General features: G+C 30.7%; 3 protein-coding genes and 2 non-coding genes across 5 annotated transcripts; 2 read left to right on the top strand and 3 right to left on the bottom strand.

The window, feature by feature from the left end:
* Positions 1-18,026: 18,026 nt before the first annotated feature.
* On the top strand, positions 18,027-26,821 carry LOC124939708 (chloride channel protein CLC-c-like). Its single transcript, XM_047480156.1, has 8 exons — positions 18,027-18,143; positions 18,771-18,905; positions 22,300-22,529; positions 22,986-23,186; positions 23,278-23,455; positions 24,389-24,921; positions 25,357-26,491; positions 26,732-26,821. Exons 1-8 carry the CDS (start codon positions 18,027-18,029, stop codon positions 26,819-26,821), a joined length of 2,619 nt encoding a protein of 872 aa, XP_047336112.1.
* A 2,540-nt stretch (positions 26,822-29,361) lies between these two features.
* On the top strand, positions 29,362-39,377 carry LOC124919517 (dynamin-2A-like). Its single transcript, XM_047459769.1, has 22 exons — positions 29,362-29,858; positions 31,020-31,070; positions 31,211-31,331; positions 31,450-31,539; positions 31,836-31,897; positions 32,040-32,154; positions 32,305-32,647; positions 32,998-33,145; positions 33,824-33,925; positions 33,989-34,108; positions 34,336-34,419; positions 34,488-34,615; positions 35,195-35,282; positions 35,370-35,508; positions 36,197-36,273; positions 36,648-36,704; positions 36,835-36,985; positions 37,094-37,242; positions 38,068-38,181; positions 38,261-38,328; positions 38,429-38,604; positions 38,694-39,377. The coding sequence occupies exons 1-22, from the start codon at positions 29,715-29,717 to the stop codon at positions 38,909-38,911; spliced, it is 2,745 nt and encodes a 914-aa protein (XP_047315725.1). The 5' UTR covers positions 29,362-29,714; the 3' UTR covers positions 38,912-39,377.
* Positions 39,378-41,501: 2,124 nt separating this feature from the next.
* Positions 41,502-41,573, bottom strand: TRNAD-GUC. The gene has a single exon. It is a non-coding gene; the product is annotated as a tRNA-Asp (tRNA).
* Positions 41,574-43,873: 2,300 nt separating this feature from the next.
* Positions 43,874-43,945, bottom strand: TRNAD-GUC. Its single transcript has one exon. It is a non-coding gene; the product is annotated as a tRNA-Asp (tRNA).
* A 5,704-nt stretch (positions 43,946-49,649) lies between these two features.
* Positions 49,650-56,098, bottom strand: LOC124919516. The gene is made up of 12 exons (XM_047459767.1): positions 55,821-56,098; positions 55,525-55,683; positions 55,264-55,443; positions 54,035-54,117; positions 53,741-53,939; positions 52,026-52,147; positions 51,341-51,407; positions 51,109-51,159; positions 50,429-50,481; positions 50,116-50,332; positions 49,880-50,050; positions 49,650-49,802 (listed from the first exon to the last, which is right to left on the bottom strand). The coding sequence occupies exons 1-12, from the start codon at positions 55,917-55,919 to the stop codon at positions 49,743-49,745; spliced, it is 1,461 nt and encodes a 486-aa protein (XP_047315723.1). The 5' UTR covers positions 55,920-56,098; the 3' UTR covers positions 49,650-49,742.
* Positions 56,099-72,089: the final 15,991 nt, after the last annotated feature.

The raw sequence follows: 72,089 nt of genomic DNA, 5'->3' as shown, positions 1-72,089 counted from the left end.
ATATTCCCGTCACTCAATAGTTTTTCATTATTCTATCATTACTGTGCATCTCAAGAACAACTTCAAATTATCATCATTTTCAATCTCCTTCGTGCCATATTTATACTGAAACCTACCATCCTTACGATCCTATATTAATTTCAAATGTTGTATTTCTATTGGGGAGGGACATAGATTTGAAATGATCAATCAAATGGGATTTTTAAATAGTTTCATTTATATGATATGCCATCTAATTATTATATATTAATATTATGTAAATTATAATGTTAATTAATTTTAATATATAAACCTATTTATTTTTAAAAAAAACAAATAATAAGTTAGATACAGTAATAAGAGAAAAATAAATAAATTTTATAATAATAATAATAAGTTATTTATATCTTCCTAATTAGAGATTCGGCCCTATAAACTCATCTCGTGCTGGAGGTGGAGGAGACACGCCACTCATCTCGTGCTGGAGGTCCAATAGAAAGAGTTCTTAGTATTTAATGGCTCATTCGAAAAACTTGTTTAGATTTAATCTGATTATTAAAATTTATGTTGTCATAAATTTGTTTAATTTTTCTTAAGTTATTTTGATCTTAATATATATTTGTAAAAATATTATAACACTTAAAAATAAAAATGATTTACTTGTAGTTTTTGAAATAAATTAATTTAAAGTTTTTATTTATCTTAAGTTATTTGAAAACAAAAATGTTATAAAATAAAAATAAAATATGAAAAAATTATAATTGAGTGTTATAATAGAAATAGGTAAAAGTAAAATATTGGATATTGAATGTTTTAACGGCTGATAGTATGTTTTAAATTGAAAGGTCTATCCTCTACAATCCTTACGGTTTAAACAGACTTAGACAATCAAATATACTTTAACTTTCATTTTTGTTCTATTCTTTTTTCGCACTTTTCCAATTTAAACAGATTCAAATATATCTATTTATTCTTAAATTAAAATTATTTTATTCACGGATTATAATTTTTGTCACAACTCATTAATCCGACGTGTCGATCTGATATTGAATAATTTTTATAAAAAAAATGTTATATATTAGATAACTTACACGTTGAAATAATATTAAAAAGATTTAAAATAAAAAAAATTAATAAAACATTTTTGTTTTCTTATATGTTTAAAAAAAATTCAAAATTCAAAACAAAAAATATTTCAACTTTTAATAGTTTAAGTATTTTTTATCATTAAAAATTATTTTTTATTTTAAAAAAATACATATCCTATAGTTGTTAGGTTTGAAGTACAATGGTCAACCTCATAATTTTTTCGAGTATTAATGTCCATTTTAGGCTATTATTTCAGTTAGTAGAATAATTTTACTAAATTATCAAACAAAAATAAATATAGATTAATATATTTTAGAAAACACTTATTTAATAAATAAATAAAATCGTTTAATTTGTGTTTGATTCCATAAAAAAATCTAACATTAATATATACTTTGGAATGACATGTATAAACATATGTATATTATTAATATTTGTAAGTTTTATTAAAACTAATATTTCATATGTAAGAAGGGATTAATCATTTTTAGGGTTTTTAAAAACATATTTTTAGAGTTTAATATATATTTTGAAAGTTAAAATATCAATAGTTAAATATATTTTAACATATAATTTTTTTATTTAAATAAATATTTAAATAAAATATTTTTTTTTTAATTTTTTTTTCATATTTATGACCTATGCATTATTTAAAAAAAATATCTTTAAAATAGATATATATGACATAGGTATGATATTGAATATTGTTTTTTAAAAAAATTATTAAATTTGTTAATATATATAATTAATAAGTAATTAATATTTTATTCTTAGTTTCACACAAATTCATGTATTACTTTCTATAATATATAATTTCTCGTTTTACTCTATATAATATTAAATAAAATTACTTACTTAATTTTAATTAACACTGTTAAATATATAATTTTATTTAAATATTTTTCTTATTTCATTTTTATTTTTTCTACATATAAATAGATTAATAAAATATAATAAATACTCATAATATAAATTTATTATATTCAAATTTTGAATACAATAATCAATTTTAATTTATTTATTATTTTAATTTATAATATTATATACGCATTTAGTTGATTGTAAAAACTAATTATAATATTTTAAACTAACTAATATATTTAATATATATATATATTATTTAGTTTTAAATAGTTTATATGTTATAAAACAAATAAGTGTACAGTAAAATCATTAACTAAAATGATGAGTTAATATATTTATGTATGGGAATTTTAAAGTTATTAATTATTCGTGTGTATATATATATATATATATATATATATATATATATATATATATATATATATATATATATATATATATATATATATATATATATATATATATATATATTAAATAAAAATAATTACTCGTAAAATATTTTTATAAGGTAATAAATATTTATTATATTAATTTGTGATTTTATTATAGTTATACATTTTTTATACAAAATATTATATTTTCATTGTTAAATAAAATAATAATTAATATGATTATTTATTAAAAATAATATATTATTAAATAAAAAATAAAATTAAGAAATAAAATTGAAGAATGTATAATAAAGTTAAATTTAAAAATTAAATAATAAAATATTTAAATTAAAAAAAATATATTTAATTATTCTTGTTAGCTTTTAAAAATAGTAAAAAATTGTATTTAATGCTCAACACTATGTACTTTAAAGTATAATATAATTCTTTTTATAAATTAAAATAAAACAATTATCACTATAATTTAAATATATTTTATAATATTATATCATATAAATAAGATATTTTAAAAAAGTAAATTATCTTAGATAAATTTATATCTTTCTTTTGTTCTAACTCAAATAGAGGCACAGTGAAAAAAATTAATATTAATAAAATACAAATATGGATAATGAGTTACTTTTGTAACATGTAAAAAGTGTTATGTTAATTAATTGACTCATTTGAAAACATTTTTAATACTACTGTGATTTTTTTAAAAAAAAAATAAAGTATCTCATTTAGTTATAAATTCAAATGAGATATGTTTAAAGAACTTAATTAGAAATTAAAAAAAATTATTAATATTTTTTTTATTAAATTTAAAATATATATATATATATATATTACAAATAAGCCTATATGTGAGACCATTTGCATATCTATATAATCTTTATAATTAATTTATTTAAATGGATGTAGATTCAATTAAATCATGTTTAACATTCCTTACTTAAGCACATATTTAAAATTTTGATAACAATTTTTTATCTAAAAATTCTAACCATATATTTACTTATAAAGTATTACCAGATGCACATTGTGTGGCCATTAGTATATTTATCCAATCCTTATGATTAATTTTTTTTCCCACTAATTAAGATTGAGAAGTGAAAATAATTTTTACAAAATTGAGTATTCTTAGGCCAATTAGTGTGGTAAATCATATTTCTTAGGTGGAGATTTTGGAAGTATGATTTATAAGGATGGCTTAAACTATAATAATTAAAATTATAATAGACAATACAATTTCAATTATTTTATAAGTTCAAATATGATAGATTGAGCTTACATTAAGAAAAAAATGATAAATTACGATCATCTCTATCTACCATCTACTGATTTGTTATAACATCAATATTATTCTAATATATTAGTTTTCATATTAATCATATCGATTAGTTATAATATCAATCGGTATAGTCCTAAAATATCTTTTAAAAAAAATGAAAGGTAATTTCGTCACATTTATTAAGTCATAATACTGATTGAATTTTTCACCAATTAATATTTCTCAAGTCATTATACCAATTGGTGTTTTCACCGATCAGTATTACTCAATTAATTAGCAAACAAGCAAACAACCCGAGAGCTTTTTTCTTCTTTCTTCTCTTCTTTTCCCAAGTCATAATATATAGATAGATTTGAATTAAATTATAAAGATATTACAATATAAATACTTACATTCAAATAATTTAATGCCCCTCAAATTTCACTTTATTAATTTATATTCAAATCAAAATATTTTTATTGTATTTTTAATACTTTAAAATATAAAATTATGTATATTTAAACATTTTATTCAAATAAAAACTTTTACATCAAACAATTTTATACTAGATATTTCTATTTTTAAAAAAATCTAAAATAAAAAAGCTCTCAAATAATTTTTTAGCGGTCAATTAAATTTTACAAATCGTTTTATCATTTGGATTAATTATATAAACTCCAGTCAAATAATTTATTTTTAATAGTATTTATGTTTTATATTTTCCTCAATTATTAATGAGTTCATTTTAATATATTTGAAATAAAAATTACATTCTAAAATTATTTTTCATAGTTATTAATTTTATTCTCAATTTCAATTAAACAAAATTAATTAAAAAATAGATATAAATATTTTTATATTTATTAATTATTTTATAATATATATATATTTATATATATTAACCTATCTATATAAACATATTTAAAAAAATATATCGATCTTACTATCTAATTAATAAATATTAAATGAGTTATGAACATAATTTTTCATAAAAAAATTAAAAAATGTGTTAATTTTAATTTTATTTATTTATTTTTTAAGTATTATTTGAGATCTTTTGGTGGTGGTTAAGAAATTTGAATTGATGCAACTAATACGATAAAATTTACATATTTGTGTTAACATCCCAATTTTTTTTTATGGATTATCTAATTTGAGAAAAATCGTCGAACTTTTAATGATAGTAGTCGTTCGATGCGTATCATTTATAATGTTATTATTATGTTAGAGAATTAATTGTTCTTTATTTTTTTAAGTCAAACTTTGTGGTTGTGTTTAAACGAATTTGATCATTTTTAATATACATGCACATTTATAAAAAAACATCTATTTAAAATTTTCAATTTAAATCTACAAAATTTGTTTATAAAAAATATATAAAAAAAACTTTTAATTTACTCCATATATGAATATTTAAGAACTGTTTTATAAGTATTAAGAAAATTTATTTCACATATATGGTGTGAAATTCACATACCATTCAAAATAAAATCCTTACACATATAATTCACTTAAATTTAAACACCAATACCACAATCCTTAACCTATTTAATCTTTATAATTTCTCAAAATAAATTGTATGTTAAGTTGTACCGATGTGAAGTCAATTAATCATTTTTTTATTATTATTATTATTATTATTATTATTATTATTATTATTATTATTATTATTATTATTATATATATATATATATATATATATTAGATAAATACATATATTTAAATTTATTATATAATATATTATTTTATTAAAATTGAAAGTGATTTAATATTAAAAATGGAAGATTAACCGTTCATAATTTTTAAAATATATAATTTAACTCTAAACTTTATATGCGATGAAAATGACCATTAGATTTCTTGTAAATCCATACTAATTTTGAAATAATATGAAGATTTTTCTAATGAAAAGGATAATATTTTTTCTAGATAAAAATCCTCAAACTTGTTTAAAATCAGATTTTGTACCTACTCATAAAATTTATTCAAAATGCATAATTGATGTTGTTAATTATGTCACTATTACAAAAAAAAATGTTTTTTTATCCTTTTTCTGATTTTTATAATATATATATATAATTATATGAAAAATGTAATTAATAATTTTAAATATTTTTGTTGTGCCATAATCAGATATTTAATCGGAAATCTGGAAAAATATATCTTTACGGTAGAAATGTGACATACCTCATTATTTCTTAATATTTTTTAAATTTAATTCACTATTTCCTTATTTAATTTTAAAAAAATAAACAAAAACTTAATTCATCTACTCCATCAATTTATTAATAATTTTTCATTTAATTTCTTAAGCTTATTCCAAATAATTCATCTTATAAACTTAAACATTAATATTCAAAATTATTTTGATTTCTCTTCACACAACATTAAATAAATTATTAGACAATATATTTATATAAAATTATTTAACAAGAAAGTTATAATGAAAGTCACAAACTTGTCCTGTCATATTGGCAAGAGAGATTTATTTTTTATATCGGGAAAATTAACATTTTTGGGAGTCGGGATATTTTATTCTGAACATTTTCATGAACAAGAGAGAGAAAAATATATTATTTTATAATTATATTTTTTCGGGAAAATGACCATATTCAGTAGATTTTTGTCCCAATTATGATCATATGCAGGAGAGAAAAAAAAAGATTTTTTTTAGAAAAATGAACATGTTTGAGAATTTTTTTTATTTCTCTCTTTCTTAAGTGGTAGAACACATCAGATTCATGGCATTATTTTCATTTCCAACTTCGTTTACTCTATCACGACTCATATTTATAATAATTCAAATATAAATTAGTAAATGATTTATTATAATAAATGAGAGGTTTAAATTCTTCCAATTTGTTTTATTTTGTCTATTGTTTGATAATTGAGTGGAATTCATAAAAGATTAATCATTATGAAAAAAATAAAACATCTTCATAAAAACAATTGTATTGAGTGATTATTATTCTCTTAATGTGATTACATTTTTCATATGGAAGATAATATTTGGAATTACATGTCTTCCATACATACACATTTTCCATTAACACATTTGGGAGTACCAGGGCATGGTATACACTTCTCCGGATTACATATCATTTTTACTTCTTCAAGACATGTACACCTTCCATTAAAGCACCTTGAACTTCCATAGTTACATCTAGGACACTCATTTGGTGTGTTACATCCTAATGTTTCTGACAATAAAAGTCCTATAAATATCATACAAAACAAAATTATAAAAAATTAGATCAATATAAGAAAAAAAAGTATTATTTCAATAAAAGAAAAATATAATTTACCTAAAAGAATCATAAGAAATGTCATTGTAAGACTCTTCTTTCCCATAAATTTTTTTTTTTGACAATCTAAGAGATATCAAATAAAATGAAAATATAATAATGTTTTGCTTTAATATGTATGTCTTATAAGAGCATTATATATATATCATATAAAGTGAAAAGTATAAATATAGATAGCCATCAATTAAATTATAAAGAAGATAATTATATATAAAGTGAAAAATATAAAATTAAATTATAAAGATAATATTAATAAAATATAATATAATATATTATAATATAATATAATATAGATAAATTTGAATTAAATTATAAAAATATAATAATATAAATACTTACATTCAAATAATTTAATGCCCCTCAAATTTCACTTTATTAATTTATATTTAAATTAAAAAAATTTATTGTATTTTTAATACTTTAAAATATAAAATTATGTATATTTAAAATTTTATTCAAATAATAACTTTTACATCAAACAATTTTATACTAGATATTTCTATTTTTAAAAATAATCTAAAATAAAAAAGCTCTCAAATAATTTTTTAGCGTTTAATTTAATTTTACAAATCGTTCAATCATTTGGATTAATTATATAAACTTCAGTCAAATAATTTATTTTTAAAAGTATTTATGTTTTATATTTTCCTCAATTATTAATGAGTTCATTTTAATATATTTGAAATAAAAATTACATTCTAAAATTATTTTTCATAATTATTAATTTTATTCCCAATTTCAATTAAACAAAATTAATTAAAAAATAGATATAATTTTTTTTACAATATATATATATATATTAACCTATCTATATAAACATATTTAAAAAAAAAAATATATCGATCTTACTATCTAATTAATAAATCTTAAATGAGTTATGAACATAAATTTTCATAAAAAAAATTAAAAAATGTGTTAATTTTAATTTTATTTATTTATTTTTTAAGTATTATTGAGATCTTTTGGTGGTGGTTAAGAAGTTTGAATTGATGCAACTAATACGATAAAATTTACATATTTGTGTTAACATCCCAATTTTTTTTATGGATTATCTAATTTGAGAAAAATCGTCGAACTTTTAATGATAATTATAGTAGTCGTTCGATGCGTATCATTTATAATGTTATTATTATGTCAGAGAATTAATTGTTCTTCTCGAAAATTTACGAGCTAAATAACATATCAAGTATTTTTTTAAGTCAAACTTTGTTGTTGTGTTTAAACGAATTTGATCATTTTTAATATACATGCACATTTATAAAAAACATCTATTTAAAATTTTCAATTTAAATCTACAAAATTTGTTTATAAAAAATACATAAAAAAAACTTTTAATTTACTCTATATATGAATATTTAAGAACTATTTTATAAGTATTAAGAAAATTTATTTCACATATATGGTGTGAAATTCACATACCATTCAAAATAAAATCCTTACACATATAATTCACTTAAATTTAAACACCAATACCACAATCCTTAACCTTTTTAATCTTTATAATTTCTCAAAATAAATTGTATGTTAAGTTGTACCGATGTGAAGTCAATTAATCATTTTTTTATTATATATATATATTAGATAAATACATATATTTAAATTTATTATATAGAGCTTGCCTCGCAGTTTTGGGCCTGAGTTTGGTTTAGGGTTTCATACCCATTGTCTTCTTTCTCTTTCGCTACAACGTATGGTTAAAGAATTGTGTCAATCACGATATAAATCCCATAATATTAGTTTCGTAGAGTAGAAAAGAGAAGAACAGAATGAATAGAAGAACAGATTGAATAGAAAAACAGATTGAATAGAAGAACAAATTGAATAAAAATTGGGAGTTTAGGGTTACCAGGAGCAACGACTCTGGTAATTAAAAAGAGAAAGTATAGCAATTAGAATACCAAAAATACAATATCCTCTCCTTGACAATTCTATCCTTATTTAAAGACTAACAAATTATAAAATAGCTCATAAAAGAAATAACCACGTCTATTTCAGCCCTCAGCAATATTGGTAACAGAATTCTCATTGTTGTGAATATTAGAGTCATAACATCCCCTTCCCCTTAAGAACTTCCTTGCCCTTTCGAACATGGCTTCTGCATCGGGAACTACTTATTGAATTCAGGAAATTGAGAATGAAAAAAGTGCATTCTTCCCACGTGGCGTCCTCCCTCGCAGCATTTATCCACTAAACCAATACCTGAGCAATCATTGTTCCCTTCTTTCTAATTAGACGTCTTTCCAAAATTTCTTCTGGAACCAATAGTATATCACCATCCTCTGCCACTACGGGAAGCAATAAGATGACCGTCTGCACCTCGCCCAATTTAGCCCTCAATAAAGACACATGAAAAACAGAATGAATCTTACAGCCCTCTCGAAGTTTCAATTTATAAGCCACTTCACCAATTCTTTGTTCAACGAGAAAAGGTCCAAAATATTTTGTCGACAGCTTAATATTTTTACGAGCAGCAACTGAAGTTTGTCGATAAGGTTGTAGCTTTAAAAACACTCAATCGCCCACCTTAAACTCTCTTTCTTGACGTTTTCTATCAACTTTTTGTTTCATATGATTCCGAGCTAATTCCAAATTCTCTTTCAGAATACGACACATTCGTGTACGCTCTAGAACAAAATCTTCAATAGCACCAACCTTACACGATACCATTGGACCCATAGGTAGTGGTACTGGAATAAATCCATAAAGAGCTTCAAAAGAGGACATTTTAATTGAAGAATGAAATGTGGAATTGTACCACCACTCTACGAGAGCTAGCCAACGTCTCCACAATTTTGGTTTTGTCCACTCATACAGCGCAAATAAGATTCAAACACTAATTGACTCTTTCGGTTTGACCATCAGTTTCATAATGATAAGCTGTACTCAATAACGATTTCACCCCAATAACTCGCAACAATTCTTGCCAAAAATGACTAATAATAATAGCATCTCTGACAAAGACAATGGACTCGGGCAACCCATGAAGTTTGTAGACATTATCCAAAAATAAAGATGCATCTTGAACTGCAGAAAATGGATGTTTCAATTCAATAAAATGACTATACTTAGTAAAACGATCAACAATTACCAGTATGGTAAAGCAGCCTTCTAATGTCGGAAGTCCTTCTATAAAATCCATCGTGATATTCAACCACGGGCGTTCTGGTACCGATAATGGTTAAAACAATTCGGACTTACTGGTCTTCCCTGATTTAAATCTTTGACAAATATCACAACTTTTTATCATTTCCAAAACTTCATTTTTCATACCCGACCACTAGAAAAGAGAATTTAACCACTGAAATGTAGCTTGCATCCCCGAATGTCCTCCAATACTTTATTCATGAAGGGTTAACAAAATATTTCACCTTAAAGATCCATTTTTTGCCCACATAAACTCAACCTTCATTTTTTATGATATTGGCCTCAATTGAAAACATAAGCCAATCTAAAGGATTACTTGCCACTAGCAGAACCATCTTTTGAGCAAAATCATCTCCTTGATAAGAATCTTCGACTTCTTTCTTCCATGAAGTCGTTGTCACCGTCATCCCCATTAGTGAAGCATGATCAACTCTTGATAGGGTATTGGCGGCCAGATTGGAACTTCCTCTCTTATATGTAATTGTATAATCAAAACCCAATAACTTGGTGAGCCACTTTTGTTGTAGTACCATTGTAATCTTCAGTTCCATGAGATATTTGAGATTTTGATGACCTGTTCGTATAACAAAAGGTCTCCCATACAAATAGTGTCTCCATTTTGTGACTGCCATAAGTACAGCTAATAATTCCTTTTGATATGTAGAAAGACCAAGATGAGGTTTAGCTAAAGCTTTACTAAAGAAAGCAATAAGTCTGCCTATTGCATTAACATAGCTCATATTCCTCCTTGACTTGCATCTGTCTCTACTTCCAAGGGACGAAAAAAATCAGGTAATGTTAATACTAGAGTAGTAGTTAACGCCGTTTTGAGTTTACTGAATGTTACTCCCGCTTCATCACTCCAAGTAAACAGTCCCTTTTTTAAAAAACCATGAAGTGGCTTGCTTATAATACCGAATTGATTCACAAAGCGGCAATAATAACCTACTAGACCCAGAAATCCCCTTAGCTCTTTCACTGTTTTCGGTATTGGCCACAAAGTAATACAATCAATCTTTCGCGAGTCCACTTTAACCCCATTACCGCTTACATAATGTCCCAAATATTCTAGTCGTCGTAGTGCAAATTCACATTTATCCAGCTTGACCGACAATTTATGTTGTAATAGAGTTTTAAGTACCAATTCCAACTGCTTAGTTTGAGCCTCAAGAGAGATACTATAGACCAGAATGTCGTCAAAAAAACAAGAACTCCTTTCCTAAGCCATGGACGAAAAATATCATTCATAAGAGCTTTAAAAGTCGTTGGTGCATTTGATAATCCAAACGGCATTACTCTGAATTCATAAAGACCGGAATGAGTGCGAAATACCGTTTTATATACATCTTCCTCTTTGACACGAATTTGGTGATACCCTGAACGTAAGTCCAATTTGGAGAAAATTATCGCTCCATACAATTCATTTAACATCTCATCCACTGTCGGAATATGATATTTGTCTTTAATCGTTACTTCATTTAATTTCCAATAGTCTACACAAAGTTGCCACGTCCCATTCTTCTTCTTAACCAAAATAACTAGAGAAGCAAAGGAATTCGTGCTTTCGCGGATGATTCTAGATTTCTGCATTTCTACAACTAGAATTTCAATTTCTCCTTCCTATATGAAGATATTGATACGGTCGTTGATTTGGCGGTCGAGATCCCGGCAATAAGTCAATGGCATGGTCTGTTGCCCTTTTTGGAGGTAAGCCAGTTAAAGGCTCAAAAACTTTTTTATATTTTGATAACAAATCTCTTATTTCCAATGGTAATTGACTATCACTTAGTTGTTCTTAATGGGTTGATAACAGATTTGTAGGCTCAGCATTCATAAAAAATAGTTGACCCACAAAACAATCGTAACCCTTCTTCACATTTCGAGTTACGTCGTCCCTTGTCATTAAATAAAAGGAACTACCCTCCTTATCACTAGACAGTCGAAACTTCTCGCCGGATAACCTAGCTTTCATAAATCTCTTCTCGAAATCAAGACTCACTAGTCCATATTTAGTCATCCAGTCAACTCCCAAAACCATATCACAACCTCCCAACTTGATCGTTCGAAAGTCTAGTAGAAAATCATGACTCTGCATTTTCCAAACCAAATTCGTGCATAAGAGTCGACTAAATATTTTGCCTCTGCCTGCAATAGTCACCCCATAGACATTGTTTCCTTTAGAACACAACTCAACTAAGATGCAGTACCCTCATCAATAAACAAATGCGTACTACCACTATCGATTAATATAGTGATTTTCCTTTTCTTGAATTGCCCAATAATCTTGAGTGTAGCTTTATTATCACTCGCATTAAGAGCGTGCATTGAAATCGAACCTCCATCGCTACCCCTTTCGACTTTGGCCTCCTCTTTAGCCTTAAGATAGTCACCTTCGTCATCATAAATATATTCGGCTTTGGACTCCTCTTTAGCTTTAAACCAGTCGTCTATCTCGTCTTCCATTGCTTCAATATTGAATAACTGATAACGATTGGGGCAAACGTAATCTTTGGAATATTTCCCATCACACTTGAAACAAATACCTTTAGCACATTTTTCTCTCATTTCTGCAAACGTGAGATCTCTAACTAGTATTTCAGTAGTATTTTTGTTAATAGTTGGTCTAAACGTGCCTTGTTGGCTATTACTCTATGGAGGTTTTGGCTGTGTTACATTTGGGTCTGAGTTGACAATTTGGTGAACAATTATTTTTCCTTGCCAAGAGGTTCGAGTAACTCGTCCTTCACCTTAACCAACTTTATTGCCCGATCTAATGTCGTTGGTCCTGCCATCTTTAAAACCTCTTTTAATTCATGTCGTAATCCTCCCATGAAACTCTTCACATAGTATTCGTCATTTTGTGGAAAGCATTTAGCTGCAACCAATGCTCTTAGCTCTCGTCATTGATAGATATAGTCTTTCAAATTCCCTGTCTGTATCAACTAATTAAATTCTATTATCACATCTTAGTGTCCCTCTTCTTGAAATGTCAATAACACATCTTCAGAGAATTCTTCCCAATTTGATAATGGATGATCTATGAGATAATCATAGAACCACACATCAGCCTCACTAGAAAGAAAATAAGACATGTAGCTTACCTTTTCTTCTTCAGGCATGGTGAAGTGATCGAAAAATTTATTGACTCTTCTGATCCATCCCCTAGGGTTTGAACCATCAAATTTGTCCAAATTCATCTATGGTTGCTTAATAGACATAACTCCCGCAGTCCGTATCGAATTAGGACCTGTAGTTTGCTTCTGATTATTGATAGTAGTCTCAGTTGTTCCAAAATTTTGTCCGACCGTCTGTTTGTCTGGCCTCTTGTAAATACCATCTCTCTCATAGGGAGTTGTTCCATGTCCAGATCTCGGATGTAGTGGAGGTGTATTTGAACCTCCTCCTTTGTCTTCGGTTGATTTATTATTTGTATTCGAATTCTTGGATTCTAGCAGCCTTATTATAGATTCATACTTCTTAGCGCTATTTTCCTGCATAATTTCGAAGTGACGAGCAGTTTCAATTTGATTCGCATCAATATTCTGATTAACCTTGAGATTCTCTCGCTGCAGTAACTGAAACTTATCATTAATTTGTAATTCCATTTTCTCGATGCGTTCAGTTAGATTCTGGATCTTCTCTTCATTATTTTTGTTACGTGAATTCAACATTCTCAGCTGAAGTCCGGGGAACGTAAGCTCTGATACCACTTGTCGTGATCACCCTGTCAATCACGATATAAATCCCACAATAATAGTTTCGTAAAGTACAAAAGAGAAGAACATAATGAATAGAAGAACAGATTGAATAGAACTTGGGAGTCTAGGGTTAGGGTTACCAAGAGCAACGACTCTGATAATTAGAAAGAGAAAGTATAGCAATTAGAATACCAAAAATACAATACCTTCTCCTTGACAATTCTATATCATTATTTAAAGACTAACAAATTATAAAATAGCCCCTAAAAGATATAACCACGTCTATTTCAGCCCTCAACAATATTAGTAATAAAATCTTCATTGTTGTAAATATTAGAGTCACAACATGTGGTCACTAGGAACCCATGTGCATTGGGCCTTGTGGTTTTTGTCTCTAAGGGGTTGTCTGAAACCCTAATTTGGTCTAGAGATTAATCAGTTGAAGTCTTTCCGAGGGGTAGATCCTTTACTCCCAAACTCTTTCTGTTCTCTTGTTCTCTATGAGAAGGGGCAAAACAGTCATTTCAAAAAATATTACTCTTTTGCAGAAGCAGGGAAGATTGGAAGTAGAGGATTGATATTTCTATTGATGCTAAGATGAAAGAAGGCAAAACGGGGCTTTGTTTTACATGTCATTTTCCCTTTTTTTTCTAAAAAAAAATCAACATTCAAACAAATTAATAAAATATAACCAATCGATTTAACCTCATTTTAATTTGTTTTCTTTTTCTAAAAAAAATCAACATTCAAACAAATTAATAAAATATAACAAATTAATTTAATTTGTTTAATTTATTTAAATTTGTCTAAGATTTAATTATAATATTATAGTGTAAAATATAGTTTTATTAAATTAATTTATCAAATCAATTTTTATTAAAAAAAATTAAATAATTAAATATCATTTCACTTTACGATCCCACACAATTAATTACTCAATTAATTAATTAAAATATATCTTATTTAAAACAAATATCTTATCATTATATATTAATTAACAACTTAAAACTTCAACCACTCAAAATCATAATTTTTTAAATAATCCATATATTATTTTTAAAATTTTGATTCTCTTTATATTTCAATCAAGGTCCCATATTTTTAAAATTAGAAAAATATTAAAACTTAATTTGTAATTATTTAAAATATTTTTAAAAAAACCTATATTATTGTTTTTCATCTAACCATGGACTATTTATGTACATTTTTTTATTCATTTGAATTATGATATAAAAAAATGTGTGTTAGTTTGTAAAAATTCACAATTTAGATATTATATTATAATTAGACACTCACGATCCGGAGATCAATCCAAATTGAAGTAAAAATAACGAGTTAAAAGTCATTTCAAATTTAGTTCAAATTGAATTGAAATAATATTAAAAATCAAAATTTCACTCCAGTTATAAGTAGGGGTGAGCAAATGGGTAAAACCAATTCGTTTTGCCCAATCCGTATTAAATCCAAACTAAATTTATTCAATCCGTAATCCAAACCATTTATTAATTAATACGGATTGGATTGAAAATGGTTTGGATAATCCAAACTAAAAAATATTTAAATATATCCACTTGAAATTAGTCAACAATTTTTTTTAAAGTTTCGAATTTTTTATTATTATTAAATTTGAATCGAAAAAAAAAAATAATAATAAAAAAAATAAAAAAAATATTGTTGTTAAAGTGATAATAAGTATAATATATATTATATTGAGATGAAATTTAATTTAAAGAAAAATAAATTGAAAAATATATTTTTATTTAGATAGTTTAGATAATTTGGATAATCCTAATTCAATCCGATTTAATTCAATCTGAACTCAATCCGATTCGATCTCAATCCAATCCGAAATATCCAATTCGAATTAGTATTTAGGATTCGGATTGGATTGGATTTCGGATTAATCCACCCAATGCTCACCCCTAGTTATAAGGATACAACATGATAAAGTGAAGTAATATTTGCAAAAATAATTTTCTTAAGAAACTAAGAATGATGGTCAAAGTATCAAACTCATGACAACTAACAAAACTTAGTCCAAATTAAAAAGTAGCATTATAAATCCCTTAGAGCATGGCTATCTATGACCCAAAAATGGGGTCATGATGCCGTTATAGTTGATTTTGTGGATTTATCATAACCAAATGGTTGGTCATTCAATGATCAAAACCACAATCAGGTCATTGGGTCTTGGTTTTTGTTAAATTTTGACAAAAATTACAACCAAATTTATCCAATAAAATGATTAGCATCTGATTGTTTGCATAAATTTTTTTTATCTCTTATCTTTAAAACCCGATTTTAGTATTATTTATAATTTAAAAAAATAAATAAAATATATCAAAATTCATAATTTTTTGAGATCTATAAATAGAGACCACTCTTGCTATATTTCGGAGCACAAAAAAATCACAATTTTCTCTATGTTAACAATGTATTTTCATTTCGTGTATATTATCATTTAAAATTTATTCATTATTTTTAATTTAAAAATTAATTCTTATTTTTAAAAATTAAAAAACATTATTATTTATAAAAATTAGTAATTAAATATTATTATTATATTTAAAAATTATTTATTTATTTTTAATTTAAAAATAAAAATAATATTTTTTAATTCATGATCAAGATTTTGTTGGTCATAGATAAGCACAATAACCAAAATCTTGGTTATAAAACTCTTCTCATGGGGAAATTTGATGAAATGGCCCCCATAATAGGGGAAATTCCAGAAAAGGCCCGCGCCTGCTAATGTTGGCAAAAAGGGCCATTTTGCCCTGCGAAATGTCAAAATATCCCTCGCGCACCAGATTTTACGCTTAATGACGTGAATTACCATTCACGCGATTTAATCTAAATCGCGTGATTTCATTAACGCGTTTTAGATGAAACATGTGAATGGCAATTCGCGTTTTTCAATTAACGTGAATTCCCATCCGCGCGTTTCATCTAAATCGCGTTGATCAACTCACGCGATTTAGATTAAATCACGTGAATGACAATTCGCGTCTTTAGTCTTATATATAACTTTTTGGCCCTAATTTAAAACAAAACCTCCTCGATTATCCCTCCCACCCCGACTTCCAAAACCACATTTTCTCAATTGCCGACTTCCTTCAACATCAATCAAGATCATCGTTCCTCAACATCGTTCCTCGTCCAACATCATCGACTTTCCACCGTCTATTCGACATCATCGTCTTTCCACCGTCTCTTCGACATATTCCGGTGAGTTTAGGGCTTAAGGGTTAGGGTTATGTTTTGATGTGTATTATGCTGTTTATATTGATTGATATTGATGTATTAGGGTTTAGGGTTTGGTTCTGGTTTCGTTTATGTGTGTAAATGCTTTTAGGGTATATGACGAGTATTATATCAGTGTTCTTATTCTTCATGCATGCATTTCACGTTTATTCATTCATTTCTCGTTTAAGAAATGACATTTTTGTGTTTGTTATGTTCTTGTGAAGAAATGGTATTTTGTGTTTTCTTTGATTGTGTAGGCTTAAGCTTTAACTTTTGCTACTTTACTGCACCTTAATAGAATGCCAATGAGGCAAGATGAGTTGTTATATTAAGAAATGACACATCATATGCTTAATGTATTTAGAACTGTCCATTACTGCACCTTAATGTATTACTGCACCTTAATGTATTACTGCACCTTAATGTATTTCTCAATGGTTAATTCGATTTACTTACTCCCATGTTGTTCCTTGTTTTGTAGATGGAGTCCAATATAATACCCGAGTTTGCTGGGAGGGTATCTTGGAAAACCAATATGGGAAATATTGCGGCCAAGTTTGCGAAAATGAATCTAACTAAAAGGGTAAAGGAAACTCAATTCAGATTCTTATTCAAAGGGCACCCGTTACTGCGGTTCTCAGGAACGATTATACACCACATGCTCCTCAGGAAGTCCAGCTCAAATTATATGGAGATGAAGTTCCTTGTGAATGGAGAAGAGCTGTGCTTCGGGATGAGGGAGTTTGCATTGGTTACAGGTCTCAATTTTGGGAGATTCCCTGCGGAGCAAACGATTTTCAATCAGGTTGAAGAATCTCCAACTTTGGTTCTTAAATATTTTAAAAGTATTCCACTTATTAGAATAGCAGACCTTCATTCAAAATTTATGTCCTGCTCTGATAGGGAAGATGCATGGAAATTGGGGCTGGTATACCTTGTTTCCCATTATCTCTTTGCCCTTGACCCGAAGAGGATAATAAATATGAAACTCTTCAGCATGGTCGATGACATCGACACCTCCCTCAATTTTCCATGGGGAAAGGTGTCCTTTAGAGAAACCATGAAGGGTTTGACCAAGGACCTTAATCGCTACAGGACGCTATATCTGCAGAAGAAGAATGCTGCCTCGGGGAAGAAGAACAAAGACAAAGACAAATATGTCAATGTTTCTTATACCGTATATAGGTTCGCACTAGCCTTACAAGTGTGGACCTATGAAGTAATCCAACCGTTTGTCCCCAATCTTGCAATTAAAACGACGCTTCAAACGGAAGAGCCTGTCTGCCCAAGGATAATACAGTACAAATCAAAGAGGAAGAGCACCGCCTTTGATCTTCACACTGCCCTGCAAGGCAAGATTGTTAAGAAAATTTAATTGTCTGAAGAAGAGAAGATCTTATATGCTGGGGATGACTTTGAAGATATGGGAGGTAATGTTTATGATGTCTTTTTTGATCTTGACTGCAGAAAGAGGAAATTTGGAGATATTGACGATGGAGTTCCTCATAAAAAAACTGTCATGAGGAAGAAAAGACAAATTACTCCAGCCAAAGCCAAACCTTCCACGAGAAGAATAACCCGCAACCCTACCCCCAACACCAACACCAGCAGCTCTTATTCTGTCGAGAGCGCCACGAGTAGAAAAGACGAAGACGAAGATGAAGAATCCTCTCCCCCGACTCCAACAGCAACAACTCCCCAGGATAGATGTAGATTGGATGAACTTTCGAAGGAGCTAAATGAATTCAAAACTGAAATGAGAACTGAAATAATTCTCATTAAATAGATGTTAAACCAACTACAGCAAGAGTTTGGCATATTATCAGCCACACTAGGGGATGAACAAAGAAGGAAAAGATTTAATGTGGAAGATTTAACAGAGAAAAAGAAGGAGAATGGTGAAGAAAAGAACGAGGAAGATTTTGAGGTGAACACTGAGGTATGAGTTTGAATGATGATAAATTTCTTGCATTTGGCATTTCTTGTATTTGACATTTCTTGCATTTGGTGCATTTCTTGCATTTGGTCTAATTAAAGGATTTTTTGTTTTTTGTAGGATGGGCAGGAAGACAATGTTGTGCTGATTTTGGAGAAAGACAATGTTGGGCTTGTGGAGGAGAATGAAGATGAGGTATGTATTTCTTGCATTTGGTGCATTTCTTGCATTTGGTGCATTTGGTCCATTCACGCATTTTATCTAAAATGCGTGAGTTTATTAACGCTTTTTAGATGAAACGCGTGAATAACAACATTGTTCCTTGTTGTTTGAGTTATGTTGTAAACCAAAAAGAGAATATGCGTGATTATACACAATACACAATACACGTGAGTTATGTTGGATTGTTCTTAATAAGCATAAGTTATGATACTACATTCAAGCATTCTACAGAATATACGTGAGTTTGTAGTATGGTGTATCATTAAATTGATTAACTCACCTAAATTATAAGAAAGCCAACAATGATAACTAAGGCATATTGTAATAAATCAACAAACCATATTGTTAACAAAAGTAATAAACCATAAATAGAAGAATATTCAGTAATACATTAATGATGATAAACCACCATAAATAGAAGAACAATAAGTATTGTTAACAAAAGTCTAAACAACTCCAAATTAAGTAAGCAAATGCTGCAAATCACAAGCAACAACAGATTGAAGCAACCTTGTATGAGGAACAACATGTTCATCCAATATTGATGACATAGCAGCCACTATCTCAAAAAGCCAATTGTCGGGAAAAACATCAAAATTCTTTTCCATTGGTCGATTCCTGCTGTCTATCTCGAAATATACTATTATAGTTTTTTCATCCCTTGGCTCAGCAAATGGATAATCTGGATTATCCAATTCTTTAATACTACCACTTCCAGCAACTATTAACTCAATGAAATCCTGTTTGTAAAGTGGGAAGAAATTCCCTACAAATATAAAAATGTAACCGTCGAACAGTTTCGAACGCTGAACAACAAACAAACAAAATAATTTCAGTTATCAAGCAAAATAATAAAAGTACATATAGGAGGAATAAGACCAAACTCACATTATTCAACAACCGAAGTCTGCCATTTCTAGGACCACCTTGGGCTCCATGATTATCATGTTTAACCTCATAAGGTTCCTCATCAACACAGTTTTGGGTTTTCAATGATGATTTTATCCCTACACAAAACAATTTTTATTTTAATTTAACAAACATATGTATGAAACAAATCGTGTTAACAGAGACTCACAATCAATAGTAAGGACCCATTTCCCGTTCAGAATTGCCTTCAATACTTTTTGAGTTCGGCCGCATGCACTATTAGGATCAGTGTAAGCAATAACATGGGTTACATCTTCTCTCCACTTCGAAGACACCCTTGCACCAAAAGTGCGAGAAAATTCAACTATCAACAACTGTGTAAAACAATATAATGGCTATTACATTCAAAACTAGATAATATGGACATAGTAGAGAGAATAGAACATACATTATCTTCAGGTGATAATTGATTGGGACATAAGATCATAACAGTGTTTGTTGCCTGCATATTATAAAAAAAGGAGTTTTGTTATTAAATACATAAATATGAACATTTCAATTCAATATAACAACCATTTTATTGAACGAACTAGGGTTTAAGGTTTGTGGTTTCCTAACTAGGATTTTATTGTACGTACCATTTTGTTGAACGAACTGAGAAACCCGGTTGTGGTGGCGGTCGTGGCAGCTCCTGATCTAAATACTACAATATCCATCAATATAAACATCAGAATATACATCAAAAGTTAACCATACTACAATATCCATCAATATAAATGGAAGAATATACATCAAAACCTAACCATAAACCTAAATACATCAATATATATAGGAAACAACATAATATACATCAAAACCAAACCTTAAACCCTAAATACATCAATATCCATGAATATAAATGGCAGAATATACATCGAAACCTAACCCTAAACCTAAATACATCAATATATATAGGAAACGTCATAATATACATCAAAACCAAACCTTAAACTCTAAATACATCAATATCCATGAATATAAACGGTATAATATACATCAAAACCTTAACATAAACCTAAATACATCAATATATAGGAAACGGCATAATATAGATCAAAACTAAACCCTAAACCTAAATACATCCATATCCATGAATATAAACGGTATAATATAAATCGAAACCTAAACCTAAACTTAAACCTTAAGCCCTAAACTAACCTGATGATGTTGAAGAACGATGATGTTGGAAGGATCCCGATGATGTTGGAGGAATCCCGATGATGTTGAGGAACGATGATGTTGAGGAACGATGATCTTGAACGGTGTTGAAGGAAGTCGGAATGGAAAGTCGGCAGTCGGGGTGGGAGGGAGAATCGGGGAGGTTTTGTTTTAAATTAGGGCAAAAAGTTATATATAAGACTAAAGACGAGAATTGCAATTCACGTGATTTCATCTAAATCGCGTGAGTTCATCAACGCGTTTTAGATGAAAAGCGTGGATGGGAATTCTCGTTAATTGAAAAACGCGAATTGCCATTCACGCGTTTCATATAAAATGCGTTGATTAACTCACGCATTTTTAGATGAAACGCGTGAATGGTAATTCGCGTCAATGAGAGTAAAATCTGGCGCCCGAGGGGTATTTCTAACATTTCGCAGGGCAAAAGGGCCCTTTTTGCCAACATTAGCAGGCGCGGGCCTTTTTTGGAATTTCTCCTGTTATGGGGGGCATTTCATCAAATTTCCCCTTTTCATGATCATGACTATGATCATGACAAAAAAAAAAAAAAAAAGTTAATGATAGGATGCTCTTAGGATCCTTTGTATTGTGTCCATTTTTATGCCTCCTCCAAAGGAAGATTGAAATGATTAAAAAAAATATTATTTAATTATGTGCCTATTTTTTTTTCATGTGCATATGTGCCCTCTCATAGAGAAAGTTGAAATGATTAAAAAATAACATTTTTAGATTGTATATACAAATAGACAAAATAGTATACAAAGTTACCTTAGTGAGAATTTGAGTAAATATTTGCCCTTTTAAAGTTGTACATGGACTTAGGTTACTATTAGCCTAAATTTCATATTTTATTTAAAAGATTTTTATATTATTTTTCAAAAAAATTATTTAGGAACTGCTTAAATAGGCTCAATATTTTTATTAAAAAAAACATATGTCAAACAATCCTTGGCCTCCCCTCCCCTGTTAGTTATTGAATGGATGAAACATAACTATAAATACAATAATAAGCTTAATTCCATTGTGGCCATTCATCCTTCCTTTCTTTACGTTTCTTCTTCTTCATTTCCATCTCTCCCTGATTCAGATTTTCAGAAAGAAGAAGACGAGAAAAATGGAGGGCAAGAGAAATGGAAATGATATAGAGAGCGAGGGAATCGTTTGCGATGAAGAGGAGGAATTTCGTAGGAGTAAATCGTCGTTTTTAGATGAAGGAAACGTGAGCCAGCCACTTTTGATCAAGGATAGAAGGAATAATAGCTCTCAAATTGCTATAGTTGGGGCTAATTTATGCCCAATTGAAAGCCTCGATTATGAGTAAGTCTATCTAATTATAATCAATCACCTACTTTTATTCAATTATTCTATTTATGATGGATCATTATTTGAAAATCATGGTGTTCTTCTTATTTAAAAAATATTGTTAATATATTTGATTGACTTTTTACAATAAAAACTAATTAAATGCACCAAATGTTAGCATCAATTTTCCAAAATCTTGGATTAGTGGTGGTTTTAGTGAATTATTTGATTTGAAAGGGTTCAAATTTTTATCCTACCTAAAAACTTATGATAAAAATATGAGGATAAAGAATAATCAACTCATTAGACAAATAATCTAACCTAAACCTTGCATAGATTAGAAACCATCATTTATCTTAGAAATATGTTCAACATCATACAAAAACACCTTCAAAACGATGCACACGAAACAATACGAGAAACTAAACATCTTCACTCGCTATCTTAATGCTCTTTCCACCTTTTTTTCAGGATAATCGAGAATGAACTCTTCAAAGAGGATTGGAGATCAAGAGAACAAATTCAAATACTCCAATACATTTTCTTAAAGTGGACACTGGCCCTTCTTATAGGAATAGTCACAGGACTTGTGGGATTTTTCAACAACTTAGGGGTGGAAAACATAGCCGGTTTTAAGTTTCTTATAACTAGCAATCTTATGATTGAGACTAAGTGAGTGTAAAATATTGAACTCTTGATGATGATTATGTCTAATGTTTGATCAATAAACTACAAAAAATTGATCATTTGCTTTCCAGTGCAGGTATTTTCAGGCATTTGTAACTTTTGTAGGTTGCAATCTGATGTTGGCAATTGCTGCTGCTTTACTTTGTGCTTATGTTGCTCCTGCTGCTGCTGGATCTGGAATACCAGAAGTTAAAGCTTATCTTAATGGAGTTGATTCTCATTCTATGTTGGCTCCAAGTACATTATTTGTAAAGGTTTGTTTGTTTACCCTTGTAGATTTTTATATATATAGGGCTTTTTCATGTGAAGTTGATTATTTGGGTCAAGGCCTTGTTTGATTAAGAGATTCTCCTGAGCTTGTGTTATTTGAAAAAAAAGAAGAAAATCAATTTTTTTGGTCTTGGGTTATGAATTAAAATAAGTGAAATTATATAAGGGATATTTATATTTTTTTAGAAAAATGATTGGGAGCACGACTTTAGGGGAGCGACTCGTACAGCGAAAGTGACATCGCTGTTATACAAAAGTGACATCGTTGTTATACAAAAGAGACATTGTTGTTATACAAAATGGACGAGGTCACTTTTGTATAACAGCGAGGTCACTTTAGTATAACAGCGAAGTCATTTTCGTTGTACGAGTCGCTCCCCCAAAGTCGTGCTCCCTATCATTCCTCATTTTTTTAATGATCAAATAAGCCAATAATATCAAAGAAGGTAGGGTTAATGGTTAGGATTATTCGGATTGGAGTTTTTTAAAAAATTTAGAGGGAGAAAAAAAATAATGATCGGTGATGATTTTGAGGAAGTGATGATTATTTTTGATAAAAAGATTTAAAGGGTATTGATATATAAATAAAATAAAATTAATAATTTAAAATAGATGTTATTTTAGTATTTTGATAAGAAATAATTTTATTTGCCTTTTTTTTAAACCAAAAGACAAGGCCTAAATCCATATAACTCTACTCATCTCACATGGCTAATCTCTCTATGAATCAAATAATCTAAATCATCAACAAATCTACTTAAATTACTCTTATTTTATTTTTAATGGAATTGATTTATGATCACATTAAACAATGTTAGAAAATTATTACGATTCAAGTGATAACCTTCTATTCAACTTAATTAAGGCATTTTAATCATTTAGATTTTAAATCTATTTTTTTTTAAATTGTGTGACAGATTATCGGTTCGATTCTTGGAGTTTCAGCCGGATTTGTTGTAGGCAAGGAAGGACCAATGGTGCACACGGGAGCTTGTGTAGCCTCATTGATCGGTCAAGGAGGTTCTAAAAAATACGGTTTGACATGGAAATGGCTTCGATACTTCAAAAACGATAGAGACCGAAGGGATCTTATAACATGCGGTGCTGCAGCCGGAGTGGCGGCTGCTTTTCGTGCACCGGTTGGTGGAGTTCTTTTTGCACTTGAAGAAGTATCTTCATGGTGGCGAAGTGCTCTTCTTTGGAGAACATTTTTCACCACTGCCGTTGTATTGGTTGTGTTGAGAATTTGTATTGAGGTTTGTCGGAGTGGAAAATGCGGTTTGTTTGGACAAGGCGGACTCATTATGTTTGATGTGAATTCCGCGGAGCCAACTTATACTGCCGCGGATCTCTTAGCGGTTATATTACTTGGAATCATTGGGGGAGTTCTTGGAAGTCTTTATAATTTCTTCGTTGGCAAGGTCCTTCGCACTTATAATGCGCTTAATGAGTATGCCATCTATCTTTTTAAAGAATTATTAGTTTTGGTTGTTTAACATTCATTTCAAATAACTCGTCTTTCAATTAATAATTTATTCATCCATAATATTTTAGAGCTGAAATTGAGTTTAAACCAAAAAAAAAAACATGTGAGTATTGTTTTGATCCATGACATATTATTCGCAACATAAACTAATATATCAAAATACATTTATATCTATAATATGTTTTTAACTAAAAAAAACATTATTTTCAATAAGATACAACAAATAATGTTAATTTTCATCATCAATTAAAACACCACTTTATAATTTATAATATTTTAGTCATTTAACAAAATAATACAATTTTTCATTCAACAACGTTTTATTTTCCTTTCAAATCTAATGAATTCATTCATGTTCATATGAGATTACTTACAAGTTTGTTTATTGTTGAATTTTAGGAAGGGTCCTGGTTTTAAGATCCTACTTGTTGCCATCATCTCCTTATTGTCATCATGTTGTTTTTTTGGACTCTCATGGTTTGCATCTTGCACTCCATACCCACCCGGGTACGAAGAATCGCGATTTCCCACTTCCGGTCATTCCGGAAGCTACAAGAAATTCCAATGCCCGCCCGGGCAATACAACGAGCTTGCCTCCCTATTCTTCAACACAAACGATGATGTTATTCGAAACTTATTTAGCTCGGGCACTCATGAACAACAATTCCATTTCTCGAACGTTTTGATTTGCTTTGTTCTCGTGTATTTCCTTGGCATTATCACATATGGTATCGCCATTCCATCGGGGTTGTTCATCCCGGTTATACTTGCTGGAGCATCTTATGGCCGAGTTATTGGGACCCTTTTCAGTTCTATATCTGATCTAGATGTGGGCCTATTCTCAATTCTAGGAGCTGCAGCGTTCCTTGGTGGAACTATGAGAACTACGGTCTCTTTATGTGTCATTCTTTTGGAACTTACTAATGATTTGTTGATACTCCCCATGGTGATGTTGGTTCTACTTATATCGAAAACCGTGGCTGATAATTTCAACAGAGGTGTGTATGATGAAATGGTGAGTATGAAGGGTTTACCTTATTTGGAAGCCCATCCAGAGCCTTATATGAGACAACTAGTTGCGGGGGATGTTATAACGGGTCCTTTGATAACGTTTTTTGGTATTGAGAAAGTTGGCAACATAATTCATACATTGAAACTAACTACACATAACGGGTTCCCTGTGATCGACGAGCCTCCTTTTTCGAATGTACCCGAGTTGTGTGGCGTGGTTTTGAGATCTCACTTGCTTGTTTTGCTTAGAGGTAAGAATTTTACGAGACAACGTGTGTTGAGTGGTTCGGATATTCTTAGGAGGTTTAACGCGTCTGATTTCGCGAAACCGGGCTCTGGGAAGGGGCTCAAACTCGAGGATTTGGATATTGGAGAGGATGAGTTGGAGATGTATGTCGATCTCCATCCCATCACAAATGTAACCCCTTATACCGTGGCGGAGACAATGTCACTTGCGAAAACTGCTGTCTTGTTTCGTGAGCTTGGACTTAGGCACTTGTGTGTGGTGCCAAAAACACCAACGGTAAGTTTTCATTGTTAATTTGATTTGACCCATCTCATATAATAACATCTTCTAAAGAAAGAACATAGGTGACTTAAATGACATAGATTTGATTATAATTAATAAAACCTCAACTTGGCAAACATCATTTGACATCAAAAACTTCTTTTTAGTTAAAGTTAGTTATTCATTGTCTTCATATGCAATTTGGTTGTTGGATTATATAATTGACTTTGTTTTGTTTATGTTTTTGTTTTGCAGAGGACTCCAATTGTTGGGATATTAACTAGGCACGATTTAATGGAGGCCCATATATTTGGGCTTTATCCCAATCTCCGTCCAGAAATTTAGTTTATAGTTAATACTATCCTATGTTGTTACATTGTCCAAATAGTTAGAATTTAGAAATAGAATGACCTTACATATTTAATATGCATTAGCCTATTTGGAAATGGGCATTATTTTTGAAACATGATATTCATCTAATTATGTTATTAATGAAGTTTACATCCATCTTTATGACAAGGAATCCAATAATAGTAAGAAACACTTGTTTAGTGAAAACATGCATTATCTATATATATAATATTCATTTTTAAAGTACTCTACATCAGAACATATGACATTATGTTTAATTTGTGAGTTGACCATTTACAAAATTTTGAGTGAGGTCATTTCCATTTAAAAAAAAAATCTAAAATTAAAATTGAGTTTATTGCTTTCACATTATTTTTTAATAAAAAAAAATTATTTTTTAATAAAAAAAATCATTTTTTATTAAAAATAATGCAAATTAGTTCAAACGTTAAAAAGGGAAGAAAAAATAAAAACAATAAATAAGAAAACAACGTAAGAATTTTAAATGTCAATAAAGATCGAAAAATTCTTATCATGTACAAGACCCTCTTTTTCGGATTGAGGCGAATGCGTGTAACATAAATCTTTTGAGACACTCGTATCCATAATTTTTCCCTTCGAAAACTATCATATTTCTTTATTTTCAGATTGTCCACCAAATGATGAGGGAAAATCGTTTCTAGTCATCTGCGATTTTGTTGCTTATTCACAATTCAATCCATTTTACTCTGAAGTCAACGACTTTTGATGGTGTATCCCATTGAAATTTTATTATTTTTACATTAAATATTTAATTCGATATTTTAACCAACTAAGCTAAATATAATAGTTTATTTATTAAATATAACCATCTAATCATTATTTTATCTTTTAAAATTACTCTATATTAACCTAAAAAAAAAAAATTAAAATATAAGAGTTTTATTCAAATATTTAACTTTTTAATTTATCTACATTAATAAAATTATTTAAAATTACCAAATAAATTAGGTATTTTTCGGATTGGGAGAAAAAAAAACAATGATTGTTGATGATTTTGAGGAGACTGATGATTATTTTTTAGTAAAAAATTAAAAGGGTATTGATATATATAAATAAAATAAAAATAATAATTTAAAATATAAGGTATTTTAGTTAATAAAATGAGTGATATGATTGTTAAGAAATGATTGATTAAAAAATTAATTTTATTTAGATTTTTAAAATAATTCAAAGAAAACAAGGCCTCTATGTTTGTTTACTATGCATTCTTGTATTTACATATTAATAGTCAACTAAAATATTAGAGAAGACACATCATAAATGCATTTAAAATTAAGTAAAATATTAGGGGTAATAAACTAAGTATTTTGCTCCTTATTTATTACATTAACTTGCTTAATATAACTCTCTTTGTGTACATTATATTTTGTTTGAATCATATTCTTAGATTAAGATGGAGTGTACTTAAAAAAATAATGAGAAAATTTATAATAAAATAAGTATATAAATAAAAGTTTTAACACTTTTTTAATAATTAAATAGACAAATAATGAATTCAATTGAAAAAATTTAGAGGTAAAGTCACATTTTTACTGTAAAATAAAAATTTTTAGAGTGGGCTTCAACAAAGAGATCGTTCCTTTATTTATTTATTTATATATATATATATATATATATATATATATTTATTTATATATATATATATATATATATATATATATATATATATATATATATATATATATATATAAAAGTTAAGTTAATTCAAAACTCAAATTTATGTAATTTTGGTTTGTCTTAATGACTACTTATTCAACAAACATGTTATAATGGTTGGAATCATATTAATGATTTAAAAATGTATTAAATTAGTAAAAAAATATATCAAACGTATTAAATTGTTCATAAAAATATTAAATATGTTAGAAAAACATATTAAATATGTTATAAATATGTTAAGTGTGTTAAATGACTTGAAATGTATTAAATGAGTCGAACACGTATTAATTGTGTATAATATATATTAAACGAGTCAAAAACATATTAAACGAGTTAAAAAATTATTAAACTGATAATTTTTGTTGGTTTGTATTAAACAGATCCAAACAACCTAAACTTATGAACATTTTATTTTTTTAAAAGAATTACCTAACCCATATATAGATAATGGATTGTCTATTGGGTAAAACTAATTTAGGTAGAATATGAATAAGATAATACATGTTAGTTAGTTAATGAATTAATAATTTTATTAGTTATAATTATTAAAAGTTAATGAATTAACAAGAAAAAATAAAAACAAAGACAAATTTGTTTGAACTCATCCAACCAAATGTTTTCAAATTAAAAAACATTTTGTGTCCAAATATAGAGCTGATATTTTTTTTTAATAAAGTATTAACTTGTCATCATAATTCAAATAAAATCAATAAAAGTGTTACATTAATGATTTCTAAGAAAGTTCTAATTACATTTGAATTTCAATGCGCTTGTGACTTGTCAAATATGTATCCATTAACCAGACCTCTTTATTAAATTTGAGAAACAGAAAAATAAAAAAAAAAAAGTATTATAGAGAGAGAAGAACTCGATCTAGAGAGAGAAAGATAGTAATTTCTGGTTCACTGTCATCATCCTCCTCCATTTTTTCAAACGTCTCATCTTTTGAATCTCCGGTCGCCGGAACCCTCTCTATCTACTTCGCCTTCTCTCGCTCTTAATCTCCGGTCGCCGGAACCTTATACTCAACTTATTGATCGATATTCATGTTTCCTTGTTAGATCTCTAACTTTTTTGTTTTGTACCAGCATCTAGGGCTTCTCTCTCTTTGGAAAATCGGAATTTAGACTTGTTTTTCTCATTTTTTTTTTCCATTTTTCTCGGAGTGGATTGATCCGTTGAAACGATGGAAGCGATCGAAGAATTGGCTCAGCTTTCCGATTCGATGCGGCAAGCTTCCGCGTTGCTTGCAGATGAAGATGTGGATGAGAGTTCATCGTCATCAAAGCGGCCTTCTACTTTCCTCAACGTTGTGGCTCTCGGCAACACTGTGAGTTGATTTTCGAACACGATGATGTGGTTTTAACGTTTGATAAGTTGAATTTAATGCTAGTTTTGTCATCTTTGCTGATAGATCTCTGTATTTAGCTGCGATTAAATCTTGAATCTATTGTTGAATTTAGCTAACTACGATGGGATCTTAGGTACATCTTGCTGAGAGGTCGCTAGTGGTGTATTAGAAGGATGAAAATATGTTGTTGTGCATCATGATTTTCAAGAACTCGAATGTGCTGTTTGTTAGATTCATCAAACAAAATTATGCTTATTAACTGAAATATAAGCAGCTTTTAGTGTATGTAATGCTTCTTTCTTGAACTAGTTTGAAGCATCATTAAATATTTCCATCCATGGGTTACACAAGGCAATTAACACACCTTTATGTAGTAGCAGTTATAATGTAGGAGGGTGTTTTTGTATTGTATGTTCTTCCATAGATTACAAGCAATGGTACGTGAGATTACAGGATAACAATTCCATTTACATGCTTTTTCCAGTTGCAAAATTTCATCTCTGTCCAGTTCTTGTGGAGTAGTTGCACAGTATATTTATCCATAGATTTAAATAGAGTTTCAAATATGCATATAAAAATTGAAACCATCTGATGTTTGCTATCCGCTTATCATGCTCTCAAGGAGCTTTGGCCGATGAGTTCAGATTCAATATATACTTGCACATGCGCCTGGTTTGAGTTTTTAGTATGCTTATTCATGCTATAATGTTTTTCATTGGACATTTTGTATCTCTGTTGATCCACATTTTAAAGCTTCTTACCAAGATTCTTAGTCCTCCGACTTATATTTTGTGATTCCAACATTTGTTAATCATTCTTACTTGCACATCTCTTACATTTTTTTTGTTCGCATTTTCCTGAAAAACATTTTTATATAATGCAAAATATTACTTCTCGCTTGTAGAAGTTATTTTGTATATCAACATGATACGTTTCTCTCTTGATGTGCTATACACTGGGGAAATTTGGATTTTCTATTTATTTAGAACTATGGTGAATACATAAAATAATAATTTTTGTCAAAATCATAAAAGTAATTATTTGGCACTATATACAAACTAACCTGAAAATTCTCTCTTGTGTTTGGCTTGCTTTTGATTTGACCCATGGCATGGTTTTGATTGTTAATAAAATTGACAGGGGGCAGGTAAATCTGCTGTCTTAAACAGTCTAATTGGCCATCCTGCTCTGGTAAGTTATTCATAATCATATACTAACCTTCATTTAAGTTCTTGTATGTACGAATCATTTATCATGTTGAATTCAGGACTCCTTTAATTTCTTTTGATACTTACTTCTGTGGTGTCTTTACTTGCATAATGTTCATGCAGCCAACTGGTGAAGGTGGTGCTACTCGAGCTCCCATTTGCATTGACTTGGCCAGGGATGGTAATTTAAGTAGTAAATCCATCATGTTGCAAATTGACAGTAAGAACCAACAGGTTTCTGCTAGTAAGTCTCCTTCATGTTTTATCACTATTTACACATTCAAAGTATGTTTATTCCATGAATTTTGTTTTTTAATTGTGAAAAAGTCTCGTAATTCTTACTTGCTGCTTTCTGGATATAGGTGCTCTTCGACATTCTTTACAAGATAGATTGAGCAAAAGTGCTGGTAAAAGTCGTGAGGAAATATATTTGAAGCTTGTCACAAGTACAGGTTAGCTTAGATCTCATTATTTAACAATCATTATTTCTTTGAATTAATGTGTTCTTCTTAATACTGTAGCTCCCCACTCTTTTTTGCGAGAAAAAGCTCCACTCTTTATTATGATCTTGGGCTAAGTCTCATTGTGATAGTTCCTTATCAAATGATGTTTTTTCTTGAAAGTAATCACGTGCTGGCATATTTCTGTCATGAGAATTGTCTAAGCACAAGATAATGCTACTATGCCATTCTTTCGTGAAGTTAATTGATGACACTTTTGCTTATGTCCTCTTATATATGCATGGCAGCTCCGCCTTTGAAATTAGTTGATTTGCCTGGAGTTGATAAAGGAAGTTTTGATGATTCCTTGGTGAGTGTTACTTTCTGATTCTAGTAGTTTTAGTCTGTGTTTGATTAAATGGTAGATGTGCCCTTCATAAGAAATGTTCTCCTATTATGGGCTGTCAATTATTTTTCTTGAGAATGATCTGGGACATCCTTAATCTCCACAGAGCAACTATGTGGAACGCAATGATGCAATACTGTTGGTGATAATATCTGCTGCCCAAGCACCAGAAATTTCCTCATATAAAGGCCTCAGGTTGGCGAAGGAGTATGATGGAGAATGTGAGTTTTCCCTTATGCCTTCTTATCATATTCTTTTCAGAAGATATCTGGATACTTATTATTTCCAATCACCTATTTTTCATAAATCTTCTCTTGACGAAACACCGACTCATCGATGCTCAGGATTTATGGGTTTGTTCTTTGTTGTAGATACCAGAACTATTGGTGTGATTAGTAAAGTAGATCAAGCTTCTTCTGATCAGAAAGCCCTTGCAGCTGTCCAAGCCCTGTTATCGGGTCAGGGACCTAGAAGTACAGTTGATATTCCATGGGTTGCTTTGATTGGACAGACTGTTTCTATAGCATCTGCACCATCCGGAAATGTGGGATCAGACAACTCATTGGAAACTGCTTGGCGAGCTGAGAGTGAAAGTCTAAAATCTATTTTAACTGGAGTACCTCAGAGCAAACTTGGTAGACTAGCTCTAGTGGAAACTCTTGCTCAGCAAATACGCAGCCGTATGAAACTCAGGCTTCCAAACCTCCTTTCAGGGTTTGTGCTTCTTCCTTTTTTACCTTTCAACTATTTACTTTGGTACAAGTCTGGGCAGGAAAATGAAAGTGTAATAATAAAAAAAATAGTTACTATGAAATATTGCATTACCTCCTCCTGCTGCTTATATATCGAAAATCTGGAAACTGGGTGTAGTCTGTTCTGCTTTTTAGCTCACTTTTATAATTTTATTCTTTACAGCTACAACATGGTAATAAATATATATTACTGAGAAGAACTTCTGTTTTTAATTTGTTTCAAAGGATTCATGAATATTTTCATTCTATATCAACTTTAATACACCTTTTGCTCCAGCATCTCTAATGCCTTGGATTGGATTATAACCTCAGGCTTCAAGGGAAGTCCCAGATAGTACAAGATGAATTAGTAAGACTTGGTGAACAGATGGTTAGCAGCTCAGAAGGTACAAGAGCTTTGGCATTAGAGCTGTGTCGTGAATTTGAGGATAAATTTCTCCAGCACATTACTTCAGGGGAGGTGAGAGACAACTCTCTATTTTTCCGAGAAAAGTGAACAAATCTTTATTAAATATGATATATCTCTAGAAGTATGAGAATAGAATCATAATTCTCTTAGTAAATATGTAAGTAGTTGTTTATTGTGATAGAAGAGGTTGCTTGTGATTTTTATTCTGGGGAAAATTTTCCGGATTTATGTAACTTGGACTGGTCAATGCAGTACAACAATGCAAGATCATACATGGCCACTAGAAGAAAAATACCTGGGTCGTTAGGGCTATCAAGTCCATATTTTGTTTGGTTATTTTGTGGTTGTTGTGTTGTGAATTCAAGAACACAGATTAGCAAAAACAAAAAAGGTTCACGAACACTAGAATTGGATGCTGGTTCTACCCTGGTTTAGTGTGACTGAGTAGTAGTTAGAAAGATAGAAGTACAATGAATTCCAAAAGGCAGTTTGCCTTCTCAGAAGCAAGTTGTTTGTTATAAAGTTGTTTACATAATCATTGATATTTATTTCTTATTTCATTTACTTTATTGTTGTTTGTGGTTGCCACCCTTTATCATCACAATGTCTACTTTTCTTCACATGATTACTTTTCAAAATTTTGTGTGTTCTTTTCTTCCTTTCCTAGCAGCCTGGTTTGGAGCATTTCTGTTTTATCCTGACTTACTGCTAAAAAACTCTCATTTGCAGGGTAGTGGTTGGAAAGTGGTTGCAAGTTTTGAGGGCAATTTTCCTAAGAGGATTAAAGAACTCCCATTGGACAAACATTTTGACCTAAATAATGTTAAAAGGGTATAATTTCTGTCGCAGTGCTCTTGCCTTGTGCTTTTATCCTGATCTTCTTATTATTCTCAGATCGTGCTGGAAGCAGATGGTTATCAGCCCTATCTTATATCCCCAGAGAAAGGGTTGAGGTCCTTGATCAAGGGTGTCTTGGAGTTGGCAAAAGAACCTTCTCGCCTTTGTGTTGATGAGGTAAAGATTTGGGTACTTCATTTATTTTTTCATCTTAATATGAACATAACAGAAAAGTGTGTAACAAATAGAATTCACGTCTGCTTCCTTTTCGGTACTCCCTTCTATGCTAGTTGATTTCATATAATTGGAAGATTTTAGTTCATAAATATTCTTTACTCTTCTTCCTCTTGTAATTCCCTTGTTCTCTGCGCTAAGATGTCCATAATCTTTTTATGAATTTTTAGGTGCATCGTGTGCTTGTGGATATTGTTTCAGCAGCAGCAAATGGTACCCCAGGTCTGGGAAGATATCCTCCTTTCAAAAGAGAGGTAATACATATTTTTTTTCATCTTACATGTTTTATTTTAAATGTGATCTCACACAACATATGGATTAGGTTGTTGCAATTGCAAGTGCTGCATTGGATGGATTTAAGACTGAAGCGAAAAACATGGTCGTCGCACTTGTAGACATGGAGCGTGCATTTGTTCCCCCACAACATTTCATACGCTTGGTACAGAGGCGGTATGCTCATTCTTAATCAATATGTATTCCATTTAATAATTTAACTTCATCCTTGCAATATAACTTGTCTGCTTCTTTAGTATATTTTAATTATATATTGTTATGTACTAGCCTAGAGATCTAGAATTTGTAGAAGAAATGTAGTTGAGACTAAGAATGGCCTAAGCTTGAGCGAGATTAACCAGATTCAATAACTATTTTGTTCATTACCTAAAAGAGTACATACTCTTACTATTTATAAGCTACTAACTTACCCTACTAATTACATTACCTCTATAATACTATAATACTTCTAAGGTGCGTTTGGTCTGAGGTACAAGCTGTATAGGGTTATAAATTGTGAGGTGTAAGAAGTATAAGTTGTACATGTTATTGTTGATAATTATATTGTGTTTCGTACGAGGTATAAGAAGTTAGTAAAAAATAAAACTTTATTATTATTATTATTATTTTTTTAATTGTTACTATTTAATTTTGTTACTACTATTTATTATTTTATTATTACTCTGCAGGTTTGGAGAAATATGTTTGACTATTATTACTCTGGATTTTATTTATGTTTTTAATAATTTTGACCAGGATGGATAGACAAAGAAGGGACGAAGAGCTGAAGAACACTAAATCTTCTAAAAAAGGCTCGGATGCAGAGCAGTCTCTTCTAAATAGAGTATTACTATCATCCTTGAAATGCATTCTGAACTTGCTTCTTTTTCAGAACGTTTATGATTTACAATATGTTCTCTTCTTCTGTTAGGCCTCTAGTCCACAAACTGGAGACAAGCAAACTGTAGGCAGTTTAAAATCAATGAAAGATAAACCTAGTCAGCAAGATAAGGATGGACAAGAGTCCTCAAGCTTGAAAACTGCTGGGGCTGATGGTGAAATCACAGCAGGTTTGTATAATGTTATTATGGGATGTTTTGGTATACCTTTTTTTTATTGTTGATACTGACTGGTCCAGAAAAATCTATATTTGTTTGTTTTAAAGAAATAACAATGATCTAGAAAATATTTTGTTTCATGATTAAAAATAATATGATCATGATCCAAAAAATCTCTATACCATAATTTGGATCATTATCTAGAAAACAATTTATATACCAAATGAAGCAACAAAAATTACACTATAATTTGGACCATGATCAAGAAAATATCTTATACCAAAAAAAATATCACTTTCAATTTTGTTGGTTTTCCAATGGGATTGTGACAAAAATACTAGTTTTCAATAGGCTCAATTGTTTTCCTTGATATACTCTTCATCCATTGAATACAATTAATCGCCATATACTCTTCATGAAACAACCTATACTAGTTTCTCAATTTATGATGCAATTAGAGAAACAAGGAATTGACTTAATTAAAGAGATAAGAACTACCTTTTTAGCTTTAGTACTGGCTAAGAAATGATCTACTTTGTTAATACCCTTGCTGTAGGCGTTTATGTGGTTATATTACTTGATTATTTTTGTATTTTTGGCTAAAGTTGTATTTTACTAGATTCACTTGCAAGAAGAAATCTTTTTTTTAGATCCAATATGCCTTTTTTCTAAATATTTATAGTATCTCATGGATGATCAGGGTTTTTATTGAAGAAAAGTGCAAAAACTAATGGGTGGAGTAAACGCTGGTTTGTGCTAAATGAGAAAACTGGAAAGGTCAGTTAGTGGATCATTTACTATTAAAGATTACATGAGCTATATTTTCTTGAAAATATATAGCAAAAGCATAGTTTTTCATTTAGCTTTCTGTGATGTGAACCATATTTTCTTAAAAATAGATATCTAAATAATAGTTTTACATTTAGCTCTATGTGAATCATATTAGCAAAAGACAGCAAATGGTAGCCAGTACTTATTAATTTTAATGGTAAATTTCTGTCAATTGTTGGGATTTTGATCTCCAATGACAAAGTAGAATAGACTAGAAAATTCTTATTGGGACAACGTCATGGATATTACATGTGTAATGATTTCCTTTGAAACCGAATGAGTTTCTCAGTTGATTAACTGCTGACTGCTACTTTTTGCAGCTTGGATACACCAAGAAGCAGGAAGAAAAACACTTCCATGGTGTGATCACTTTGGAGGTAATAAGAGAATGAATTGAGAAACGATGTCCTTTTCTAACATGATTTTATATATAACTCGAAATGTAAACTGAAGCATGATATTTGTGATAATGACAATAATATAAATATTTTTTGCATGAAATTTCAGGAATGTAATATTGAAGAGGTTCCTGAAGAAGAAGAAGCTCCATCAAAGAGTTCCAAGGACAAGAAGGCGGCAGCAAATGGACCAGATGCTGGGAAACCGACTCTTGTATTCAAGATTACTAGCAGGATTCCTTACAAGACTGTTTTAAAAGGTGATGATCCTTCTTCTATTGGCAGTTGATTGTCAGAAATGGGTATTGTCTAGATCTCTTTCTCATAGTGAATGGGATACTGACTAAGTGACAATTGCTTTTTTGCAGCTCACAGTGCTGTCCTGCTAAAGGCTGAGAGTGTGGCTGATAAAGTTGAATGGTTAAACAAGTTAGGAAACGTAATCCAAAGTAAAGGGGGTCAGTTGAAGACTGACTCTAGTGCTCCAATGCGGCATAGCCTTTCTGATGGATCTCTTGTAAGTTTTATTTGGCATCGTGCAACACTTTTCTTTCTCTGCGGAAAGGCCAAACAACACCTAGAAAATTCTCGAAATAAAATGAAAGGGGATAGATAATACACAACATATGTTGAGTAACTGTAGTAACAATTTAAGTGATATAGTGGACCCCATCAAGGTAGTCCAGTGGTAAGAGTCGGCTTAAGAGCAAAAAGTCACGGGTTTGATTCCATCTGGAAGCGCTTTGAGTTTAAGCGGGAGGCTATGGCCGTGGGGTGTCATGCTAATTCTCTTTTAATTCCAAAAAAACAAAAAACTGTAGTAGTAATAGGATATATAAGAGTAGTATGGTAATTAGTAGACGTAGTATAAGGATAATATAACATGTAAAATGTTAGTGAGTTAGTAGCTTATAAATAGTAGAGTATTTTTATTATTTGGAATAATGAATAAAATATTCCCCGGTTTAGAAAAACATTTTGTTTGTTTTTTAATGATCCCCATATACAAATATGTTTGGAAACTGATCTTAATGGTTGTTTCCAAATAGGACCAAGTCATTCTTAGTCTCATCTACATAGCCTAGATTATAACCCAAAAAACATCAAAAAGCTTATTAGACTATCTATCTATCTATAGAGCAAAGCAAAACATATGCATGAACCCCATTCCTTGCAGAGTAACAATTAATTGGGTTATAAGGCCTTATTTGATCAGGGTTACTCGTATAATCGATAGGTTATTTGGGGTTGTATTACCAAATTGTCCTTTTAAATGTAGTTCATCATTTTCAACTTGAAATTCTGATATATTTCACATTTATAATGTTTGTGGAAAATTCAGGATACAATGGTTAGAAGACCTGCAGATCCAGAAGAAGAACTTAGGTGGATGGCACAAGAAGTGAGAGGATATGTTGAAGCTGTTTTGAACAGCCTTGCTGCAAATGTCCCTAAAGTGAGTTGTTGTTTTTGTAGTCAATAAATCAAACATTAATATATATTTGAATAAAATATTATTGTTTGTTTTGTGGAAGGCTGTGGTTCTTTGCCAAGTGGAGAAAGCCAAGGAAGATATGCTTATTAAGCTTTATAGTTCTGTGAGGTTAGTTTGTTATGGTTTTATAATTCTTTGGCAACAGAGCATTGTGCACTGGATAATTGTAATTATTGATTGAAATTGTATGTATATATTGTTGTTGAAGTGGTCAAAGCACTGCAAGGATAGAAGAGCTACTACAGGAAGATCAAAATGTAAAGCGCAGAAGGGACAAAATTCAGAAACAGTCGGCTCTTCTCTCTACCCTCACTAGACAATTGAGCATTCATGATAATCGTGCTGCTGCTGCTTCCAGTATGCTCGACAGTAGCGCAGGATCTGGTAACTACTTAATTGATTGGTTTGTTTGGTTTTGAATTGTGATGGCATATTTATATATTTATTTGAATGGTGGTGGGGGTTGGATGCAGAAAGTAGTCCAAGAACAGGGAATGGAGCATCTTCAGGGGGTGATGACTGGAGATCTGCATTTGACGGGGCTTCAGGTGGTAGCTCGTCGTTTGGAAGTGCGAATGGTCACAATCGCAGGAATAGCGATCCTTCTGAAAACGGCGAATCAGGGTCTAAGTCTGGTAGTCGTCGCACTCCAAACCGACTTCCACCAGCTCCACCACCTTCTTATAGGTAAAACAAATTCTGGAAGGGCGATTGATTTTTGATTGATTGATTGATTATTGTTGTGGTGATGAGTCGATGCGTCGTATCTTTCTTACACTTGTACTAAAAACAAACTATTAGCAATCCAGCCAGCCAGCCAGCCCAGCTCAGAGCCCCTCTTTTTATTATTATTATTATTATTGTAGAATTGAATTGAAATGAAAATATGTTATGTGGCTATGTGCTTGTCACACACTCACTGACTCATCTTTGTAGATATAGAGACACCACCACCTGCCACTCTTCTTCAATTTCATATTTTATGGATTTTTGACTCTTTTTCACTTATGTATTATGGCAACAGCCAATTTGTATTCTTTAAACAACTTTTTATTCCCTTTGTATTCTTCAGTCTGTTGCTTTGCTTTCTTTTTTAATCTATTGAAACTTTGTAATAATGCTATTGTTGTTATTAATGTCAATTTCTTTTTTGACTTTAACACACAGCTAGGGGTGAGCATATTACTGCCACGAATCCACTTAAACCCGAATTAGAATATTTGGGTAAGAAATTTGGGTTATAAAGATATTTAATTCATGTTGAAAGCAATTATTTTATTTTTAATAATAACTATTAAATTTTATTTATTTTGATTGATTTATATTTATAATTTATAAAATAATATTAGTTAAATTATAATTAAATTTTAGAAAACATATAAATATAATAAATTTATACTATGTGATTATAATAAAAAAAATATGATCTTTTTTTTTTAAGATTTATGATTTTAATTTATTTTAGTATATTTAGATTATAATTAAAACTATTTATATTTGAAAATAAGTGGTTGATGGATTTCAATGCGCGTGTTTAATATGAATAAGGAACTTTTGTAAGATCTTTAAAACTTGGTTTATGGAGATTGTGATATTTTTTTTTTGTGTTAAGACCAAACATTTATGTAATGGGGTAATATTTATCTACGCCGGGAGTTGTTCATTATGTGTAAAGTAGGGTTACATGTTAAAAGACAAGATAAAATATTAAATTTTTCTATGGGATGTAAAAAGAGAGGATACAATATTAATTTTTTTTATGGGATCTTTATTGCAGAAATAAGGGATAATGTGATTAATTCAATATGAGAAAAACATGAAAGTGAATAAACCATACCTATGATTAATGTCCAGTTTTATAAGGTTTTGTTTCCAGAGTAATTGAATCAACCATCTACAATCGTAGCTAAACTGAACGGTATCACTTTTGATTATTAGTTCAAACAAAATTATTGGAGACTTGGTTTTCGATGAATGAGATTAAGGAGAAATGATAAAGTACTGATGTGCGAGAATTTATGTTGTATTTCTTAAAAAAGGCGTATCATTTCCTTAAGATTCAGATTTTAGAAGTAATTGATCATTTTATCTATATTTGATTAGAGTTGAGACTCTAGGTTGATACGTCTCTATTAATAAAGAAATTTAGGTCTATTAGTCTTATTATTTTGAAATATATGGCTAACAAGTACCCAGTGCTCTCTAGTAATCATTTAATATTCATATAGGGTCTTCAAATCTTTAGTGCGATATTAATCCCAATGAATGCATTCAATTAGCTAATTCGTGACTAATGTGTCTTTGTTATGGTAGATATCAAAAAGAATTATAATAATGTCAATTAAGAGCTTTTGTTTGATCTCAAACAAAATGTGAATGGGTGAAGTGGATTTGTGTCTTTGTTTTGATCTACTTTCTCATTTCTTTTCTTGTTTATCATTGTTAAGGAAATCTTTACAAAAATGATAGCCTTTCAGAGAAAATGCGTGACTTATCCGTGGGTGGATTGTGGGACGAGAAGGTATGCCAAATGTTTTTTTTTTTTTTCCAATGACAAGCTTTCTGCATAATTAATGTCACTCACATGAATTTTAAGCAACTTCATGATTTTTTTATGATTATTCAATGCTGGTTACATTATTCGAATTAGGGATTATAATGGATACCCGTACTCGATACCCGTGGGCAGTGGTTAAACCAGGATCAAATTTCACCATGGGCTCAAAAATACTTAAATCTTATAATATATAATTAATTATATAACAATTATATCAAAAATAATGCAAGAAGTAACGATAACAAAAATATAAAATTAGGTACATACCAGTTGAATAATTATTTTCTTACACTTAAAACTAACATCACCAGTACTAAGTCGGGGACGTACAAACAAGACGAGACAATTGTGTCATACAAGTGTTCATTTACTCGTCATGTTCACGAAAAGGCAAACCTTGCATCAAAAGAAAACGTGTAACATTTAAAACTGTCGTTAATTGAGTACGATAGGAAACCTGCCCTTGTGCTTGTAGCAAAAATGTGAAACACTTTGTTGTTGATTTCGAAAAACCTCAAGTTGTGTTTTTGCGTCATTATGAACATTAGCTACACCACCAACATGTGTCTTAAATATTTCAATCGCTTTACTCCAATTTCTTATTCCTGAATTAGTAAATGCATCATCTCTAACTCGACATCCACTATGAGAGTTTGTAAAGAGATAACACCAAAAATAAAAGACACTTTATTATATTATGTAGTTTCTAACATAGAAAAAGAAACGCCGTTGCCGGGGATCGAACCCGGGTCACCCGCGTGACAGGCGGGAATACTTACCACTATACTACAACGACTTGATACTACATAATTCAGCATATTATATTCTTTATATCTTACTACTATCTATTTAAAACCTAATCAGCAGGTGCACATGCCTTTACTGGCCCCGGTTTGGTTCCACCACTGCCTGTGGGTACCCGATGGTCAAATTCAGGTTCTAGTATTTTAAATTGGATTCGGGGAGTATTTGAAACCTAAAACCGATAACCCGAAATATTATAATATATATATATATATTTGTTAAAGTTTAAAATAACTTTTCAAATTCCACATAATACAATCATTACAATAAATATATTTAATTATTCATACCCACACTTTATGTCATTATTATTTTAATTTATGTTCGCTCTTAATTTTTTATTTCTTTAACAATAAAATATATATGAGAGTAAATAGATACTTGAGTCGGATTGTGGTTGACCTGCCCATAAACTTAAAACGGTTAAAAATCTATATATATATATATAATTATGCTTAATTTTTAAAGTGTCCGGATTGCCGGGTCGAGAGTTGTGGTTAATTTGGATACTTGGGTCGGATTGTGGGTTGACCCGCCTTTAAATTTAAAACGGTTAAAAATAAAATTATAAATTCTAAAGGTATGTTTCGAACTTGCAACCTAACAAAATAAGTACAACTCTTTAACCAACTAAGCTACAAAGACTTTATATTTTAAATTCAACACCAAATTTGATAAACGCGGGACGTTTTAATATTAATATAAGTTCAACTTCTTAACTAACTAATATATATATATAACGATGCTTAATTTTTAAAGTATCCGAATTGCCGGGTCGAGAGCTGTGGTTAATTTGGATACTTGGGTCGAATTGTGGGTTGACCCGCCTTTAAATTTAAAACGGTTAAAAATAAAATAAAAAATGTTAGATGTATGTTTCGAACTTGCAATAATATTAACTTTTTTATGGTATCTTTATTGCAGAAATAAGGAATAATGTTATTAATTCAATAAGAGAAAAACATGAAAGTGAATAAACCATACCTATGATTAATGTCCAGTTTTATAAGGTTTTGTTTCCAGAGTAATTGAATCAACCATCTACAATCGTAGCTAAACTGAAGTACTGAACGGTATCACTTTTGATTATTAGTTCAAACAAAATTATTTGAGACTTGTTTTTCGATGAATGAGATTTAGGAGAAATGATAAAGTACTGATGTGCGAGAATTTATGTTGTCTTTCTTAAAAAAGGCGTATCATTTCCTTATGATTCGGATTTTAGAAGCAATTGATCATTTTATCTATATCTTTGATTAGAGTTTGGAACTCTACGTTGATACGTCTCTATGAACTATTAATATGAAGAAATTTAGGTCTATCAGTCTTATTATTTTGAAATATATGGCTAACAAGTACTCGGTGCTCTCTAGTAATCATTTGATATTCATATAGGGTCTTCCAATCTTTAGTGCAATATTAATCCCAATGAATGCATTCAATTAGCTAATTCGTGACTAGTGTGTCTTTGTTATGGTAGATATCAAAAAGAATTATAATAATGTCAATTAAGAGCTTTTGTTTGATCTCAAACAAAATGTGAATGGGTGAAGTGGACTTGTGTATTTGTTTTGTATCATTTTTTAGAGTTACGGGGAATATATAAGGTGATCTACTTTCTCATTTCTTGTTTATCATTGTTAAGGAAATCTTTACAAAAATGATAGTCTTTCAGAGAAAATGCATGACTTATCCATGGGGTGAATTGTGGGACGAGGAGGTATGTCAAATGTTTTTTTTTTTAATGACAAGCTTTCTGCATAATTAATGTCACTTACATGAATTTTAAGCAACTTCATGATTTTTTATGATTATTCAATGCTGGTTACATTATTCGAATTATGGAGGATAATTGATACATACCCGATATCAGTGGGCAATGGTTAAACCAGGATCAAATTTCAGCATGGGCTCAAAAAATATTTAAATCTTATCATATATAATTAATTATATAACAATTATATCAAAAATAATGTAAGAAGTAACGATAACAAAAATATAAAATTAGGTACATACCAGTAGAATAATTATTTTCTTACACTTAAAACTAACATCACCAGTATTAAGTCGGGGACGTACAAACAAGACGAGACAATTGTGTCCTACAAGTATTCATTTACGTTCACGAAAAGGCAAACCTTGCATCAAAAGAAAACGTGTAACATCTAAAACTGTCGTTAATTGAGTACGATACGCAACCTCCATTATGTGCCCCTGTGCTTGTAGCAAATGTGAAACACTTTGTTGTTGATTTCGAAAAGTCTGAAGTTGTGTTTTACGTAGAAATAGAAACGCCGTTGCCAGGGATCGAACCCAGGTCACCCGCGTGACAGGCGGAAATACTTACCACTATACTACAACGACTTGATACTATATAATTCAACCTATTATATTCTTTATATCTTACTGTTATCTATTTAAAACCTATCATATACTTTCTATCTTACTACTAATCAATCCAGGAATAAGCCAATGCACAGGCCTATACTGGCCCCGGTTTGGTTTCACCACTGCCCGTGGGTACCCGATGGTCGGATTCGGGTTTTAGTATTTTAAATCGGATTCGGGGAATATGTGAAACCTAAACCTGATACCCAAAATAATAATATATATATATATATATATATATATATATTTGTTAAAGTTTAAAATAACTTTTCAAATTCCACATCAATTCAATGATTACAATAAATATATTATTTAATTACTCATACCTACACTTCACGCCATTATTATTTTAATTTATGTTCACTCTTAATTTTCTATTTCTTTCACAACAAAATCTATATATATATATATATATATATAAAAATATATATATATATATATATATATATATAATTAATGATGCTTAATTTTTAAAGTGTCCCGATTGTCGGGTCGAAAAATGTGTTTAATTTAAATATGTATGGGAAAGTAAATAGATACTTGAGTCGGATGGTAGGTTGATCCGCCCAAAAACTTAAAATGGTTAAAATTAAAATTAAAAATGCTATATGTATATTTCGAACTCGCAACCTAACAAAAACAAGTACAACCTTTAACCAACTAGGCTAATAAGACTTTATATTTTAAATTCAACACTAAATTTAATGAACGCACGACGTTTTAACAACATAAGTTCAACTTTTTAACTAAATAATTTATATATATATATATAATGATGCTTGATTTTCAAAATGTTCGAATTGTCGAGTATAAGATTTATTTTTAACTAATTAACTAACTAATATTTATATATATATAATGATATTTAATTTTCAAAATATCTGGATTACCAGGTCAATAGATGTGGTTAATTTGGATATATATATGAAAGTAAATTAAAAATGCTATTACATTTTTACCGTAATTTTTTTTCTCAATTTTTATATCGGGCTACATGCTAATCTATGTAATAACAACAAAATTGTTATATTTTTTAAACTTGTACAACATAACTTTGCAAATAATATTTTTATTTGTATTTTTAATATTTAGTAATATTTACAAAATAATAAATAAAAATTCATATTTTAATTGGGTAATAGGGTACCTATCGACTATCGAGGGTCGGGTATCCGGTGAATTGAGAATGATGATACAAATAGAGATACTTGTCGGATTTGGGGTCAAGTAATAAAATAAAAATCGAGTTCAATGATGAGTACTTCACTACCCGCTAGGTAAGGTACCCGTTTCATTCCACGTTCGAATTAATCATAATAAGTTTGACATATTTTTTTGGTATAGTAGAAAGACGAGGTTGACTAATGTTCTAGCTTCTAGGGTTAAGAATTGACGTTTTTCATTAGCGTATCTTGGTATGCCTTGAGTGTTAAGGCACAATCCAACATCTCTTAAAACCCAATCATCACTAAAATGAAATGCAATTTATCTAGATAAAAAACAAAATAATCTCGAAAAAGATTTGGTTAATCCTCATTATAAATGTTTCCTTCTTTGGTCACTTAATTCTCATTAAAAATAATCTCGAAATTTTTTTGGTTAATCCTCGTTATAAATCTCTTAAAACCCAATTTATTCATTTTTCTAAATAGTGTGATAGTAAAAGTGGAGAGATTAATGTGTATTTTTATCTTATAACTCATTGTTTTAAGATTTGGTGGATAAGGTTAAATGTTTTAAAGATTAAAGAAATATCTTTAATAAGTTCCTTCTATCAAAATGATGACGTATATTTATATCGGAATCGCATAAGTTTTGGACATCAATGATCATATGTAAATATACTCAAGATTTGTTTAGTTAGTTCCCTAAAATATCTAATTATTCAGTACGTTTTAACATTTGGGATAATATCTATTATATGAGAAAGAGTTTTCACGAGTAATCCAGACTTATCGCGGGGATGAGTTTTCGATTAATTTTTTAGACGACACTTGATTTAGTGTCAATAGTTTGACTGCAACATATAATGAGCTTGTTCCTGCTATATGAAAATGTCATAATTATAGACGTGTTTGATCATCGGTCCATTAGTTTCGCTAATTGAATAAGATTGAAAAAAAATTGATCATTAAAGAGAGTTTTCCCACAACAAAGTGCAGACAAGTGTCCATATCTGAGTAAAATGTTATGCGTTGTAAAATATTATTACAATTTGTTCGCTAAGTTGGATTCGTATAACTTTTGTTGGAAAGAGTTTAAAGAGTTATTTCAATATATTGTTTTTTTTATAAATCGTTATTCATAGTGAAACTTTTACTGCTGACGATTAATATGTGTCATATATAAGTTAAATTCACTTAATTTTACATTTTTAAAAAGGAGGGAGGATCTGTTGTACTACATCATGAACTATCTCATGTACCACAATACAAATATCTTTAAAATGTCAAGGTTGAGAGATAAGATTTTTATCTTGTGGTACAGAAAATGATTCCTACTATGGTACAACAGATTCGGTCCCATAAAAAAGTGTCTTATATCAAATAGCTATCTCACACTTTAAAACTTAGTTTATTTTATAATTAATGTGAATCTCATATCCACATTTAATATGTAATTTTTCTCAATTTTAAAGTATGACATAAAGTGAGACTGCTGGTAAGACCACAGATCTGTACCTTATATTAGGATTCTCTTATAGAGTATAGGAGGAGATGGGATCAGCTGTCTCAATAATCAAAACGACGTCGTTTTAATTAATGAGAAAAATAAATAATATTATTACATTTATTTTTATTAAGTTATCAGATTTCTCTCTTTACCTTTCTATCCCTTGCTCGTATCAGCCCGACTTCCATCCACAACTGTTCTTCCATCCACCGACCGCCGTCCACAGTTCACTGAACTCCCAATCATCCGGCGACTCTGCTCATCCATCCATGCTTACCTTCTTCCCCGATTTGCTTATTATTTCATTTGAATGATCTGTTCAAACTAAGGTTTGTCTTAAATTTGTTCCCACACTTGTTGTTACATTCATTCAACGGAAGTTGATTTATTAGTAATCTAGGTTTGACAACATTTTTCTTAGCTCGACTTCACATTAAATTAGGGTTTAGGGAAAACTTGTTTATTTGGAAGAACTGAATCTTTGGCGCAATGGCCTCACTGGACCTATTCTAACTGATATTATAAAGAATTTCTCCTCAATTTATATCATATAAAGTAATTTGATATGAATATTTTCTTACTGGAATTTGATAATTAAAAGTTTTGTTTGATTGCATTAATAGTGATATTTTGGGAATTAGTTTTATTTGATTGCATTGATAGTGATACTAGGGGAATTAGTTTATATTTGATTGCATTAGGGGAATTAGTCTTTTGTCTATATATACAAAGTTCACAACCTTTTGTACCATTTAGTTGATGTTGTTTTGTAAAATTTGAAACAACTTTATATTTTTATATAGTTAGATTTCATGGCTGCTACCTCTTCATCAACATCGTGTTTGAATCGAAGACGTATGAATGTCGAACAAGGTGAAACTTCATACATAAAATGTTGCTTAAATCCTCTGCAGTTAGCAACATTTTATATATGAAGTTTCACCTTGTTCGTCATTCATACGTCTTCGATTCAAACACGATGTTGATGAAGATGTAGCAGCCATGAAATCTACCTATATAAAAATATAAAGTTGTTTCAAATTGTACAAAACAACATCAACTAAATAGTATAAAATGGTGTGAACTTTGTATATATAGACAAAAGACTAATTCCCCTAATGCAATCAAACAAAAACTAATTCCCCAGATATTACTATCAATGCAATCAAACAAAAACGTTTAATTATTAAATTCTAGTAAGAAAATATTCATATCAAATTACTTTATATCAAATTGAGGAGAAATTCTTTATAGTATCAGTTGGAATAGGTCTAGTGAGGCCATTGCGCCAAAGATTAAGTTCTTTCAAATAAACAAGTTTTCCCTAAACCCTAATTTAATGTGAGGCCAAGCTAAGAAAAATGTTGTTAAACCTAGATTACTAATAAATCAACTTCCGTTGAATGAATGTAACAACGAGTGAATGAACAAATTTAAGACAAACCTTAGTTTGAACAGATCATTCGAATGAAATAATAAGCAAATCGGGGAAGAATGTAAGCATGGATGGATGAGCAGTGTTGCCAGTCGCCAGATGTTTGGGAGTTCAATGAACTGTGGACGGCGGTCGGTGGATGGCAACGACGGTCGGTGGACGGAAGAACAGCTGTGGATCTAAAGTCGGGCTGATACGAGCAAGGGATAGAAAGGTAGAGAGAGAAATCTGATAACTTAATAAAAATAAATGTAATAATATAATTTATTTATTTTTCTCATTAATTAAAACAACGCCGTTTTGATTATTGAGACAGCAAAGGGACATCTTATCCCATCTCGTATAGGAGGGATCTACTGTACTAGAGCATTGACTTTCTCTCATAACACAATACAAAAATCTTCTCTTTAAAGTTGAAAATTGACTTTCTCTCATAACACAATACAAAAATCTTCTCTTTAAAGTTGAAAATTTTTACATTGTCATACAAGAGAGAGTCCATGATATGGTACAACAGACCCTCTCCCCTCCAGTAGAGTATGACTAATAACCACTATGTGATACTCAAATCCTTATGTTAACCGAATTGATTGGTATGATAAACCTAGATTTTTAGGTAAATATTCTAATTATATTTTGGTGGTACGATATTTATGTTTTTTTTCTTCTTATTTTCATATTTTCATACTGTCATTATATTTTATTTTCCTAGTCACTCATTTTACATTATATATAGCATAATAAAAAGATGAATGCCCCTACTCCTTATTTTTTTTTTATATTAATTTAGTAAAGTCAAGTTTGATAATTTTTAAAAATATTTATAATTTATTTTTGACATGTAATAAAAATATGTGTTAATAGGGTTAAAAATGTGATGAACTTGTAAAAAAAATGTGTTCATTGATTTCAAATTGGGTTAAATTGGTCAAAATTTATTATACAGATTAATCACGCATTTAACAAGTTAAAACATGTCTTTTAAACATGTTGAAAATGTATTAAACAAGGTGTTAAAAAACAGATTAAATGCGTCAAATACGGGTTTATCAAATCAAGCAGATTAAAAAAAAGTGTTATTCACGTCTATAATGTGTTAATCAAGTCACAGTAAAAAAAAACGTGTTACATTGATAAAAAAAATGCATCAAAACTATAAACACAATAAATTAGTTGAATAAATTTAATTTATCCAAAAAGTTAAATTTAATTTGGATTTCTCAATCGATGGGTTATAGTTAGACCAATTTAATTTGGGTTGCATATAATTTAAATTTATTTGTTCATGTATAGAAAGAAAAGCACATAATCCATTGATATCAAATGTTAATTTAATTTATGGGTTGAAATAAACATGTTTTGAAAAGGATTGTTTACTTGGGATGCATGCAACTATTTGGATTTGATAAGAATCCAACCTTATTTTGTAAAAAAGGAAAAAAAATGTGCATTTGTGTTTGACTAAATTGAATTTCTTAGGAGAATTCTCAGAGAGAAAAAGTAGGAAGTTCTATCAAATTCTAGCAGAATAGACAGGTTTAGGGTTAATCCTTAGGGGTGTAAGTAATGATATGCAAAAGCTTGCCTTTATTATAAATTTTAATTTATTTTTACATGAAAGCAGCTAAAATCAAAATAATACATACCTTTGCACACACTTCTGTGCTATGTACAACCATCCTTTAAGGGTCCAGAATCATGAATTAGTTTCATCACAAGATTCACCTGCAATTGCATTGCAAATCCAATATCTAAGCCAACAACAATTGATGAAGTTATTCTACAAGAAACAAAAATTTCACCTGAGTTGCTTCTCGAATAACGAAATCTTGTATAACAGCTCTGAAATCTTTATCGACAATGTAATGATTGCTATAAGTTGGGACTGGCATATAACCCCTCTGAATTTTATGTTCCCCCTGGGCTCCTGCCTCTACCTTTTTTAGTTTTAGTTCTATTGCTGCTTCTATTGCCTGCCCTCCAATTAAATCCAAGTTTTATTATAGAAAAAAAAGAAAGATATAGAATTTGTTGTTACCTGGTAATAACATGCTTCAAAATGCAAACTTGGGTAATATGCATCAGGAACACATCCCCATAGACGCCCATATAGAGTATCTCCTCCAATTATATTCAATGCTCCAGCCACAATCCTCCCATCGTCTCCTTCTTCAGCAATCACAAGTAGTACATTATCTCCCAATTTTGAACCCATCTTCTCGAAAAAGTCTCTTGTCAGATATGCTCTGCCCCACCTAAAACCACCCACCCACGCAAAAACAAATTGAAATATATATAGTTTTCATTCTTTCTTTCCCTTGTGAAATGAAATGAGTTTCAGCAATACATACTTGTTATCAGTGGTGTTCCTGTAGAATTCATAAAATGTATCCCAGTGCTTAGCCTATAACCCAACACAAATATTCAAACTATAATCAGTAATTTGTCCAATCACACCACCACACGTGGTTAGTTATAACTATGTTTTTCTTTACTTATTAGCATTAGGTTTCTAGTTCTTATAGGGTTATCATAGTCCTTTGATGAGATTAATCTTTTATCAATATAAACAACTATTATCTAAAGTCTCTCCTCTTACTTCTTGTCCGGTGTCCAAATCATTTGTTTGTTTGATAACTTAAAATAAGAATTTTGAATAATTGTAATTATTTGATTTTTCCTACATAAGAATTGAATTGTAATTCAATTTAAATTCTTATGAAATTGGAACTATAATTATAATTCCAATTATACACATTCTTCGTCTTTTCCCATTTCTCAAATCAAATCTACAAACCCAATTTAAGTTTTGTTGTCACTTAATCAGCAATCTCCATACACACTCAACGTTCACTCTTCCTTTTTGTTTTCCAACTTTACAAAGAACTACATGGGATCATATGGAAAATCTTTCAAAGGTGCAATCGAATTTGACGAAAACCAGCACAGTTACATTTCTGGGTTTGGCAAATAAATTTGACAAAAAGGCTTCTTCTACAATGTTTAGGAAGAAGTAATTGTACATGCATACCTTTATCTCATCTCCTCTTAGGCGTTTCATGGTCAAATTCTGAACAGGAATCTGTTATGAGAAAAATGAGAGTTTTTAGTTTCAAGTACAACAAGTTGTTTGTTCTTTTTATCATTTTGGAAACTTCCTTAGAAAAACTATCACAACATTCAAACTTCAACTGTCAATAATGCATCACAAAGTAGCTAAAAGCCTAAAAGGTAACCAGAAAGCATAGAACCGTACAATTTACCTTCTTGCGCTCTTGGCGAATATTCTTTCTCTTGCTTTGCTTCATATCCATCAAAAACTCATCAAAACTGGGAATTGACAGAATCAATGCATGAAATCAGAACATGTACAACGATAAAGATGTACTGGTATGCTGGTTCCCTTCAACCTCAAACAAATCAAATGGGGAGAACATGCCATATACTTCATCAGAAAAAAGAATAGACAATATATGTGAGAAGCTGTATTAAAAACACCATAGAAAAATAAGTCCCTATTAACCACTCAACTATTCAATATAATCAAGAGCTTCTTTCATGTAGTTTTGTTTTAAAAATAATTATTTGGGTTAAATGATTAAATATCCTTTATATTTAATATTTTAAAATGTTATAAAAAAATGAAGGTAGATATTTGATATTTTAGTTGAGGTGGGATATCCAAATAACCCCTTATCAAACAAGGCCCAACTGAATAATTAGTTTGTGTAGATCATAACCCAAACTAATCACTCAGTTATTCAATTTATTGATCACATCAATTAAGAAATTAACCGCATCTTCTTCTTTTTTCTTCTTTTTTTGTCATAGTTGGTTATACACACAGAATCTTCCATTATGCATTCACCTTTCAGAAGCATGATGAGAATATTCGTAGCATTAAGAATTAAGACCTATCATGGATAGAATCAGGTAATTGTAACTCACTTCTTATAGTTTCGGTTTTCCCAGTGGTATTGCATCCCTATCCTCTGCAGAAAACCTTTATCCTTCATTTTTTGCGATTCACCTTCAGATGGAAAGGTAACATGTAATGAGGAAGCCTGCAACTGCAGCCAAATACAAATACTAGAACTGCTCAAAATGATCACTTTAGAGGATACTTATTTCTTAGATGACTATTATGCATGAACTACATGAGTGCCCAATCATCCTATGAGTAATCCCAAAAATAGAATCAAAATGAGGGAAGTATCAAATATATGTTTAGACTCTGCTGGGGCATATATTTAAAAGAGTTTATATATTAGCATGTTCAGTTTTCTCTAAGACTGGAGATTTTATATCAGGCCATGAGGGTGATATCAGAGAAAGATGGTACATCTTCAACAAGGAGTTTCTAAATAGAGGTGACCGTGATTGGGTTGGTTTGTCTATTTGAATATATCAATCTGGTGTTAATTCATCGGCTTATACTCTACCAATGCCCTATATCAGGCGGGCAGATTAGATGTAACAAATATATGGTCGGTTGGCCATTTATGGATATTCAGACCTATACAAAAACAAATTTACCTTTCAAATGCTTGTGAATTAGCTTCAAAGCAATTATTAAATGAAAATCAAGTACAAAGACACCAATGAAATAACAACTTCAAATTAGTCTTTCAATTGAACAAACTTTTTTTTTGTCACAAAGATACCATCGAAATCAAGTATATTAGTACACTACCAAATAGTAATAATAATAGTTGTTTAATAATTATTTTAAATTGAATAAATGTAGCAATAGGTAAACAATAACTGAAAGACTTCAAACTGAAAATCTTTCAATTGAAGAAACAAAATAATTGAAATGTTGAACAAATGCAACTCAAGCCTAAATTTCCTTATTAATGGGCATGGTTATTTTCATATATGAAACAAACAAAAATAATATTTTTTTAATATTTAACAAGTTAAATATCAATGAATATTAGCTAAATATATAAATGAACAAATGTTATTTGTTTCAATAGTTTCAAGTTGATTTATATTTGCAAAACTTTATTTGTCTATCCCAACATTAATACACTTTGAACACAACAAGTTGAGTACAAACTAGGGGCAGTCGTGGATCAAGTTAGTTAGGTTATTTACTAAGTATCAATCTGTAACAGTTTATTTACTATTGGGTTCTGATTTTTAGTTACTGTTTTATTTCAGTCCTTGTTTTTAGTAGTTGTCTTTAGTTCAGTCCTCCTAGGCCATGTGGCTCTTTTGTATTGGAGTAGAGTTTTGCTTCTATGTTGTAACTGACAATGGGCTGAATATTATGAAGACACTCTTTTTCCTCACCTCTATCAATCTTTTCTCATCTCAGTCTATCTATCTTCTCATCCTTTCTGGGCCTGGTTTTAACTATAACACAATCTAGCCCTAATTGATCAGGTTATATATACTATATCAAGACCCCATATATCCAGTGGATAAGATGTTTTCCGGTTCGGGTAGGTTGGATGGGTGGTTCGGCTGCTGACCCCTATCTCTAACCCATGACCTACAACTCTGCAATTGTTCATTTTCAATAAGAGCTAGGAGACAATAATTTATCACAAGATGCTTTTTTTCTTCTTTTCATACAAATCTGATCACTGGAAAAAGCTAGACACCTATACCTATAGATAAGAACTACATGAAAAATTAGCATTTGGTACAAATACCTTTGCTGTCAGAGCCATCATTGATGAGACTAAAATGTCAAATACTTGATCCTTATATAAAGTGTCTCGCAGTAGGATTCTTTGACCAGTTACTGGAGTGAAGGGGACACAGCATTGAAGTTTTGGATAATATCTGGCACCATAACTGTAGTATGCATCTGCCCAAGAATGATCAAAAACATATTCACCATATGAATGGCTGCATATGTATTAAAGAATTAGTTAACAGTATAAATTAATGCTCTAAGAAATTCAAAACTAATATCAGAAAAGAAAGCGCAAAAGAAGTTAAACCTTTTCAGATAGAGTGGAACAACACCTACAATATTTTGACACTCATCTTGGGCAATAATGTGTACTGGCATCCATCCTGTTTCCTGGAATAATACCCTATGCGTGTAAGATAATGAAAACACTTAACAAATGACATAGATACATGCTGATTTAAACAAAAGGCACTAAGTAATTGCTTTCAATTAACGAGAATGGGATTGTCAACTTCTTACCAATACTAATATATATCTTAAACCCTGCCACCCATCTCAATAAAATAGATAAGACAAAACTTCTATGTCGAAGCTTCTCACAATTATACATAGGCCATAAGCAGAAAGAAAGGATTCCAAATAATTAACAGAATGAAGACCGTTATAAGAGTTCACCAATTTACATGAGAACAAGAGATTTTTCTGATTCATCCTAAACAAAGTGGCTAGTGTTTACTGACTTTATCATAATATAAGTGGTATAGATGATACAGTTAGTTTCAAGAAAGAAACTTGAATGAGGTATCTAGCTAGAATCATTATACTTCAAACAATAGACCAACAGCATTAACAAAAACAATGTACCCAACGTCAAAAGAGACACATGAAATAAAAACAACAAAAGGAAAAAGACTATACACTTTACCACTCAAAAACCAAAAAGTGCACCAAACTGTTACATATATGGTTACGTAGTTAGGGCATAAATAATGAATAAGCTTCTGATGTTTATATTGTCTTACTAATTAGGCTGACAATTTTGCCAGCTCAATAGTTTGTTATTAATAATAGTACAGGTGGCACACTCTATGAATATAAATAGGTGAGCCAGCTGAAGCATATCATCTATGAATTGAATGAATGAAATATTACAAGTCTTGGCTTTCATCCTACTAGTCCTTCTAAAGTCTCTCTCTTCTTTCCTCCTTCACCTTTGATTTTCTTTCTATGTTTAGACTTGAAAAACAAGATAAACATTTGTTTCTCCATATTGCGTGAAAGTGAAGGTCTACTCTTAATTTCATACTAACAAAGAAGAAAACCTAGAAGAATAACATAATTATCCTAACCATCTATGTCTCTTCTCAAATTCTCAAATTCTTCAACTTGCTCAATTTAAGTAAACAAACCCAATCTAGGGTTCATATCAATATGTCAAAAAGATCACTCTTCATCCTTAAAACAAAGAGACGATGTACTTAGAAACAATTCAAGATTACTGAAAAACAAGACATATACTGAGTACTAGTAGCAAACCTTTACTGCACTGCCTGACTCCTCTAAGCTAGAAAGAAAACCATGGCTAAGGAAGGGGTTGAACCTTTCAGGACCAGTGGAGTCTAGATTACAGGCATCCCAATCCTTAGCAGAAACTTCGGAGATTGATGTAACCACTGAAACCGATATTTCGGGTTTCTTCAAATTTTCAGGAGCTCCCTGTAATAAATAGAAATGGTATACAGTTAAAAGAGACACTAGAAATGAGCAGGAAATCTGAAGGAACTATAAAGTAAACACCTCTGAGCCTGAGCCTGACCCTGTCAATTGGAAATGTCCAAGTGAGAGATCTAATTCAGGTTGCTCAGCCTTCTTAGGCCACCAAAAGAGTGCCTGAGTTGGGGCCCTTCTATATGATATGATTGAATAGCAGAAACTCCTTTTAAATTGAAATTTTCCCTACAATTATAACTCATCAAAAGAACCCATCAACAGCTAACAATAACATCAGTATCTGACTCAATAAGTCTGAATAATCAACAACGCTAACAATAGCAACAGCAAGAATCGAAATTGATTAGAGACATGCAACTTACATAACTGAATGAGGTGTTGCCAAGAAATGGTGAACACATGCTAGGGTTTGAAGGAAGCGGCGCCGGATACCAACGGCGATGGCTAAACGTAACTGCCATCGCCTAGAGTTAGCAATACTCGGGGTCAACAACTGAGAATGTGAGAATGTGAGAATGGAAAATGGAGAAGTTTGGATTTGGAATGAACAACTGATTCGCGCGCAATCTATCTATCTATCATCTATAAAAGCTATTCAGCTGCCATTTTCCTTTTCATTGCTCTTCGGTAATGACGAGGCGAAATCACGGCCATTAGTCTATTACTCCATTTTCATGAGTAAACCAATTTATATCTTGTGATGGAAAATTTTTGCTTATCAAATATCTAACCATTAGTTTTTGTTTTTTTTTTCATAAAAACCTAATTACTTAAAAAAAAAAAATAAATAAATAAAACAACTAAATGAAAATAATATGCTAAATTTAAAAAAAAAATAGGTAAAAAAATCTAATAATCTTGAAATTTTATGATAACTCCAAATACAAACTCGTTTGAATTTTATAACTATTAAGTGAAAAAATAGAGTAAACAAAAAAACTAATTATGCGGTGTTGAAAAAATCTCTAACAAATACTCTGAGTGAAAGTCAAATAGTTATTGTCGGTGGATTGGTAAACCACACCGAAAAATATTATACTAAGTGATACATATATGGTTAAAATAATGAAAAATTCGTACAAATCAAGATATGATACTTGTAAGAGGGGCTTCCAAATAAAAAAAATCACTTTCAATAAATCTTTATTGAATAGAAAAACAATTTTAAATTTGCTACTAAAAAGGAATATATATATGTTGAGAAAATATATAATCTAAACACACGCTAATAGAAGATATAGAGACATAAATGTACAAAATAATAAAGAACACAAGATATAACGGGATTCGGCTAACAATTGCTACATACTTAGGGAGTCGTCTATTCTATAGTGTTTTCATGAAATAATGGTCAAGTAACCCTACGTTATAATATTTCTATTTATAAGAATACATCAAAAGTCGTAAAGACTAAACTACTACTCCTAAGCCCATTACAATATATAAACTTTAAATTTTCTCATCACGAATAACACGATCGACATGATTTGCACGGTATCAAGGTCGCAGTTCTCTTATTGTGATCACATTGTTAGTTGTTTAGTGTTGCTTGTCAAACGTGCGCATGATCGGCATGATCGACATAATCGGCACAATCGGCACGAACGACACGATATCTGCTCTAATTGCTAGATTGATCATTAATCTACAAAGCTTGGTTGGAAGGTTAGGGTTTCTGGTTTACCCTATTCTGTATAGCTAGGGTTTCTAGTGTACTCTATTATGTAATTGTTCTACTTTGATGCTTTGTTGCTTTGTTCTGCTTTCATTAAAATGGGAAGAAAGAAAAGCAATAAGTATAAGGAAGTCAAAGAAATGTGATGGAAGGTTTAAAGGAGGTAGTTGAAAAGAAAATTGATAGGTTTGCTGAAGAAATTATATAAAAAAAAACACGAATGCATCAAAGATAAGGAACCAATTGTTGTTAAACTTTTTGAAGAAAATGCAGCAGAAAAACAGGGGAAGAAAGAAGGAATTTGGAAGGTTGGTTATAATGATAGAGCCAACTTATATGGTCTTAAAAACCAGATTACCAAACTCTTAATGCATGCTAAGAAGGGAGAAATCACAATCAGTAAAGAGAAAGCTCAGCAAATAACAATCCAACTCAATATTCATTATCTTTAGGACTAGAATTTATTAAAGAAAACAGAATATGATGAGATAGTTAAATGGTCAGTTGATGCAATAAAGGAACTGATGAAGGCTCCTAAAACCAAGACATACACTATCAAGAGTAATTCAACATGGAAAATCAATGAGTTTTGGAATAATAAAGCAGAAAAAAATCTGAAAACCATGCCTATAAAGGAAAAATCTACTTGGGGGATATCCAAACAAAGGTAGAGGTACTCAGCTCTCCTTTTGAATTCAAACTATCTTTTAAAGTAGAGGAGAAATGTATTGAAGACTGAGAGTTTGTGGTGGTTGGAAACTTTATTGGGAAAAACAAAGTATCATTCTCAACTACCAAAGTGGCTCTAATTAAATAGTGGGGAGAAAATGGCTTGAAAAAGTTTATGCAAACATACACGACCTCTACTTCCTACAGTTCAAAAATGGCTCAAATCTGAAAGAAATCTTGGAAAATGGGCATACTTACTGTTGGGTTAAATTATTTTGACTAAGGGTCAAATCATTTTGACTAACGTATTTTGATGATGAACTTATGTAAAACTTAAAGGAAACTAAGCCGTCTAATTGTTTTTGTGCAGGTGCATCAAAACGTGCTAAGTTAGACTTAGCCTGAATCTGGTTAATTAGACGTATTGATTATTAGACATAGTTAGACGTGCAGTCGAACAGATACGTAGTTAGACATGTAGTCTAACGGATACATAGTTAGACGTGCAATCTAACAGATGTAGTTAGACGTGCATTCTAATAGATACGTAGTTAGACGTGCAGTTAACAGACGTAGTTAAACGTGTAGTCTAACAGATACGTAGTTAGACGTGTAGTCTAACAGACTTAGTTAGATGTGCAGTCTAACAGACGTAGTTAGACGTGTAGTCTAATTAGACGTGCAGTCTAACGGATACGTAGTTAGACGTGCAGTCTAACGGATACATAGTTAGACGTGCAGTCTAACAGACGTAGTTAGATGTGCAGTCTAACAGACGGTGTTAGACGTGCAGTCTAACAGACGTGTTAGATGTGTAGTCTAACAGACGTAGTTAGACGTGCCGTCTAACATATGAAAGTTAGATGCAGGGAGTCTAACTCCTTTAGATTAGTCTGAAGGGACACGTAGTTAGACGTGTCGTCTAATTCCATTAGACTTGGTGGTCTAATGGATTATACTATTAGGCGGGGGCGTCTAATTTCATTAGATTTGTCAGTCTAATGGAGCACGTTTAATGCCTCGATTCAGCAGTTGCTTGAAGTTAGCATTCATCCTCTCTTTTAGCATAACGACAAAAAGAGGTGGATACCAACCCTAAGTTCTTGGGTTCGAGCCCGTCAGACGGCAAGTTCTGCGTCTGGTTAAATGATTAAGTGTGTTTGCGGGCTACATACTTAATTCGTTGTCCCATTTTTTTTTTGAAGTTAGCATTCGTCTACCCACGATCAACTAGCTGTACGCTACTCCTGCTCCACTAATCCGTGCAGATTAGTACGACAGTCAGTTGCATCCAATGAATTAATGCAACGTAAGCAAATATTCTTCCCACTACTTATTTCTTACGGGACAATCCTTGAATAATATTCGGTGCACTACCAGATTGGTACGACCACGATCTTTGTGCACAATGTCTGCTGTACATTTGTACTATGGAGGCTGTCCAATGGGCGCTTGCTACGTGTCAATTCCGAAGATTTGATCGTTGGTACTTGCTCTCTATTTAAAGATCCTCAAGGACAACGGACGAAGTGACATACAACTAGTCTGCCGAACTTACAATCGATCTTACGAATTGCTCACTTGTCTACTTACTGTGTTTGTACATCAAGAGAGAGATAAAATCAAAGTATTGTCTAATTGAGTGATATTCTTCAATATACTGTAAGTTGAACAGAGTCTGTTCTGTTCAACATTGAGCTAACTCTAAAACTGTATTTGATTTTAAGAAAAGTACAATGAATCCTTCCGGTGATTGGAGGAAGGGGTGACGTATGAGAGTTTTGCTCTGAACATCCATAAATAACTCTCTGTGTTGTTTACATTTTGTCCTTCATTCTTTCATTCGTTCTTAGCTTCAAACCCAAGCAAATGTTTCCGCACTTGAATCTCTTCAAGAGTTTGAAAGGTTTGTGAAGAATAGAAAGTGATATTAATCTTTAAAAGGATTTCTATCAAACTGTTTTCCAGAAGTTATCATCAATAATTAGATCCCTGTCTCTATTGGTGCTACCGATCCTTTCACTTACATAGGATCAAATTGCATGAAGCTGGAAAAGTGGTTAGAAGAGATGAATCTACAGAGCAGACTAAAGAAAGCTGACTAGATTTGGTTCAAGCTCTAGAACATTCCAGCCCACATTTACAATGCTGAAACAATTAGTCACTTTGCAGGTACAATTGGGAAACCATTATATATGGACCCAATAACTGAAAGAGGAGAGCACTTATCTTTTGCTAGAATTAGCATTGAAGTGCATTCTAGGAGTGTCCTACCAATGAAAATGGAAGATGTTTACAGAAAAAAAGCACAATATCATGGAGAACTCTTATGAATGGAAACCAAAAAGGTGTGCTTTCTGTAACACTTTTCTGCACAATAAATATGATAAAGCTAAATAATAAGAGCAGAAAAGCTAGGAAGAAGAAAAGAAAAGAAAGAAACAAAGGAGGCTAAACTCAAAGATCAAACATTTGTAGAAGAAAGTAAAAAGGATTCTAAGAAAAAAGAAAGCAGCGAAAGAAAGAAAGTAAAGAGAATCAATGTGAAGAGGAAAATAAAATTTTCTATAATGCAAATGATTATGATGAAAATGGAAGATGAACCTCAAGTTGCTGTTGAGGAAACTCAAGAGGAAAACACCTAGAGTTTCAAAGCTGAAATAGAGAATTCTAAATCCGATAAAAAAGATTCCAAAACCGATGTGAAGTCTGAATCTGAAGATAAGGATTATAAGAATACAGAAATTTAAGTTGAAGATAACAAAGGTAAAAGCTCTGAAATTCTTAGAAACAATTATTTCTATCAAATAAGAACGGACTCGTACAAAGAGAGAATTCAAAATGAGAAACAAAAATACTCATCATCCTGTTCAGTACAATCTCCTTTTATCGTTACAGGAAGGGGAAGGGGAAGGGGAAGAAGATATCTCAATGAAATAGATGACATGCAAAAATCCTAGGCTGTGATGGTTAGGTTTGAATGTAGTCTTTTCTGTTTGTAATCTTTGTTTTTTTAAAATGTATGAATGTTACTAATCATTTTTTAGGGATTTTTGATTGCCATCCTTAATCATAGCTAGAGTTTGTCTAGCTTTGATTTTTGACCCTCCCACTTTTGGGATTTTAATGAAATGATTTTAACTATTTTCCAAATATATATATATATATATATTTATATATATAAACTCTAATAAAATATGAGCCTAAAACCTAACAATCTCCACCTTGGACAAATACCGTACTTATTGAGATTTGATGAAGAAGTTACAAATTTAATAATCTCCACCTTGCAAATTTCACGTCCCTTAGGAAATACATGAGTCGTACCCATGAATCTTCACATTGACAAAAGTAAAGTCATCAAGAAATAAGTTGGCTCAATACTTCAATCTTCATTTTGCTCGAGCCATTTATGAGATAATTTTTCATACCTCCACTTTCACTCAAGAGCCTTTAGAAAAATAACAATTTACATCATCACGTATATCGCGTCATCAAAAGGTTATGAGCCATACATCAATCTTCAGCGACTAGAGACATTCAATAAATCTTTCCAATCTTTGTTCATACTCATTGACATATGTAAAAACTAGAATTAACAATTATTTATTATGTCAAAATAATATTTATCATTATTTGCCACAAACTTAGTGTCTTTTTCTTCAAGTCCAATAATTGACTGAAACTAAAATACTAATTAGACCCAAGACGAACTTTCATCGTTTATTTTTTCAAAATTATATATTTATCGAAAACTGAGGACATTTGGGACAAATTTTCATCGTATACTTCCTCAAAATAAGATATCGATTGAAAACGAGAAGACCCAAGTCAAACTTTTATCATCTACTACATAACAAATAATTAGGTATATATCTCGACATCTCTTTTCTCAAGTTCAATATTTGCAAAACATTTGACACTCATTTTATAAAGATAATATATCTGTAAGATATTATCACAATATGATAAATTGGGATAATATCAATATTAAAATTATATTAGTTTCCTTATAAGTCTAATATAATGTCTATATATTAGACATAACCTATGTAACTCTAAATATAACATTTTAATACAATTTCTCTCTATATTGTAACATGGTATAAAAACCAATTTTTTGTTCTTAAGCTATAAAATTTAGTCTTCCGCTTTCTCCATCAATGGTTATTTTAGCCGTTGATGGAGGGCTATAATAAAGCTCTATTGATTATTTTTATATTTTTTAATAATTTTTTTTCTTTCAAATAATTATGTTGATGTTCTTATTTTCTTCAGAAATCATATATTATTTAAGTTTTGTTTTCAGATTTTTTTAGAATTAAAGGAGAACTAGCATGACACCCCACAACCATGACCCTCCGCTTGAACTTAAAGTGCTTTTAGATGAAATCGAACTCGTGACCTTTGTTTTTAGTTGCTGCTTTATCCCAGTAGTCAATGTCCATATTTTTATTGGTCTTAATTCAATCAAATGTGCTTTTTTACTACTTATTTAGTCAACACACTGTCATCCTTTCATTATGATGAGTTTCTTTTCAGGTGTTATTTCACCCAACATTCTATGTCCATGAGATTCTACCTTCTTCAATGGTTTTCTTTTATTCAACACACTTCCATCTTGTCGTTGGATGGATCTCGAGACTCACGAGTAACTTCGGAGTTCATTCGGTTGTTGTTTCACCCTAGCATTCAATGCCTATGAGATTTCACTTCTTCGTTGGTTTACTATTCAACACACTATCATCCTATAATTGGATGGAGCTCACGAGTTTCTAAAACTTGAAGAATACATCATCAACATTTCAACATCTCATTTTCAACCTCAAGTTGTTCAAGTTATTTCCATCTTGAGTTTGAGGAGGGATATTATATTATAAAAACAATATATTGGTAAGTATAATATGATGTCTATATATTGTAACTCAAAATATAACATTATAATACAATTTCTCTCAATATTGTAACACATCTTGCCTTGAACCTTGCAATCTACTAGGTTGGAATCTAAAACAACTAGAAATTCAAGAATATCCTTGCAATATTTACTAACTATCTTCAATTGTTTTCACCATGCTTCAAATGATTATCCATAGTTTCTTCGAAAAAATTGCGAATGTCATTTCATTTGAATTGATTAAACCTCTCATCTAGACATTTTTTATGACTAGGAATCTAATTCAATGTCTCATTCCTCTCCTTAATAAGATGATAGATCAATCATCTCATTCATCTAAATTATGATTCACAATGCATAGACAATTAAGATAGAATAAAAGAAGTAACAAAATCACCACCTTTGAATTAACCGAGTCTCCCATTTAATTCCATTTTTTCAGGACTCACTAAAGGTCTTATTTATCTTCTCACATTAGAAGATAATACAATAATTTATTCTTAGTTCGTTTGAGAGTTACTCTCAAGATGTCTTCACCTCAATTTATAAGTGTCTCACTAGTCTTTTTCCTCTTGTTCTTTCATTCATATTGTGTGTTAACTAAAATTATACCAATCCTTAATCACCCTCCAACTCAATACAAACTTGAAATTTTGGTCCGAAGGATTGCCTTGTCAATATGTCAACAATGTTGTCATTGATAAACACCTTTTTATAACAACTTTCCATACTTGATCATGTTTTTTGTCAAGTATAAACACATAATTTCACCACCATCTTCATCTTGATTAGTTCTTCTAATATGTTTCTTCAATAATCATTTTCCAAAGAAAATCTCTCACTAGTCTCATTTTAGCCGATAATTTCTTCAAGTCAAGGCTTTCAACATAGTGAAATATTTTGTTACTTTCAACTATCTCTAAGAGTATGTCAATAAGAGCTTCAAATAATGTACTCATGTATGTCAAGACAACAACCGGTTAAAAAAACTCAAACTAATTTTCTACAAACATGAAGATGTATCGTTTGTTCTCCACATTCTTCTAGCAAAATCCTACATTGAAAGAATCTAACAAACTATGTATATGATTAATGCACCCTCAAATCTTACCTTAGAAATTATCATTCTTCGTAGAACTCTTGAGGCATCAACACATACTTGACAACTTCGCACTAGCACTTTATCAGAGATTTCCAAACAAAACCTACTCATAAGGTTTGATACAAATCCAAATCCGACCCTTATACATACATATCAAAACCACACTATTATAAACAAACCTAAAGTTATTAGCTTTAATTAGAAAACCCTTTACATGTTTCATCAATTGTCTTCCATAATCTATAACATCGAATAAGAATGTCATCTTCTTTTTCAACTCCAATTTTTAATCTCCACATTGTCGAATATCAAATCTCTTAGGAGATAAATCATAAATCTCCATTTTTAAGAAATTAAAGTCAAACAAGCCTCAATACATACCAAACAAATCCAAGATATCAAAGCCAAATACAGTTTCAAGAACTTGATTAAAATCAAACAAAAATTTACTTTTAAAAATTAGAATAAAAAGGCCTTAAACCCATTTTATGAAAACAAATAAAACTTATATTATATTATATTATATAATATATATTATATATATATATATATATATATGGATATATATATGGAGATATATATTCTTTCATTTTTATATTTTAATTGACCATAGATCCCAAATTAAAATAAGTCAAAGAATAAACCTTATTTTCTTCGTTCTAGTGTCGCTGCTTACACGACGACTTTTCGTCACCTACGCCCTTTGATGCCTTAAAGAAGAATAAAAGACACGTTGTCTTCTTCTCTCTTCATCTCAAGACATCGTCACATAGAACAAATAAATATTTTAAAGACCGTGGACATCTCATTAGCAACCGAAGATTTCAACTCAAATTTTCACAACTATTAATTCTTCCCAACTAATGTCATTTTCTCAAACAACTAATAATCTTTAAAAAACACAAATTTTCAACAACTTCTTCAATGGAGGTTAGAGTCTTTGTCATATCTTCATAAATAGATTAAGTTAAATATTCTCAAAAATGTACTAATAACACTTATTGAAAAAATATCTAATCTGAATACACGATAATAGAAGATATAGAGATAAAGCTGTAAAAAATAATAAATAACACAAAATGTTGGGTTAAGTTTTTAATTGATTTAAAATAATTTAACATAGTTGATTTTAATGGCCGATGAAATGGTTTTTGATAATAAATGGATAAAACTAAGTTCAATTATTGTTAGTCATATCAATTGTAAAATATATAGTTATATAAATGAGTTCGTATGTGGTGTAGTGGTAAGTACACCTACCTGTCACATGGGTGACCTATGTTTGAATATCACTAGGTGCAAAATTAATAATTAGAGTTTTATTAATTTGCAGACACATCTCAAAGTCAACGCGCGCAAACAGACATCTCAAAGTCAACGCACGTAGTTAGACATGCCAGTATAACAGATATGTAGTTAGACTTGGTAGTCTAACTCCATTAAACTTGGTGGTCTAATGGGATGTAAAGTTAAACGTGCAAGTCTAACTCCTTCAGATTACTCTAAAGTGAATTGTAGTTAGACTTGGCAGTCTAACTCCATTAGACTTAGTGGTCTAATGGGATGTAAAGTTAGACGTGCAAGTCTAACTCCTTCAGATTAGTCTGAAGTAAATTATAGTTAGACTTGACAGTCTAACTCCATTAGACTTGGTGGTCTAATGGGATGTAAAGTTAGACGTGCAAGTCTAACTCCTTCAGATTACTTTGAAGTGAATTGTAGTTAGACTTGGCAGTCTAACTTCATTAGACTTGGTGGTCTAATGGGATGTAAAGTTAGACGTGCAAGTCTAACTCCTTCAGATTAGTCTGAAGTGATATGTAGTTAGACTTGGCAGTCTAACTCCATTAGACTTTGTGGTCTAATGGAGAACGCTATTAGACATTGACGTTTAACTTCCTTAGACTTGGCAGTCTAATGGAGCACGTCTAATGCCTCGCTTCAGTAGCTATTTGAAGTTAGCATACGTCTACCCACGATAAACTAGTTGTCTAGTACTCTGCTCCACTCTCTCCTATGCAGTCTAACTGTCAGTTAATTGCATCCAATGAATGAATGTCATGTAAGTAAATATTCTTCTCACTACTTGTTCTATGCAGGACAATTACAGATGAATAATTGGCGCACTACCAGTATGGTACGACCACGATCCATGTGCACAGTGCTTTTTGTACTTGTGTACTATGGGTGACCTTCCAATGGACGCTTGCCACGTGTCCAAAAGGAGGATTCGACCGTTGAAGCTTTTTAAGGATAAATTGTTACCTAAAGACAACAGATGGCTTGTAGCAGAAATTACAAGACAAAAGTTGAAGCTCTCTCTCTCTCATTGAATCAACAGATTTCCAGAAGCTTGATTTCTTGGATCAACTTACTCTCTCTAGATATTTAATTCTCAAGTGTATTTTTGTAAATCACTACGTGAAGTTGAGAGATAAGTTACTGGACTATTTGATAGTCATTAATAGTGTGTTATAAGTTGAACAAAGGTTGTTTTGTTCAACCGATAGTTAACTAGATCAATGAATTATATTTGATTCAAAGAAGTATCTAGTGAGATCCTTCCGGTTGTTGGAAGAAGGGATGACGTAGGAGGGTTTGTTCGGAACATCCATAAACAATTCGCTGTGTTCTTTACTTTTTGTCTTTCATCATTCATTGGTTCAAAGCTTCAAACCCAAACGAACAGTTCCGCACTTGAATCATTTTCAAGAGTTTATGAAGGTTTGCGAAGAATAGAAAGTGATATTAATCCTTCTATCAATCCGTTTATCCGAAGTTGTTATCAATAGTTAAACCCCAATCTCTATTGATTACACCGATCCTATTAATTGGTATCAGAGTCTTGTTTTATATTCTCAAGCATCAAGAACCTGAATCATGTCTATCATCAACGATATCCCTCTACTTTCGAAAGAAAACTACGATTATTGGATGATGAGAATGCAAGTGCAATTGACTACTTTTGATTGCGATATGTGGAGTGTCATTATTGATGGTCCCATAAATATTGCAAAGGCAAGATGTGAATGGACAACGGAAGATAAGGTGACAAACAACTTGGACAATGTTGCCAAAAATATTCTATATCAATCAATCAGCATGAATATATTTTGTGAGATCAAGTCCTGATCCTCTACTAAAGATATTTTAGAAAAGCTGATTCAAATTTATGACCGTAACGTTCAAACTAAGAAGAACCAAAAAGATCAAAAAGTTCTTATATGCGATGAAAACAAGTCCAAATGGGCCTATAGTGACTTAGAGGACTCATCTGGTGAAAATGATACATACGTCGTTACATACTGGATGACAAATGATCAATCCAAGGTAATTGATCTTCCCCCACAAGAGTTTACCAATGATGAGTTAACTGTTGCACTCAATGACATGAACATTGAGTACAAGAAGTTATCAGATTCTTTTAATGACATGAAAGAGAAATATGAGACAAATATCTCCTCTTCATCTCAAATTTCTAAGAAAAATATTTCTGAAAATAAAAAGGCTGAGCTCTCATCTGAGAATGAGACGATTAAAGAAAAGATTCAAACTCTTTCTTCTGAAAATAATCAGTTAAACTATATTTTCAGTTCATTAACAAGGTCTGGTGAAGCTGTCAAATATCAGATTAGACCGTTGAAATCCGCTAGATCTAAATTCGGTTTAGGATTTGATAGCAATGACCCAGACCAGCCCTGTAAAAAGTTAAACCCAGAAACTGTCAAGCTTAAGCCAATAAGCTATGTCAAAGAGAGTTTAACTGATACTGAAACTGATCCAATCCGTGAAGAGATGACTTTAAAGGATGAAATAACTTATGTTCCGTCGAATGTTAGCTAACTGAAAATTAAGTTAGAAGTAGTCAGCAAGTCTAGAAAACCAAAATCTGACAAGAAGTCAAGGAGTTTTAAAAGAAAATCATCCTCTAAAGTTAAGGGATTAGTGGTTAGCAGAAAGACGTCTTCTAAGTCTAAATCATACGCATTAATCAAAACACAAAATAAGAAATCCATAAAAATAACTCAAATATGGATTTCTAAGGGACTGATTGACCGTGGACCCAAAGAAAAATGGGTACCAGATTCATTATTGTCTTTGAATGCAGGTAAAACAGGAAAGCATACTGGAACAGTTAAATGGCAACTGGACAGCCAGCTGCTCGGACATAGCATATGACAATCAACAGCCTGAAGTGGCCGACATCTTCTCAAAGCCACTTCTCGAGTCTAAGTTTTCTTACCTTAAAAATATTTTTAGGATTATTAGATTATGATAATTCTTAGATTATGTTTAAATCATGAACTCATCTGGTTTTGATAATTTAGCTTAAATAATCAAAAAGGGAGAAATTGTTGGGTTAATATTTTAGAAATTATTGAATTATGTTTAAATCATGAACTCAACTGGTTTTGATAATTTAGATTAAATAATCAAAAATGGAGAAATTGTTGGGTTAAGCTTTTAATTGATTTAAAATAATTTAACATACTTGATTTTAATGACTAATGAAATGGTTTTTAATAATAAATGGATAAAACTAAGTTCAAATATTGTTAGTCATATCAATTATAAAATATATAGTTATATAAATGAGTTCGTATGTGGTGTAGAGGTAAGTACACTTACTTGTCACATGAGTGACTTAGGTTCAGCATGTGCAAAATTAATAATTAGAGTTTTATTTATTTGCAGTCACATCTCAAAGTCAACGCACGTAGTTAGACGTGCCAGTCTAACTCCATTAGACTTGGTGGTCTAACGAGATTTAAAGTTAGACTTACAAGTCTAACTCCTTCAAATTAGTCTGAAGTAAATTGTAGTTAGACTTGGCAGTCTAACTCCATTAGACTTGGTGGTCTAATGGGATGTAAAGTTAGACGTGCAAGTCTAACTCCTTCAGATTAGTCTGAAGTAAATTGTAGTTAGACTTGGCAGTCTAACTCCATTAAACTTGGTGGTCTAATGGGATGTAAAGTTAGACGTGTAAGTCTAACTCCTTCAGATTACTCTAAAGTGAATTGTAGTTAGACTTGGCAGTCTAACTCCATTAGACTTGGTGGTCTAATGGGATGTAAAGTTAGACGTGTAAGTCTAACTCCTTCATATTAGTCTGAAGTGATATGTAGTTAGACTTGGCAGTCTAACTCCATTAGATATGGCAGTCTAACTCCATTAGACTTTGTGGTCTAATGGGATGTAAAGTTAGACGTGCAAGTCTAACTCCTTCAGATTAGCCTGAATTGAATTGTAGTTAGACTTGGTAGTCTAACTCCATTAGACTTGGTGGTCTAATGAGATGTAAAGTTAGACGTGCAAGTCTAACTCCTTCAGATTAGTCTGAAATGATATGTAGTTAGACTTGACAGTCTGACTCCATTAGACTTGGTGGTTTAATGGAACACGCTATTAGACGTTGACGTCTAACTCCCTTAGACTTGGCAGTCTAATGGAGCACGTCTAATGCCTCGTTTCAGCAGTTGTTTGAAGTTAACATACGTCTACCCACGATCAACTAGTTGTCTACTACTCTGCTCCACTCTCTCCTGTGCAGTCTGACTGCTAGCTAATTGCATCCAATGAATGAATGCCACATAAGTAAATATTCTTCTCACTACTTATTCTGTGCAAGATCATTACAGAAGAATATTTGGCGCACTACCAGTATGGTACGACCACGATCCATGTGCACAGTGCTTGTTGTACTTGTGTACTATGGGCGGCCATCCAATGAACGCTTGCCACGTGTCCAAAAGGAGGATTCGACCGTTGAAGATTTTCAAGAATAAATTGCTACCTAAAGACAACGGATGGCTAGTAGCAGAAATTACAAGACAGAAGTTGAAGCTCTCTCTCATTGAATCAACAGATTTCTAGAAGCTTGATTTCTTGAATCAACTTACTCTCTCACTCCAGATATTTTATTCTCAAGTGTATTTTGTAAATCACTACGTGAAGTTGAGAGATAAGTTAATGGACTATTTGATAGTCATTAACAGTGTGTTGTAAGTTGAACAAAGGTTGTTTTGTTCAACAGAGAGTTAGCTAGATTAGTGAATTGTATTTGTTTCAAAGAAGTATCTAGTGAGATCCTTCCGGTTGTTGAAAGAAGGGGTGACGTATGAGGGTTTGCTCCGAACATCCATAAACAACTCGCTATGTTCTTTACTTTCTGTCTTTCATCATTCATTGGTTCAAAGCTTCAAACCAAACGAACAGTTCCGCACTTGAATCGTTTTCAAGAGTTTGTGAAGGTTTGCGAAGAATAGAAAGTGATATTAATTCATAACAGATTTTTTATCAATCCGTTTATCCGAAGTTGTTATCAATAGTTATACCCCGTCTCTATTGATTACACTGATCATATCACAAAATATAATAAGGTTTGGTCAACATATGTTTACATCCTTGAAGAGTCGTCCATTCTATAATTTTCCATACAATAATGGTCAAAATAACCATATGTTACAATGTCTTTATTTATAGGAGTACATAAAAAGCATAAAAACTAAACTATTACTCTTAAGCCCATTAAAAACTTAAAGCCCATTAAAAACTTAAAGCCCATTACAATATACAAACTCTAATAAAACATGAGCCCAAAACCCAACAATATACAAACTCGAGAAAGTATCACTAAGGCAATTGATATGTATAAGTAACAAACGACTAACCAAAAATTGGGAGTATTATTTGGATTATAAACATTCGGGACATAAAAACCAATCCAACTAAACATGATGCCGAACCGAACAAAATACAAGACACTCTCCAATCCTAAAGAAGTTATTGAAGGAACAAGAACAAACTAAATTTTCTAACTTCTCAAGAATTTATTAATCTGGGGCCGCGAAATGCTCGAATATTCTTTTTTAAATACCGAATATTCTCTCTCCTTTTATTAATTATTTTTTCTACTTTTACCGATTAATTTATCCCTATTATCACGATTAATTATTTCATTAATTTTTTGATATTTATTAACTCTCATATAACTCGTAAAATAACTCAACACTTTACAATAAACTCTTACATTAAATATTTTAATAATATATTTAAATAAAACTTAATGTGTTGGATTTATTAATTAATTTCTTTTTTCACTAAACCGTAACTCTAATATCTAAAACATAAACTCTAAACCCTAAATCTTAAACCCTAAATCCTAAATTCTAAACCCTAATTAATATATTTTTTAGTTAAATTATGAATTTATCTCTTTTATTTTTTTTTTATATTTTTATGATTTTTCAATTCCTTTATTTATCAAATATTTTTTATTTATTCTTTATGCCCTCTTTTTTTTCTTATTATTTTTTTATTGACTTATTAATATTTTTTTTTAGTTTTATTACTTATAAATGTTTATTTAATATTTCTATTCATACGGTTAATTATTTTCTCTCCATTGGTGACTAATTATTAATAAATTAATTTTTTTCACTCATTTTTTTTTTGATAAATTCACAATTCAACTAAACTAACCTTAATATTAATTAATATTATTAGAAATATTAATTAGAGTTTAGAATTTAGAGTTTAGGGTTTAGAGTTTAGGGTTTAAATAAATTAATTAATTAATAAGAGAGAGAATATTCCGTGTTTAAATAGAATATTTTATTTTCGCGGAATTTCGCGGGGCCCAGATTCGCGTTCCCTATCATTACTCTCTATATATGCCATATATATATGGCTGGACCGATCTATTCTGAATCGAAAATAGTCGATCCATCTGTTATAAAATATATGGTATATTCAAATAATCAAATTAATACGATTGACACGCGAAATATATTTATTAAGGGTATGATTAAAAAGTAATGTATATACTAACTTGATTATTAAGTAAGGGTATGATTACAAAAGTAATGTATATACTAACTTGATTATTAAGTGCAAAATTTGTTTGAAATATTTTATTTACCTTGTTTAAAAATTAGTTTAAATATGTCAAAACATTAATTATTATATATATTCAGATGATTAATATATTTTTTTCTTGTTGGAAAAAAAGTGGGACAACGAATTAAATATGTAATCCGTAAACACACTTAACTAGACGCAAAATTTGCCACCTAACGTGCTCGAACCCAGGACTTTAGGGTAAGAACACCCATCTTTTGTTGTCACTAGGCTAGAAGAGGGGATTAAGACTAATATATTATAATGTTTAAATAAGTTGAGTTATATTAGATTTTAAAATGTCCGCTTAGTAGTAGTGATAAAAACATGTAATGTTAAAATAAGATTAATCAATTTAGTTAGCATAACATAAATTTTTGATCGTC

Source organism: Impatiens glandulifera, chromosome 1 (assembly GCF_907164915.1).
Source record: "Impatiens glandulifera chromosome 1, dImpGla2.1, whole genome shotgun sequence".
NCBI classification, from domain to species: domain Eukaryota; kingdom Viridiplantae; phylum Streptophyta; class Magnoliopsida; order Ericales; family Balsaminaceae; genus Impatiens; species Impatiens glandulifera.
The sequence above is the reverse complement of the archived record's forward strand: the minus strand, read 5'-3'. Positions and strand labels throughout refer to the sequence as shown.

Excerpts from the sequence above, each read along its gene's own strand:
- LOC124919516 (XM_047459767.1), bottom strand. The coding sequence starts at position 55,919 with ATGGCAGTTACGTTTAGCCATCGCCGTTGGTATCCGGCGCCGCTTCCT. Across the intron at positions 55,444-55,524 it reads GGTCAGGCTCAGGCTCAGAG|GGAGCTCCTGAAAATTTGAA; the intron begins GTGTTTACTTTA and ends TATTTATTACAG. Across the intron at positions 50,333-50,428 it reads AGGAACACCACTGATAACAA|GTGGGGCAGAGCATATCTGA; the intron begins GTATGTATTGCT and ends GGGTGGTTTTAG.
- LOC124939708 (XM_047480156.1), top strand. The coding sequence starts at position 18,027 with ATGAAGGGTTTGACCAAGGACCTTAATCGCTACAGGACGCTATATCTG. Across the intron at positions 22,530-22,985 it reads ATTGAAAGCCTCGATTATGA|GATAATCGAGAATGAACTCT; the intron begins GTAAGTCTATCT and ends CCTTTTTTTCAG. Across the intron at positions 23,187-23,277 it reads AATCTTATGATTGAGACTAA|GTATTTTCAGGCATTTGTAA; the intron begins GTGAGTGTAAAA and ends TTTCCAGTGCAG.
- LOC124919517 (XM_047459769.1), top strand. The coding sequence starts at position 29,715 with ATGGAAGCGATCGAAGAATTGGCTCAGCTTTCCGATTCGATGCGGCAA. Across the intron at positions 36,705-36,834 it reads ATGGTGTGATCACTTTGGAG|GAATGTAATATTGAAGAGGT; the intron begins GTAATAAGAGAA and ends ATGAAATTTCAG. Across the intron at positions 38,329-38,428 it reads AAGCTTTATAGTTCTGTGAG|TGGTCAAAGCACTGCAAGGA; the intron begins GTTAGTTTGTTA and ends TTGTTGTTGAAG.